General features: G+C 45.4%; 1 protein-coding gene across 1 annotated transcript; it reads right to left on the reverse strand.

Annotated features, from left to right (window-relative positions):
• Positions 1–8230: 8230 nt before the first annotated feature.
• On the reverse strand, positions 8231–58434 carry WNT9A (Wnt family member 9A). The gene is made up of 4 exons (XM_005143968.3): positions 58306–58434; positions 24206–24465; positions 20085–20347; positions 8231–8836 (listed from the first exon to the last, which is right to left on the reverse strand). The coding sequence occupies exons 1-4, from the start codon at positions 58398–58400 to the stop codon at positions 8363–8365; spliced, it is 1092 nt and encodes a 363-aa protein (XP_005144025.1). The 5' UTR covers positions 58401–58434; the 3' UTR covers positions 8231–8362.
• Between the last annotated feature and the right edge of the window lie 3944 nt (positions 58435–62378).

Here is a 62378-nt window from a genome sequence, read left to right on the forward strand (position 1 = left end):
TTAATCCCAAATTCTTACAATAGGCATTCTAGCATCACCCACTTCCTCTGTGGGAACAGCTGTCAAAACGCTGTTACATCCTAGGCTACTGCGGCTTTACGACTCACATTAGCAGCTCTTTAAGGGTCTGGCGGAGGCTGGCTGTGAGGTTTCAAGCCTGCGATTTGTCATTACCCAACTGCCAGGAAGTGTAAACCAAGGTCAGTTGGGAAGCTGAAGAAGACAGGGAGGTATGCTGCAGGGTTTGACAGGATGTAGACCAGAGGTAGCTCCTTGGATCCCCATCTCCAATCCCATCATCCCAAATCATCACTATTCTTGCATTAAACTACCTAGACAAAACATTCACCAAAGTATCTGCCTGGTACCTGAGAGCTTTGTGCTGAAATTTCTTATCACAGAAGGGGCAAAGCAAAACAAAAACAGAGGCGAATTGGTTGAGCAAGGTTCTCACTGATTTAGTAAATATTTCCTTGGGTGGGTGATACAGATAATAAGCTGCAAGGAGTGCAACAATGGGATATGATACCAACATTAGGGTGATACTGGATAAAGGTACCAGCACCTCTGTTAGACGATGGACACTGCTGATTCTGTGTAAAGTACAGAGGAACCATCTTTTAAGGGGTTAGTTAAATGTCTGGATGTAATTCATGCACTATAGCAGAAAATGAGATCAGAAGGTAAAATAAACGCAAGAGTTTTATATGCATGGGAAGGAGAGAACTGGATAACCACCTCTGACTGTGAAGTATTTTGGAGACATAAGCCAGGGTTTTCAAAGTCCTCCAACACACCACCAAGAACACAGTAACCTTCGTTTAATAGTCTAACCTGGGATGCACAGAAGTCTGCCAAAGGCATACACTGAAAGGACAACTGTGGCTAAAGCTCATTCTAAGTTTGGTTCTTCTATCACATCCCCAGTCAGCCTGATGAGCAACTTTTCTTGGCTGGCAGCTTGTTTGAATCGTTTGGACCTGCTGCCTTGACAGGGTGCCAAACTATTGAGAAGGAGAACCTGGATGTATGTGTGACAGCCAGTAAGTTAGCGCAGGGTAGGAAGTTACTTTCTGTCAGATGAACTACCATTATTGGTCATGTGGTTTTTCTTACCCCTTCCCAGGATGATGTTTTATGTTAACGTGGGAGATGACAGGGTGCTTGTGCCTGGTTGCCTGCCTCAAAAGTCAGTAGCCTACTAATCTAAACAGCCCCTTACTTAATAGTCCACCACCTGCTATCTCAATCAGATCTCTGCCACAAGTTGTGTCTGCTCTAGGGCTAGGGTTTTGGTTGGGTTGTTTCTTTCTTTGTTTTAAACATTTTGAGCAGTTGGACTTCAGGTTGATCTCTAAGTTTTCTCCTCATCATGAAAGAGCAGTATCTGGGAACCATTCCACAACTGTGGTCCTGAGAAGCAGCACCTCATTGTACGCATCCACGTATGGGGCAACATGTTATTTCTCAGAGGCTTTGCAAACCCAAATCACTCATGTTTGAGTCATTATTAAGTTGTAAGATGAACAGCAACACTCTCTGATTATTTAAAGCTCAGCTGAAATGAATTTTAGATAGTAAATATCTCCAGGGGGCCACTGTGAAGAAAAAGACATTTGATCAAGTGAGACAACACGTAGCCCAGGATAATGACAATTTTTTTAATTGTTGTCATTCAGCCAGACTAAATTTGGCCACATCCTCCCTATTCTGAGCTCCAGACGGTTACTTGATCAGAGTACCTTTGCAATCACATCATGACAGTGACATTCTGCCAAAGTATCATGACTTCTCCAGCAAAGAATGATGACTAATGCAACCCCATGAAAAGCTGATGGAGTCCAGCAGCCTCCTGAGCTTGTTTAACATTAGACTGCTCAAAAGTCTTTGGGGCTTACATTAGTGTCATGGTTTAAGCCCAGCTGGTAACTCAGAACCACTCAGCCACTCGCTCACTCGACTCCTTCTTCCCTCCACCCCAGTCCCAGAGGAGAGACAGGTTAGTTCCAGCACCAGAGGTACAGACTAGTGCTGAGGGAAGTACAGGGACTTCCGTAACCACTAAACATAGAAGTTCTTCAAGATGCAAAGAAAGAAGAGCACACGTCAAGTATAATTTAAAATACATTTATTGTTTCATTTGTTCTGGCTTTTTTGTTATACAAAGATGTTAAATAACTTAAATACATTCTCAACAGTCACTCAGAATCAGATTTATACCTACAAGCTGTACATATGAGGTAGAGAAAAATAACTTAGGCTCCCATAAGACATTGGAAAGAAAAAAAAATAACAACAACAAAAAACCAAACAAACAAAAGAAAAATACTAATCCTTCATGTTAGTATTCCCACCTCCCTTTAGAAGGAAATGCCATCCCAGCTGTGCAAAACAAATCCTAGACTTTACATTCAGGCCTCAAAAGGCATTCTTAGGGACTGGGGCAGACCAAAGGAAAATTCCTGTGCTAATTTGGTGATTGCTCTTTAAGATAGGTCTGTGCCCAAAGGGAGCTGGCTGAGATATCCATACATACATTGATTAGTCCTGAATTCATCCCCACATTTATAAACATCTATTAACCTGTGTGTCTATGTTTTTATCCTCTTCCATTGTCAGTGGTGAGAAACTGGCATATCCACCTGGTCCAAAACACCTTCTAGAGGCTCCTTATCTAAAGAGGGATAATTCCAGAAGCATTACAAATGCCCCACTACAACAAGCATGTCAGCACCTCTCCCAGCTTTCCTGATCAATCCTGTTATTCAATGCTGCTGGGGAAAGGTTTTGCCCATTTCTGAAAACATTCGGCAACAACAGTATTATTCAGACAGCTTGCTGAATTTTATGTGTCTAAATCATTTACGGCCTTAACTTACATCCTACTCACTCCCTGCATGTGAATAAATGTAGTTACATGAAGCCTACCACGATGCCAGAGCTAAACTGTGCTTGCAATAGCCATTTGCTTTTCGTCTCCACTCACAAGTACTAGAGATTTCCCTTTTTTTGTTGTTGTGCAGAAACACATTCTTTCCTGGAACCTGTAAAGAGCTTGGTCAACTCCAGTGCTCATCAGTGAAAAATAGATCTGAAAACTATTCAACACTAATATCTATGGCCCTCAGCTTGACTGCTTCAGCAATGGCCAGATTTCTATGGGCCTGACCCTATGCTTCAAGTTACGTGAGTAGTAATGGTCATAAAAGGCACTATTTCTCTTGCAGGAGAATGCTGCTCTCCAAAAGTCATCACCTAGTTAGCATTATGAAAACTGAAAACCGGGACGAGCTGACCATAGAAGCCAGAGTCTACCCACCAGATGTGCATGCAGAGCCAAACAAACCAGGAACGGAGAGCTTTGCTGCACCTGTTTTATTGAGCACAGAACAGACCTAATTTTACTGCAACATCAACTGAGGAATTTTTCACAGGCACTATAATCCACCAGGAAATTACCTTAAGCAGCATCTACACCATGAAAGTACCCTTGAGAAATATGTCCCTTCATCTGGGTTCTCATCAAACCCTACCACAGCCAAACCAACTTAATATATGTTCACTAAAATAGGGCAGCTGAAAAACGATTAACAAAGAAACTCAAAACCTGGGCTGAAGGAAGGCAGATGTGTATGAGTTGGCTGACCACAAAAAAGTCTTAGAAATTATCTTGCCCCTGCTCAGGTCTTCAGTTCCAAAAGCTCTTTTGAAAACAGAGTCCATAACTCAAAGGTGCTTCCCAAGGTGAACAATAGGCTTCCTAAACCACAGCAAACCAAGTTCCCAGCTCCCAAGTTTTACACTGCCCCATTCAAATAGATAAAAATTGCTTATATTAAGTCAAGCCAGGGATTTGGTCCTCTTCATTTAACCTTCCCCTGTATCAGATTTTTATTTTTTCCCCCACAATAACCTTTTTAAGTGTCATTCTTCCCAGGACAACTGAGATCAACAGCAAATATCTAGTTATTATAAATAGGTTTTGACTTTCAAGCCATCTCACAACCAGGATGCATAACTAAAAAAGGGTAAGCTTGAAGTTTCAGGGTAGGTTTTTTGTATTTATTCACAAGCTACTCATTCTTCATAACTCATTTTTAGTGTCAAAAATAAAAAAAAGTGCCCCTTTGTTAAACCTTAGTTAATTCACCAACTGGAGTCTTTTGAGAGCTAGAAAAGAATGAGAACGTAATGTTTAGGACTTGTTTTGCATGTCTCCACATCCGGCATATATGAGTCAGTCACACAAAACAGAAGCTTGTTAAAAAACAGATGACGGGTGCAACAATTATTTGTGTGGGTTTTTATTTCTTTTAATAGAAAATTCTAATATAAAACAGCAAACATTTTCAGTTTGCCTTGTTTACAAAAATATTATATATATTTTTTATATTTCTGACATAACTAAATGCACTATTCAATAAAAATATTCTTCCATCAGCTAACTTCTCTTTTAAAAAAATTAATTAAAAAGTTATATAAATAATGGTTGCACCCCCCCCCCCCACCCCAAAACTGATCTCACAAGTTTTGCTAGATCAGCCTAGGAGAACCAACACTTTGACACTTTTGGGAGACAGCGGGTGAAAGGGGATAGGAAAATAGAGTATCCCCCGGTCACCCATCTGTCCTTCTCCAGTTACATCTGCTGCAAAAACCTGTTTCTATGGGGGTAAGAAAAAGGAAAAAAGTTGCTTTGCACTTTTTATATATATATATATATCAAATGACACTGTGAAAGATCAGGGACACAAATCCATTCTTGTAGTAGTTTTACAAAACCAAGCAATTAAATTGAATTGCACTGGAGATCCAGTGATGTAGTGGTAGAATCAGCCTCTCTGGAAAAATCCAATTTCATGCAGCTGGAACAAAAAGCGGTTTACAGGACACTGCCCAATATTTTCTAGAGGACTTCAGGGTCTGTTGTCTAGGGTTTTCTGAACTCGGATATGGAGTAACACAAGCAGAAACCCCTGCTCCATAGGTTAGTTGAATCTGAACACACATTATCACCAGCAGAAAAACCAAGGCAAGCACCTGAGAGAATTTTGAGAGGGTCTGACATCTTTTGTACCAGCTGCTACTTGTTTCATCCTACTCAAGCTCCACTGGATTTTTCCAGAATGAGGCTTTTCCCCCCATTCTTTCTTCAAAGATAAGGCAAACATTGGAAAATGCTGGAACTAAACACCCCCCAACACCCAACACACATATAACATGGTGGGGGGAAGAAGAAAAATAACCCACATATGTTTTACCACCCTAGGTCAAAAGGCCAAGAAGACAAGTTCTCCTGATTTCAGAGTGTTAGTATATTTTATACACTGCCTATACATTTAACACATGTGCCTCGCTACTATTTAGTTATTTATATTTTTTTTTAACCACAGGAGAATAAACCTTGCTATTTACAATATATAACAGGCAAGTAATATATCCACATTAACATAAATACAATTTGCTTTTTGTGGGGGTTTTTTTGTTGGTTTTTTTTTTAAATACTTACAGAAAGCATCCAGGCTTCAGTGCGTGAGTTATAATACACAGAAGAGCTCTTTCACTCAGTAGTTCATTCACTCTTTGCTGCCTTCCTCTAGTCAAGCTTTGACAATCTGTCTTATTGCCCACCCACCTCTCTCTCCCCCCCCGCTGCCAAACACACCAAGCTACCCTATCCCATCTGACCCAGGCATTTTCTCCACAACAATATTTATGCCCACACTGCCTTCTCTTCTACATCTAGGGACTCATTCTCCTCTCACACCAGTGCAATGTGGAGTTACTCCAGCGAGGTCAATGGAGACAGAGACACCAGTGAAAAGAAGGAAAATGAGGCCCATGGTTTAAATATAACAATAATTATTAATAATAATGCACATAAGTTGCAGTCGATTCTTTAATTAAGAACCCTTTTTTTTTTTTTAATAAAGAGTGGAGCCAGAAATAGTTATTCAGACCAAAAAATCCTCACATTTTGTTTAAGTTTGGATCTGGCCTTACTTTGGAGGGGAAGAACTATTCTATCACACACACGAAAATGTAACAGTGACTTTGCACATATGTGTGAGAGACAGGGGGAGAAAGAATTTAACATAATACCACATTAAAACCATTTACTAGGTCCTTCTGAAGGGCTTTACAATAAATAAATGTTCATTCAATATTTATATATATATTTATGTGAAGGCATGTGTGTATATATACACACGCTGAATAATAGGTTTCTAGTCAGTTTCTTTTTTAAGCCATTTAGATAAACTGCTTGTGGGTGACTCTCAAAGCAGTGCATCTCCCAGAAGCTGTGAGACCTTCTTGCAAGCTCCCTGCATTGTATGCACTGCTGCACATTTACTGCTGTGGAAGGGACAAACACCGTACGTGGTTCCTCCTTCTCCAGCGCTATCCCAGCCTCCAGAATTGTACAGCAAATAAGCGTACAGCAAATAAGCAAACAGCAAAAACAGAGACAGTAACTTCACTTTGCAGGACCTTAGCGCTATTAACAATACCACCCTGTCCATCCGCATGCTCACACCTCAAGATTTCATGCCAACAAGCCAGGCTGGACTGCAGGTATTTGCTAAAATATCTTTTCTCCTCCCAGTAGATGCACATGAACAGCTTAAATATTAGTGGCTATTATTTTGGGAGAAAAAAGAAAATGGAAAATTAAAACCACCTTGCAATATAATGGTCCATTTTGGAAAACTGCTCTCTTTCTGCTTGGCTAAACTTTACTACCAGTCGAAAAACTCCAGACAGCTTTCCTCTTTTAAGAACCAGATCAATAGTTTACGTAGAACTGATGGAAATTGCTACCAAAAATAAAACAAAATGCCCTCTCCTCTCCAATGTCTTCTTAGAAAACTTCTTTGAGGCATCCACTGGCTGCTTCCGATCCACTTTTATATGACTGAAGAATATTGTTGTGTCAAGTCCTGGATTGTAAGTATCTTCTTCAAACAAAAGAAGAAATGCTGAAGGTTGCCATCTATTTCACAGCATCAGAGCCATCTACCGCTGCAGTCAATTTGTGGCTTCTCTGGCCACTTCATAGTTTGTCTTTGTGTCAATTGGTTGTTCAGAATCCAGGAGTTGGTTACCATTTAGCAGTTGTATTCTTTAAATACAGTCCTCAATCTAGTGGTTAAAAAAAAAAAAAAAAAAAGAAAAATCTTAAGGTCTTAGGGCTTACATACAGCTTGTGTCATGTACCACTGCCATGGTTTAGAGCAAATGGAATGATGACCTAGTAATAGAAAAGTCAACTCCTCCAGAGGTCTGATCCAGTCTGAAATGGCTACTATAAAATGCAAGACAGCATTGTGTTCCAAGATGCACTTGAATTTCTCTTGTCCTACTCAGAAATATATGTCCAAATTCAGCTGGCATAAGACTCGAAAGTTCCAGTTCAGATTTCTGAAGCAGTTACCACAGGGTGAATTTGATCAACAAGAGGTGGAAAGAGGACAGAAAAATAAATCATGCACAAAGTGAAAATAAAATTTAAAAAAATATCTAGTGGTTTTGTTAAAAAGAAAAAAATAAAAGGACAACAATAGTGCTAAAGAAACTGCATTTGAAGAAACCAGTTGTAAAAAAAGAACATGTGATTAGACTGAAGGGGACAGGCACATCTGGTTTTCTACAGTCTTCCCAACCTCTTTCTTGGATATATTTCTGTTTGCAACATGGTGGACCCAACATTTTTTGAGCTGTATTTGGTGATCAAGGCATGTGGATATGGAGCCATCATTAAAAGCTAACCCTCCCAGTGGGTCTTTTTGTCAGAGCCTTGTTTGCTCAATGTGCAGAAACTCCCTTAAAGGAGCCATCAGGCCTGTTCCTGCTTACCCTACTCACATCTCTCCAGTTTTAGAAGGGGACATATATGACCACTTCCTGTACCATCATATTTGAAGCAGATATTTCTTTCCTATCTGCTTATCTCTCTAAGCTGCTGGGTAAGCTTCAGGAATAAAATAGTATAGGTTATTTATGACAAAGAGAATATACTAGCCCAGGAGTTCATGGAGGGTTGGTGGAACGATCAATATGTTCCAAGGATAAATGATCCATCAAACTGCGTAGACTAAGGTGAAGGTCAACTGGTGTCTAACCCCAGTGTGACAGGCACTTATTTCCACATAGTTGGACCTCATTAAAATTCAGTCTACAGGAAAACAAAACAAAACAAAACAGCAACACAGCTGGGTCACCTGTACCCTACAAAGTGCTTATGTCTCAACATAGCTTTCAGATCCCAGAAGGTCAATATCAAACCCTGTTTGTCTCCATATGCAGTTCTTATAGATCGCCATCACCCATCACCAAGGGTTGCCATCGAGCAGAAGACACATCAGTCTTTGCAGGTATAAACCTCTTCTCTCTGGGTGCACTGCTTGCATTCCACATAGCAGCACCAACGGACCTGGCACTGACATGGACGGGTGACCACCCGACTCTGTGTATTGTGCCCTCGCCCACAGCAGATGCTGTCACAGTTCTTGTCTTTGTAACATTTCCTTCCCGAAGTCCCAGGTGAGTATCTACTCATCATACAGAAACTTGGGGAATCGTCAATGTAGACAAGATCCGTAGTCCTTGGGATTTGATCACTGTGACCAGGGATTGACTTCTTGGGTGGGGAGATGTCTCCTTCTCCTGTGGCCTCATTGGTAGTGCTGCCCACTTTGAGCGATGTCTCGTACTTCTGCTTCAGCTGCTTCCCTATTTCATGGAATGGAGAGAGCTGCCTCCAGCACGTTCGAACAGTACAGGATCCAGATACGCCATGGCATTTACAGGTTGTCTCCACTCCAGCTTTGATGACCTACAGACACACAGAGCCCAAAAATAAAATCAGTTATGGGGGAAAACCATCAAGATACACAGAAAAAAACAAAACGTGCTAGAAGACACTCCTGGAACACAAAGTTGATGGCAGTACAAAAAATATATGTTGAAAGAGGACAGAGAACACATACTACAAGAAATATTTGCTTCAGAAGGGTCGCAGTTATGACAATACAGAATATGATATTTACCTGCTAGGATAATGCTTTATTGGCTAGTTAATTATACTAGTAAGGCGTACAAAGGCTGTCTGCTGCTGCCACTCATTTATGTAGATAGAAGTCGGAAGCTGTGATGCAACTAAGAGATCAATCCATGTTTTAGCACTTATTTATTTTAGCAAGAACAAGGAGATAAGGTGTAACAACCATAGAAGGAGTTGGTTTAGTGGGGAAAAGAGGGAGATTGCTGCTGTAACACACACAAACACACACGTGGGGTGGCACATGCTCCAGAACATGAGCATGGGAAGTAGGAACTTTCTCCATGCCACATCACATCGGACACCACTGTAAACTCACACAGCTCCCAATTAGCATCACAGGCTCAGTGGAAACAAGGTTAAGCTGCGTTGTTTCCATCAGTAGCAACGAGGTATAGCATCCCACCCATTTTGTGACTGAGCTTCATGTTGCTGAAATTTATATATATATAGTTCTCAGGAACACAGCTTGAATTCACCTTCACCAAAACCAGCATCTCTAAAAACATACAGGAAGCTTCTGCCTCTCCATCCTGTGTTCAAGATTCTATTCCAGAGTGCAGTAGTATGTTCAAAAGGACATGTCATTTTTTTTCTGCTAGCAATGTTTTTTAAAACAAAAAGATTCGTTGCTTGCTGGCCACACACAGGTTTAATAAAGCACATTTTCATGTAGGATGAAGCCTAAAGGTTCCTCATTCTTCTCTGGGTCCTCCCTTTCTCTGAAAAATTAAGATGTGAAGAAACAGAAAACAGACCCCCCCATCTTCTTCAGAGAGAGATTTATACCTGGGACTCCTCTATGGGCAACATGAGAGCAGACACATTATTGGGACAGTCACAGATAACTTGCATTTTGTCCACTGATTATAAACAGATATTTATAGTTCTAGTCCTCCCTCCCTGTCCCTTCCCCCAAAATAGGTTACATTTGGACTTTAAATGCATAAGGTATAACCACCCCTTAAAATAGCAAGTTAGACCAGAGTTTGTTTTACAGAGCTGCCTCCTGTCAGAGTACTTTTGAAAGTGCCCTTCTTTTGGGAATCTATGATATTTAAAAAACAAAAAAATAAATCTTCCCCCTCTGCCCATTAGGGCATCTGCCTACATTATGGCCTCATGACAGCAGAGGACTGGCTCCAGTCCATTTCCTGACCATCCAGTTCCTAATTATTTGGCTGCATGAGTCCTGCTGAGCACCATGTGCAAATGTGCAATAGGTCATGGACTCAGAATTGGGGTCTGGTCCAATCCTGATATTACAGAGATGTTTTTAGAAAGACAATATGCATAATACGGCCTTCAGCAAAGCCTGGCCAATGGTCACACTTCATTCCTGCGACAGCCAAGACCTTTTCAAATGCAATCCAATAATACACAGTAGCATTCAAACAAGTGACGGGTTACAGAGAGAGATGTGTTACTGCTTATAGTACTCAGCTGGGCCGGCTTGGTCAGGGGCTGTCACGCTCTGTGTGCCAAAGTGTCTAGCCAACTCTGCAAGAAATCCCACAGTGTTAGACAAGAGCGTACAGAACACGTTTCAACACCAAAAGAAAGAAAACTAAACCCCTCACCCATACCATCCCTTATGTAAAGTCACATTTCACTGGTTGTCCAGAAGTGAGAGCTGAGTTCATGTGAAACAAAGCTCCTATACCTGATTTCACACCCAGACCATCAGAAAATTAGGCAAAATTGCTGGGGTACTTGCAGAAGGGCTACACACTGCAGTCATTCATCAGCTCGGCTTTTTCTCAACCCTTCCACCTCCACCAACCTATTTGCATCTGCTCCACCTGGAACAGGAGACAACCACTGTTGAACAGGAGATGGGAAAGCAAGACACCAGCAGGAACTGGCCCAGACAGTAGACCCACTCCTGTGCAGAGGCTTGACTGGATTTGGAGCTGGTTGAACATGGCATAGTCATGAAACACAGGAAGAGAACCTGGAGACAGGGCTATTCTTGCCAGTAGCCACCTCTCCAGAGCTCAGTGGGAAAGCTGACTTTGCAAGTGTTGTGTATATATAAGATACATATACACACAGCTTATTTAAGGCATACACATGGGGCTGGTAGATATGGCACAACACAAATGGGAGATACAAATGCTGGTGGACTGGCAATTAGCAGATGGCAGCAAACTTCAGTCAGGAACAGTTGTGTTGGTTTAGGCACCTGAATCACACCATCAGGCTAGGGCTGACTTAACTGAGGCATGTGTTTGAGTTTAAATGCCTACGTTTGAGAAACACCTCTAAATTGCAGCTTGACTCAGTGAAGCCAAATCGGACACCTGCACATAGCTCCACTGAGCAGCTCTTCAGGCTCCACCAACTGACCACATCTCTACTTGCTTACACAAGCCTAGGGACCCACCTCACACAGGGGCACTTCAGTTTAGATATCTTAAGCTGCAAGGAGAATCCCACATTCTGGGACTAATGCAGGTGTCTAAATATCAGCATCTAGCGTTATTTGGGGTACTGTAAAACAGTGCCGTTCACCAACTGCCCCTGAAGGAGCATAAAAGTCTCTCAAAGGGTACCAATGCATATACTTAAGGAGACGAATCCTATTCTCATTTTGTGCTTAAACAGTGATGAACAAAGCCCCTAATGACTTCCAGCTCATTCTTTTCCTGACTCACTTCTAGCTCCTTATTAAGCAGTGGCTAGGACAACTTAGATGTCATGCACTGGTAGACCAAAGCATAAAAGGTTTCCATTGTCCTCATTCTCATAAATGCATCAGTTCATGAAATCCAGCATATGGATTTTCATATGGCCACTGTGCAAATTTGGTGCATCCCAACTGCCCCATAAACCTTCTCCTTGAAGCAGAGGGAAGGGCTCTCAAGAATGTTACGAGGCAGCTATAGTGAAAATACTAGAAAAACTTCTTCCCCAGCCAGCCTCCCCTGCTGCTGTCAGTCACGATGCAGCTACTCAGGGTGATGCATGATGGAGAACTGCTGCCTACAGGCCCCTAACCACCCACAAGCCAAAATGAATCTTGGCGAAGCCCTTCTGTTTCCAGTCTCATTCTCCAGCTTCCACAAAGACGTTTCTCCTCTTGCTGCACGCTCCTGTCAGAGACACTTAAATCTACCTCATTCCTCCAGGAAGCAGAGCAAGACTTATTCAAGTCAGCAGGTTGTTTGGAGCAGTGTTGGAGAAACCTTTTCTGACTGGGCCATGGGACAAAAGGGTAAATGTTTAGGTCATGCTTTCAAATGCGGAGGGGCTCCCAGGGTAGAATAACTTAGCTTTTATTATCTAAATGATTTTAGAGTACATAAGGCAGAGTAAGACTTCTTTAAAAAAAATGAAAAAGAAAAAGAAAAAAAAAGGCTTATTTCAAAAGCTGGAGGAAGCTCTTGTTTTCTTTTCAAGGCACACCATGGTTCAGAGCCTAATCTGCCTCCATCCTACATCGACCTGGACTTCTATTGAACACCCAGTGGCATCACCACTTATTAAATAACTTCATTGCATCTACAGCAAGGTAAGTGGCAACATGAATGCTGGTGAAGCTACACCTTGAATACAGTGTTCAGTTCTGGGCCCTTCACAGCAAGACAGACAATGAGGTGCTGAAGCAGGCCCAGAAAAGGGCAGAAAGTCTGGTGAAGGGTCTAAAGAATAAGTCTGATAAGGAATGGCTGAGGGAACTGGGTTTGTTTAGTCTGGAGAAGACTCAGGAGGAACATTATTGCTCCCTACAACCACCTGAAAGGAGGTTGTAAGCAAGGTGGGGTCAGTCTCTTCTCCCATGCAACAAACAATAGGACAAGGGGTAACAGCCTCAAGCTGCATCTGGGAAGGTTTAGACTGAGTATTAAGAAAAATCTCTTCACAGAGAACATTGGAACAGGCTGCCCAGGGAAGTGGTGGAGTCACCCTCCCTGGAAGTGTTCAAAACCAGCATAAATGAGACCCTCAGTGACATAGTCTAGCAGTGGTCATTACAGTCCTAGGGTAATGGTTGGATTTGATGATCTTGCAGGTCTTTTCCAACCTAGCTGATTCTACGAGTCTGTGTCATCGCAGATGTGAAGCAAAAGGTACTATCTTAAATACAAAGCACAAAACATTTCATGCTCCCTGTGGCTTAAATACATCGTAGCTACCACACATCAGCAGGGCTGTAGTAACTCAGGAGTAACAACACATTTGAATCTTTATTATAGTATATGCTGTAGAGAGCTTCTAAGCAAAGTGCAATTAAGAAAACTTGTGGGTCAGGGATAGCATCATACTGAAATTTTGTCCTCCCATTCTCCTCTGAACAACCACCTGATCTGGCAGTCTCACAAATAGGAGAACAGTTCGGGAGGAAAATAAAGCTCTTTGAGCAAATTAGTTTGTTCAACTTAGGAATACAAACTGCCATTGATCTTGTCGTGAGAATACCAAATACTGACAAAGGCACAATAAGGAAAACAATTATGACAGAGCAAGACTGAATAGTCTTTATTGGTACTTGCTGCTAAGAGGAAATTAGATAGCACCACAGGAGCGCCTGCCCAAATGGCTTTACAAGAGCCATAGGGAAAAGGGATCACAGCAGAGCATTGCTATGCAACATGTAATCCTTCCTCACAACAATGGCTTGCTACGAAGCTCAGACTAAGTGCCCCCATAATGATCAGTCTCAGACATGCTGCAACACACAATTTCTCAGTGTTTTAGCTGAAACACTGAGGACAGATTCCCATTCATTCCCAGCTGGATCATGGGGCTCTGGCAGTGGTTTTCAGACAACTCTTGTCTGGGCAGCAGCAGTCCAAAGCGGACACACAGCCGTGGGAATTCCTCAGTTATAGCCCCACTGTCGTCATGGCTGGTCTGCGGCTTGAAGGCTTCAAACCATTCGCTATGGTTTGGGGCAGAGGAGGGAGCAAATGAACCTCCTTAGAGTCAGGTCATCCAGGAAAAAGCCTGCCCTCATCTTGTCTTACTTCAGAAAGGTCTTTGGGATGCTTCTGTACAAATCAAATCTCTTCCATCCTCTAGGTACATATCCTCTTTCAATTTAAATAGGCTTAGTTATTCTCTCAGTTCAAGCATAAATGTTTGGACAGCAGCCATGGTCCCCATTTCTTCACAGGGCCCAAGGACCAGATTTGTTCCTTAACACTGGTTATTGCCATTGGTTGAATTATAAAAGTTTCACACATTGTTAGAAGTTTTCTTTTTCCTTCCCTTTTTCCCTTCTATCTTGTTTAAAAAAGAAAAAAAAACTTTCTGAGCCTGTTCTCAAGCTGTTTTTTCAGTTTTCCCTTTCCACTACCCTTTAAAAATATGAACACTCATATTTCAGTGAAATATGCATTAAAATAAATTTAAGCATAGAATAACATAACCCTACTTCAAATTGATAACTTTAAAAGTATTTTTCCCCCTTCAGTATTCCTAGCGTGTTTCACATACTAAAAAAGCTCCACATAAACAACTGCAATTACTTATGGGACACTGCAGGCAATTTTTTCCATAGTGTTGATTTCCAGGCCTTAGAAAGGCTTTGCCTGAGCCAATCTCAGCATGAAAGGAGGGGAAAATCTAAAGAGCATATTTATACATTCCTACCTGTCATAACTTGGTGCAATTAATACTGGTGGCAGCCCTGCAAACTGATCTGTACACACAAAGTCAAGAGCTAGTCTCAGAGAGGCTGCTATTATACTGAGGTACAAATAAAACCCAGCAAAGTATGATGCTAGATTTCTAACTGCAAACACACCCCTAAAGAAACTGCCTAGAGGATGTAGTTTATCTCCTTTTTTGCCATGCACGAACTGTATTAGGAAGCTCATACAGGTTTATCTCAAAAAAGAGCAGTTATTACACTTTCTGAGGGTATATTAAAACAGAGGTATTAGCACTTAAGCTTGCCGGTTCAACAGTTCTGGAGCTTGACTGGAATTATGTTTGCTACTAGGAACCATAAGAGACGGGATGGGCAGTGCTTGTAAACACTGTCTCTGCAACAGGAGACCAGAGTTCTAGTCTCTGCTTTGCTATGCTTGTGTGTGACCTTTAGTAAGTCACTTAATCTTTCTGGGTCTCAATTTCCCCTCCGTAAAATGGAGATACAGAAATGAAGAGGGTGGTATGCTCTGATAACATGTTATGTGATAGCTCATGAAGTTCTTCAGACAGATGATAGCTGGGCAAACATCTACCTGATATGGAAAGTCCATCTCCAGTGCAGAAGGCACGTTCAGCCTTTGAGATAGATCCCTGCCAGCACCGCCTAAGGGGAAAAGCCATTCCTTGCATGGACTTCCAAAACAAGTCAACAGCAAGGAAAAGTCCATGCACCTCCCACTGTCTTCTCCAGCGCATCCCACATGGTTTCAGAGATGCAGGTATAACCTGCCTCAGGATGAGTCTGGACTTAAACCCAACAGCAACAAGAGTGACTGATCCTCCAGGAACACACACATTGTCTGTGCAAACCAAAACATGTGTGAATACAATTAAGGAAGCCCCATGAAGGGAACCAGTTTCAAAGGGGCATATTGCCTAAAGAGATACCTTTGAGGAGGGAGGAATTTTGTTCTTCATTTCTGCCCTCTCATAGTTGTGCACTAAACACTCTTGGCTCAGAAGGAGACTGTGGTTATAGCCCTGACTTCAGGGTCCTGAATGCAAAGGCTCATTTGTGTCCCTCATTCTGGAAGAATACAGGGAAAAGGGAATGGGAACATGTCATTTTTTTCCCTTGGGTAACAGCAGCCCCCTTTAATGGTGCCCCTTGAATCTGTAAGACATGCTTGACCAGACATACCTCTGGAAGAGGTCAGCACTCCTGGGATTAAGAAACTTAGCAACGCTCCAGAGAGGGAGTTGGAAAGTCATGTTTAATGATACTTTGCTGAGAAACTGGGCAAATTTAATTAAAACATCACTTACTCAAGCCCAGTGGAACTAATTGAGTGCTCTAATATTCTGACTTTTCATTAATGGGCTACAAAAGAGGGCTGCACTTGTGTGTACAAGGGGGGAAGGGGGGGATAGGGGGTGGAGGAGGATATAGACAAGAGTTTTAGCAAGGCTGTCTGTGTTTCATTTAATATAACCAAGAAACTTCATTGCTGGTAACAGAGCTTTAATACAGTTGACTTCTCTCACCACCACTGCCACCCCCCATCCCCTTGTCACATACCCACATCTCCCCCCCAGCATACACCCTTCTCCAGCCAAGACCCCTCTGAAAGAATAGCTGAATGAGCCCAAGTAGATTTGGCAAAGGAAGGGAAATTGCTTTTTTTAATAAGTGGCCTATTCAGAGCTCCTACTTTTCAATAAAGAGGAGGCTGGAGAAGTCCTGGTCTAATTACCTCATCCTCACACTAGACAAGCTTGCCCTTTCTTTAGCAATTGAGGTCATATCATATAACTTTGTGAGCCATCATGGGCACAACGTGCTCAGTGATTATTTCATTGGATGCAGCAAAATTGGAGTCAGCCCATCAAGGTTATAAAAAAACAGAAGTAAAATAATAATTAAATGAGAACATCTACCAAGAGACATTAAAACTAGGCGGGATAGGATAATGTCACCCTCACAGAAATACACAGATTGTTTGTCAGTGTGACACCATGGAGAAAATGCCATGTTGACTAGAAGGGTGTAGGGTTGGTTGCCAAATCAGTCAATTAAGCACAGGTTTTTTTTTCTGGGTCTCAAGGGGATATTTATATGTTTTGCCATGGTTGGGAGTAATTAGATGGGAAGGATTATATGTTCTTAAGAATCAGTGAGAGAACACCAAGCTCAGGTTGTATCTTTAATAGGTATTTCTCCACTCCCTCAGCAAACACACACATGCACATCCATACGTATGCTGTAAGTACACCAGCATAGGCTGGCATTGGAGCAAGCTCTCATAGCAAAACCAAGTACTGGAAAAGCAAGTCTTTGTCCATTCTCAGCTCAGTCCAAACCAGCCTGTAGTGTAGCAAAGATTTTGGTTCATGTATGTGTGGCTTCACTAAAACATAAAATCTGTGGTTTGGGTAGAGAAAAAACGCAGCAGGTGCCAAGTAGGAGTTCAGGACAGCTGGCTTCAATCTCCTGCTCCACCATCAGTTTGCTGCACAACCTTGGGAAAGCCATTTAGTTTGCATCTCAGATCCTGCCTGAAATTATCATAATCACCTTTGTAATTCACAAAGACATTTAACACATTAGAGGCTGTAAGAGCAACCTAGTTATATAATATTCAAAATTGTTCAGTTCTAAATTGGCACAAACAGAGGCTATCTGTGCTCCTCCTACATTGTCTTTGGTTCACATCAAATATATATGACTTATTCAATAACCAAACTAATGTGTTTAGACTGTCATAGCATCTCCTGCGACTCAGTGTTGGGAAAGTCTATACAGCAGCAGTTAGTTGATGAGTAGCTTTGCTGGAGAAAGATAAGTAGAGGAAACATGATGAATATCACATTTTACCTTCATCAAGGAAAACAACAATAAATTCAGTGAGAGAACTTAGTACTGCCTAGTGTGCAACCCTCATCTTCCACCAATGCTGCACTTGCAGTGGGACCAGGAGGAAGGAAGCAAGCTGAACCTCATAGTAATCTACACCCAAGTGTAAGCAATATCAGAGACAATCCACTAACCCCACTAAAGTTAATGCTCAGGCTTCAAATCAGATTCAGTATTTTGAAGCCTGAAGCAAGTGCTTCAGTTCTGACTTTGCAATTACAAAGCCAGCCCCCTTTGACTCTAACATCTGATTATGACCTTAATGACACTATGCTGTGCCGTTGGTTTAGGTCCACATATCCTGACTATTTAGATATATGTTCTCTTAATCTTGGACCACGACCCTCCAAAAACCTTCCTTTTCAACAAGCAGTTTGCCTGGCTTCAATGATAGAACTGTGAATCTGACCAGACTATGGTACAATTATTTTTAGGAGCATAAACCGATAAATCCTTTTAACTGCTGCTGCAAATAGGCAAGGAAAGCTATCAGACAGTAATACCAACTCAACAGACACAGCATGGGTGAACAGAAATAGGAACGCTGGATTACTGACCTGCAGAGCAAAGGTCTTTGGCTTGGATGGTCGTGGGGGCTCTCCATATCCAGACAACCACCACAATTTACGCTGCTGTTTAATGCTTAGAAACCACTGCAAATGACCAGAGCCTGACTATCCCAAGTAAAGGGGGGACAGAAGATGCAAGAGACTCCCACTAATTCAGTGGGATGAGGACAAGGGAGGGCAGAAAGAAAGAGAATATTCACTCCCTCCAGTTTACTCTTGGAGTTTTAGCTCAAAGTTATATAGGCAATGTGTAGAGCAGCAATGACAAATAAGGACATCTGACTTAAATCTAAGACCGGATCTCAGCCATACGTGCATTCTGACTGCAGCTACTGGGGTGGAGAGCATGGGAGTTAAGTCAAATCTGTTGGGCAAGTTTCTTAGCCCCACCACTATGGAAGGGAGACATCCATGGAGTTACAAGAACATGTCAATGGCCTCTCAGGCCACAGCTTTGTAGGTGTTGGCAAGACTATATTATTATGACTCTGGAAAGGGAGGAAAGCTGGGACATCTCACAGCACTATCCAGCATGAAATCACAGCCTCTATGGACCACTTTCTCCATTTTCAGTCCCATCTGCTACACAGCCAGCTCCAAAGAATTGGGACAGGCCCTAGGGAACAACCAACCACAAGGATTAAAACAAATTTCCTCACCCTGCAAAGCCTGTTTCACATGTCAAAGAGCTGCAACAGGAGTTCAGAGGCACTGAGCCTTTTTATTCAGAGGCAGAAAAGCTGTCAGCCAAAGCCAGACACCAGCTAAATCCAGGACATGTCTAATCCTGATCTCTGCGCTGTCTAGGAGTATCTGGTGGTGGAGAGAGGGGAGACATTTTGCTGGCCAGCACTCACTGGTGGCATTCTCCAATGCCCCAACTCCACCGTGAGGAATGGCATTTTATGCATACGCACAGGAACAACTGAGCTGGGGTGGCGATTCCTAGAATGCACAACTGGCTGGGCTGCATTTGCCTGGGAAACTAGAGACACAGGTCCCCCCCATCGCAGTCCCAACCATCCATCCAATCACACAGACAATAACAAGGCTGGAAGATTATTTATAGCCTTACAGTATGTCCCCCTCTGAGGTTGGTGCAATGAAACACTGATCCTAGGCACCTGTGCTGGCCAATCTGCAGAATTTTAGTGTTCAAGCGAATCTAGGCTAGGTACAGCTAAGCAGATTATGGGAGAAGGTGGAAAGCCCCTTCCTTTCCCCTCTCTTGCTGGGATGACCCAGCAATTGCAGTCACTTTGTCCTTTACATCAGTCCTGCAGGGAGGCCCTCAGGCAGAAGGGTAAAGTCTCATAGGAAGAACATGGCATAAAGAGCAGAAAGTCCTCCAGCAGGGAGGATAAGGATAGAAAAGGAAACAAAGGAACTATACACCCAAGCACTATCTGCTGCAAGTCCAGCAGCTCTAGGCAATGTGGAAGGCTCTGCCAGAAAACAAGGCAGAGGGACTTTTAGGGCTGAGGTCAGAGAGTAATCTGCAGCCTGGTTTCCTGCCAGCTGGTTGTCCAGGCTAAGAAACCTTTATACTAAGGACATGATAGACTTCCCATGTTCTACTGAACTGGTGCAACAAAAGCATCCCTCAAACTGTGTGCAGCAGCATAACTCCCTTCATGTAAGCCTGAAGAACCTGTCCTTCCCTCCCTTTTGCAGTATAAGACCCTCTCCTCTCTGTTGAGAGCCATCAATCTTTGTTGCCATCTCATGTTTCCTAGACCTGGACAGTCCTGTTACTTTCCCTCTGATCTCACCCCATTTTCCACAACTCTTGAAGCACAGTAACAAAACCAAGGCACAGTCCAGTAACTAAGACTTCATTTGTCCAGCAGAAGGGCAACTCCATACATTTTCTATCCAACACTCCTTGTTTACACACATCTTATTGCCCCCCACAATCCCCAAGCAGTCTGCAACGCACCTTCATGCCCACAAGGTTATTGTGGAAGTCCACCCTGGCTCGCAGATCCTTGTTGGGCTTCCTCCCCAGGAACTCCTTGACAAACTTGTTGCTGTATTTCAGGTTGTCACCACAGCCACCCCACTGCCAAGCCTCGCGGTTCTCCAGATCAGGGGCCTCATCGCAGGTGCAACGCTCCATCCGCCCTGCGCTGCATGCCTTGGCCATGGCATGCGTCAGCCCTGCAGAGGAGATGGCGTACAAGAAGGCTGTCTCTTTAAAACCTGCAGGAGAGAGGAGGTGGCAGCTTTAGATGCAGCTGGAGCAAGGATTAAAGAAAGAAAAATTGAGGAAATTAAGGCAAAATCCAGTGTGAGAAAAATTTGAGTGATAAAGCGTCACTATGGTGGAGGACAAGGAATGATAGATAGAGGTGGCATGAGCCAGGATTCAAGAATGCAAATTAAATCCAGCCATCTCTGTCACCCTACAATCTCTGCCTGAGAACAGAGGCAAGAAACATGCCATGAAGGTACCATCACCAAGATACAGAAATACTGTGACCAAAGTGACACTAAATAGCAGGAATCCAGCATAGACTTCCAGTCTGATGGTTGGGAAAGAAGCCATGAGCACTCCTTGTTCCTTCCACACCCCCTGAAGAAAAAGAAATCACTAGATCCTACTGCAGTTCAACACAGTCATTAACAAGACACCTGAGGGCTTGGAAGCATACAGTAGGCAACCTGTCACAGCACCTCAAATGCCTCAAAAAGTGGTTTACCACTCAAGCTTTTAATGTACAACCCTTTTCTACACCTCTGTGCTCACCTACAGGAATGCAACAGCATCTGATGCCCCCAGTAACTGAGGTCCAGAGACCCCCATGATTTCAATTCAAATTATAAAATCCAGAAATAAAAAGCAAACATGCCAGTATTTATAGCTCCTTATTCTCCAGCTATGGAAGCCATAAACGACTGCATATTTGAGATGCAATTCCAGAACAGCTTTGGATCTGACTCAAGAAATCCCCCACTCAAAAATAACACAAGTGGATGGTGACAGTAGTGGATATATCTGTAAGCTGGTGTGTCAACCAAGGACATGCAGAGACACTGCCAGGTCATTTTTGGAACTGTTCCTTGGGAGGTGCATGGTCATCCAAGCAAGCTCACAGGGCACTGCCCTGGCCCATACCCAGAGCCTGCCTTCCCAAAGGACTCCCAGGTGCGTGATGTTGAACTTCAGCAGGAGACTGATAAAAATCCAGTCCAGGAGACTGAGGTCTGGTACTCCCAATGGAGCTGGCTCAAACCAGATTGTGGTTGAAGTTGTCCAATCATTCCTATTGCTTACCTGGAAAAAGAGAAACCTTTCCCTCACTGGAAGTAACACACTCACCAGGACACTGTAAGGAGTGGTCAAGGTCAAGAAAGCAAATTTGGGGGTTTTCCCCTCTTTATTGTCTCCCCAGGTTAGATCATGTCCTCTGGCACCCCAGAAAAGCCTTCAGCATTGCAAACCTCACTGGGAGTGGTGGCAGAAGTCTTTACTTAAATCACCCAATAAAACTCATGGGTGTGCAGACCACCAAACTCCTCTATATAGAAAATGCCTTCTAAGCAGTTTTTGTCTTTTGAAGGCTAATTCAGCTTTTTCTAGGTTGCACCCTAGGTCAGACTGCCCACATACCTGTCAAGGGATGCTGATGCTAGAGACAGATGCTCCCAAGCCTCCATTCTCCTGATAGCGGTGTCGAGAGGCCAGTCCTACAGTTTGGGCTATGAAATGGAGGGGCACCAGCTTGCTAACAGGAAGTCCTTGGTAGAATAGGGTGGTGTAAACCTTCCTCTGAGACACTGCAATTAGCAGCAAACAGCCTTGCTATGGTCCAGTTTAGTAGACAGCCCAGATCAAGCCAGGGGTCTTCAAATAGGTTGTAGAAGGACTGAATTCAGAGTGATTGTGAAATCTTATCACAAAGTCAGTGCCAAGCAACCACATTGCAGACCGTGTTTGATGGAAAGACAGGAGGAATGGTTCAGTTGCCAGATTCTCCCCCTCCATGAATCTGCCCCATCAGCTTTGCTCTATTCCTCCCCTTCTCCATCACCTAAAGTTTCACAGATTCCCAGTGCCCATCAGCACGGGCATCATCTTGCCCACAGCCAGCTCAGGCAGCTTCCAAGCAAGTCCATGTGACATCTGGCTCCGGCCAGATTTAAAGCCATCTCTGCCATGCACTATTTGATTGCACCAAGATATTTTGTAACAAGATAATGAGCTTTAAATCAATGCAGGCATTCTAACCCCCGGTGCATTGACAGCCTGCCATCCGCAGCTATCCAGTTTCAGACATTTCCAAAATTGTTTGTGAGTATCCAGAGAGGATAACAAGTCCCTTAAACAATCCCCTGTTATTTTAAGAAACAGGCTGCATCAGCCCAAGTTGCAAACCAGCAGCCGGGCTGTTCCGGTGACCAAGTGTAAAAATGGAGGGAGAAATTTAAGTGCAATTGGGGGGGGGGGGGTTGCCTTCCTTCCAACCCCCCAACCCCCTTCTCTCCTTTAAAATCTGCAATGGTCCTGAAGGAGAAGAAGAAAGCCCACACCAGCATATTTGGATAACTGTGTCTTAGTGGGTGATACATGTGTGCCTTTGCCCTGGGGTATCACTTGCTGCAATGCTGAACCAGGAACCAGCAGCTCCCGAGGGGAAGGAGAAAGATTTACAAGGCAGTGTGTTATGCTGCAGGAACAACTTCTGAAGGATTTACAGCATCAGTGGAGAGCAGAGATGTTGTAGGGACATAAAACATGGAAGAATGAGACAGCAGGCAGAACCTTGCAACCCTCAGAGTTGTATTTATTACACGGGGTCCTGACAAGGGAGGGGGGTTCTCAAGGGTCTTTTAAGACAGCTCACGTTCAGGCTGCTTCAAAATACCCCTTGCCAAGGGCTACCCCCAGAGGCAGGCATGTCTGAAGGAACAAGCTGTGGCCTCCAGGTGTCAGCATGAGAAAGTGCTTGGCTTTCCCAAGACAACATTAATCCAGGGACTCCTTTGGCATGCGGGGCTATTTTTAAATGTCTTGCAGCTCTGGCTGGACCTCTTGGGTTTCATAAGGACTTTCCTTGTTTCCACTGCAATCAGTGACAGTGCATTAGTTAAGCCCTAGCACTTCTGAATTACTCCTCCTCACTAATTAGCAAGGGAGGGAGGGCACCTTGCAAACATCTGCTCTTATCTTTGAGTACATCAAATCCTGGATTTGTGTATGTCCAGGTCCATTGCTGAGCATGGGACTTCCTAGAAGACACTAAAGTCTTCAAGATCCATGCAAGCTACTTGTAAAACGGTTCTGATGCACCATTAGCTGCAGTCCAGAAATAAGAACTGGATTTTACTGGGTTGGTGCAGGAAACTGGACTATGAGGTAGCACAAAGGAAGGAGATAAAAATATCACCTGGTCCTCCAATACTCTCAGCTTCTGGTCATCTCCACCTGAGCTACTAGAAGAGTTGTGGGAATTACCCACCATTTGCATCCAGGGAGCTTTTATCTGGGTAGAGCGACAACAGGACACAAGCATTTGCCCATTTTGCCCCACACTATGATATGGGTCCCCATAACAGGGCAGCACAGAACAGTCCATTTTGGTTTATTCCCCTTAATGCATTTTCTCAATTTCTTTCCTGAAAAGTTGATATAATAAATGGGGGTGGGGGAGGACTGGAACAGCTTTGGGAACTTCAACACCTTCCCCTCCAGCAACAGCTCAACTTCCATCAGAAGTGAGAAGCAACTGTAGTTACTGGCAACAGATACACACATGAACACCTCCAGCCTCTAATGAAAGGAGCCAGGGGAATCAGACAGGGGTTGCTTAAGTAATACAAGCATATACAATACTACCATATAGCACATCTTTTGCTTGGTGTGAATTTTCAAGGATGAGATGAGCTTAGCTTAGTGGCTACCTTCTACAAGCTCCTGGTGAGGTGGTGATCCATCACTGGCAAAGGATGCATCAGGATGACCACCCTGCAAAATGCCAGGGAAGACAATGTGTGCAGGGGGTGCCAGCACCTTCGTCTAAGACAGTCATCCGTCCATCCCCCCCCCACCCTACTCACCTCTCTTTAACAAGCTGGCCCGGTAGCGACCCTCAAGGGTGCAGTTCCAGCGCTCAAAGCGAAACTGGTACTGGCACTCCAGTGCACTCATGCTGATTGCCTCCATCAGGGTCTCAGCCACGCCAGGGTCCCGCCGGCACATCCTGCGCTGCTTCTTCTCCAGCTTCAGGCGGTCACAGACTTTGTAGTGGGCTTTGACGGCAGCTTCCTCCATTTCTGAGGTCAGAGGGAGGATGGTCAGGGGCTCGTTCCCTGTCAGCCTGCAGGGGAAAAGAGTAGCACAACAGTGATGATAGAAAAACCACAGCCTGTGGTACAAGTGGGAGCCATGGCAGGCTTTCCCTGGTTGAGGAACCACGTGGGGCTTGCTGACTTCTAGGCAAGGCTTTTTGCAGTGAATGTGCAAGGTGGGAGCAAGAGAAGGGTAAGAAGCAGTATTTGGATTTATGTTCTCTACCAGCTCTCACAGCTTGCTTGAATGTAAGTCCTTGGCAATCTTCACCCCAGGACTGTGTTGAAAACTGAACTAGGAAAGAAATAATTGAAGGTACCTAACTGCATGAACTTGGGAAACTAGCAAAAATATGAGCACTACAGTCACTCTCCTGTGCATAAACAAAAAAAAAAAATCACTTTAGCACATCAAGCAGAGCTAGAACTGGCTTGTGAAGGTATAGAGGATGATTTATCCCACCAAACCAAGAGACACATCAGGAAAGCTTGTGTAGCCACCTTGCCTTCAGCAGAATTGATTCTGACATAAAACTTAGTGAGCCACAGCCTGAGGCTTGAGAGCAGGAGACACTTTCCAGGAGAATCTGCCAAAAGCTTTTGCAAGGCAGGATTAGCCCAGAAACCTAAAACATGGCCTGAAGAAATGCATGTCCCATTGCCTTCTCCCCTCCTCTGCCTTCTCCAAACACAAGGTCCTTGACTCATACAATGTGCAACAAAAGAAGCCAGCGTACTGTTCCCAGTATCAAGTGATGAGCTGCTGGAAGAGAACCAGGCTGGCATCAGCCCCAGGGAGCAGAGAGGCTTCAGAAACATCTGCTGGGCTCATGAGCCATTTGTTGGCCAGGCTGCCCACACCCCACTCTCCTGGCTCTGTCCTTTTCTGGCCAGGTGCCAGTCCACAGAGTCAATGGGAATCACTATGCAGGGTTTCAAAGGACCTGAAGACATTTCCCAAGCCAAAAAGGAAGAATTGCTTAAAGCCTGAATTGAAAACATGCTGGAATGCTGCAATCCTGCACAGGCGAGCATGCGGATGGGCCGCAGATTCAAACATCTCCATTGCTGCAGGACCACTGGGGAAAATGGGGTGATAGGCACAGGAGGCAAGCACACACTCACCCCCCTTTCACTGAATGCAGAGGAATCCTGGAAAGCATTTAAACCCCCACCCAGTGGCAGCATGTGCTTTCCTTTTTTAAGGAGGATTTCTCTCTTCTTCTGTCCCTACCTGCCCTTGTCAAAAGCCCCTCTCCAGCTTTCCTGTCAGCCTCTTTAAGCACTGGAAGCTGCTCTAAGGTCTCCCCAGAGTCTTCTCTTCTTCAGGCTGAAGAAGCCCAGGTCTCTCAGCCTGTCTCCACAGGAGAGACTGAAAAAACAAGCAGTGAAATGTTCTTTTTCAGTTACCTTCAGGTAATTTCTGGAAATTAGGATTTCCAGAAAAACTGTAATGGTAAAACTGAAAAGTCAGTGATTTGTGGGGAGCATGGAAAGCTAGTGTAACCCAGTGAAGAATTTCCAAAAAAATAGTTCTTCCCCAAATTCTGCTCACCAGAAAAATTATAATAATATCCAAAAGGCCAAACAGCAAGCTCCATCTGAAGCACTGACAAGGTTTAGCCCTCATGTTTTTGCTCTGTTTCAGCTCGGACACTGTGTGGGATTTGGTCACAACTGCTTCCCAAGGAGACAGGACATCATCCAGCCCTGGCACCCTGTTAACCAAAGCTCCAAGCAGGCTTGTTTGTGAGAAAGGTGGCTTGGTCTGAGCTTCACAGTGGTAAACACCTGTAATGAAATCTCCAGGACATTAATTCCTTGCCTTCATCAATTCTTCTGCTCTGGAGATTCATTTCTGCAAGCTTTCACAGTTGGCACATGGGATATCCTCAGATGGCAAAGAAAGCGGAAGACATAAAAGCAATTTCTACAGCTCCCCCTCCCCAGTTAACCTGTCCAAATAAGCAGGTACTGTTAAGCTAAGTGTTCTGGAAAACATAAGGTCTGAGTATCATGTAGCAGATGTCTACTGCAATGAGAAGAGATACAGGAATGGATTCTATAGAAAGATCTCTGCAGAGCAACTGCTGATTTTGAACCCCTTCCCCATCTCCCCTGTTAGGTGTTTGGCACTGAAATACTTCAAAGTATGGCTCCCCACAAGATCAGCCCTGCAAAACTTGCTGATGGCACAGCCCAATTGCATGTATCTCAAACAGAAGACATTTAGATAAAAAACAAAGAGCGAGGAATAGGGAGAAGAAAGAAAAACAGAATTTGCAGTGCTGTACAATACCAGAGGACTGGCCTCCAACAGCCACTTTGAATGGTTGGGAAGCCCTGGGAAACAACAGAAAATTGAAGCATTAAATTGACTAATTGTCAGCAATGTACATTTTCACTGCTTTCTGCAAAAGGCTTTGGTAGAAGCTCACCTAATATCTGTGACACATTGACAACAGCCACAGTGAGCTGAGAAGCAGTGCCAGCACACCTTTCATCCCTTCCTCAAAAACACACCCAAAAACAAGACACCAAGACAATGCTCTGTAAAAGCAGAATACACCTTTTCCCACCTCCTGTTTCCCAACTCAACTCTGCCCTGTCCTCATCCATCAGAGAAAAGGACTTGAAAGTCCAAATTAGTAAAAAATAATGCATATGCAGTGCACATGCTGAACGGACCATCATCACTGCCTGGTCTGAGTCTACTGCTCAGACTAATTTCACTGGCTTTCAAGCTGATCCTAATCAGAGTGAGGCAAGTATACTAGGAAAGCATCTCCAGAAAGTGACAAGTAAATTTAGAGGAGAGACTTTTACTACCCAGCAAGCAATGAAGCTCTTCCAGGCCAAGACTTCCATGAGCAAAACCAACATATGTGCATGCACACCCATACATCTCTCTCCCTAGCACTGGATGGATGCCTATTTCAGCAGCAAGGGGACCAATGCAGCAGCCTCAGCTCTGTAGACATGTTCCAGGGGTGAGGTGGCACTTTTCAGAGCATGGCACCAACAAACAAGTGCAGGCAGAGCCAGGGAGCGCCTGTGCCCCACCTGACACATTGCCTTGGAGCTGCCGCTGCATGGAACCTTTATAATCCTATAAAGCCCTTTTATGCAACCTAGGCTGAGTGAGGTCCTGTAAGGCAACTGTGTCAGTCTGATGCTTTCTCAGCACCTCACAAAGACCAAGCTGTTCTTTCCAAGGAATTTTTTCAGGAAGGGGGGGTGGTTTTTATTTTATATTTTATATTTTATTTTATACACACCCTATCCACAACTGTTGGGATTAAACTGCCAGCCAACACTCTGCAATTGTGTCATTTTGGAGTCCCTGCCACTGCACAACTCACACCGATAGCTGAACAGCCAAGTTTTATCTGTAGCACCATGGAAATATTGCTCTTCCAGAGAGGCAATTCAAACTGAACCCTGCTTTCAGCCCATCTTAGAAGTCAAGATATTTTATTGCCTCGTCAGTTCACACTTTCATCAGTGTCCCTGTATTTTCTCTTGCTTAACTGGGGATTTTCCCAATGAGAATTTGAGGGGGATGAGACAGAAGTAAGGCGCCTGCATAGACCTGTGAGTGCATTCTCGTTTTTGACATGCTCAAGAGTTTCTTTTGCAAGTGCCGCCAGAGATGCGAGCCAAGGTGAGCTGCTTTCCTGCAAGGAAATACCTCTGCTCTACCCGCCTGGAATGACAGGCTTGCTGAAATATTGCATTCCTATCCCGGCACTTCCTTCTCTGTTGGGAGATTAATCTTTGGTACATCTGTACAACGACCAAATTGATTTCTATTTTCCCTTCTTACATTAATGTTCTCTCTGCAATATTGCTGCTCTTCAAACCCTTTTCCTTCTCTTTCCACCACTTCTTCCTTTTAATAATTAAGAAGCTACAAAAAAGGTTACAACTTGAACACTGACCTTCACTACAATACATAAACGATTCAAATTGGTGAGTTATTTACACCAGGCCTACATTTATTTTGCATCCAACAACCTTGAGTTGCCATCTCTCCCTCACAATTGCTCTCCCACAATGTGAAGCAGTTTTCCCCCATCCCACAAAAGCTAATTACTATTTGAAGTGCAAGAGGCCAAAAGTCCACGAAAATTCTGAATTCCATGGCAAGTGATGAAAACTTGCTATTTGGAGCAAGAGCTGGCCATTGAAGAATCACCTACCTCATTCTGCACTATGCTTGTTTTTTTAAGTAATCACATACAAGTACCACCATTGTGCTCACACTAACTAAACACCCTTTAGAGGAAACCAACCTCAGTTCTGCCCCTCCCAGAGCTATCAGGATCACAGAATAGTTCAGGTTGGAAAGGACCTTAAGGTCATCCAGTTCCAGCTCCCCTGCCATGGGTAGGGACAGCTCACACTAGACCATGTTACCCAAGGATCCCCAATGTCATCTGGGATAAAAGGCAGCTTTCTTCTCTTTGCTACTAAATAATTAAGGGGTAGAAAGAAAACAGAAAACTAAAGGCAGATGTAAGTATACTTGCTCCAAAATACATTGCTCACCCCAGCATACAGGCATTCATGTTTATTGCTGCCTTGCTTAAACCACAAAATCCAGAGCCACGCATGCTAGGTTTTAAATTCTTTACCATTCTGAGCTAGAAAGCCAAAGGTTTCCACTTTGATTAATGCATACATGTGCAAAAAAAGAATGCATATCCCATTAAGTCCTTTCAAAAAAATAAGGCAAGGCATTCTCCAAACCTCAGCAAGGATTTTTTGGCTTCCACAATATCCTGCCATCTCAGCAAGTGTTAAGTCATTTCATGAAAATTGCTCTGTTAGAGTTATTCACTTCTACCCTAACCCTTCCTCAGTGTAGTTTTTCCACTGATCTCCTCTGGATTGGTAGTATAGCACTGTGGGAGTCATGACAGGAGGATAATTGTTTCACCCAGCCCAAGATGTAGACCATGCAGGGCTTTACGGAGCAGAGCTGAACAGCCTACACTCCACTTAGAAATCAAAAACATGTTTGCTAAAACTCCATCTATGCTGGCAGTTTACAAGGCTTCCTCCCCTTACCCACAGACACTGCACTTTCTGCACATGCTGGTTATCTTCCTCCAAGGTCACTCACAGACAGCTCTGCTCTGGGCTTACCTCTCCTTTTTGCTGTTCACATCATTCACTATAAACAATGGTGTCTTGCTGCTGAGGACCATTAAAAAGGCAAACACATCTGGAAACTCCAGCAACAGAATACAGCTATTGTCATCACAGTTTTCTCCCAATTGCCATTTTGATCCTTATTTTCCTTTTGATAGCACAGTACACATACCCAAAGCTTTCCCTTACATAGCAACTCCTCAAACATGGGCTTCTTAATAGTGCCAAAATCTCAGCTGCAGCTTCCACTTGCAAAATAAATAATTAACAGCTCCCACTATGGGGACCACTACAATATTACGTGCTTCCATCAACACATGGTAGGAGCAATAGGGCCTTGCAGCCTCCCTGCATGCAGGTAGTAAGCAGCCATAACTCACACATGTCCCAGAGAACATCAGTTTCAACTTCTTGGATCAGTTTCTGAGGGGTGGCAATTTTGAGGAGAGAGGAGAAAAGGATGGAGGAGAGAGGGGGAATTTCCAACCAGATAGATCCCACTTATGAGGCAAGAAAGCACCCAACTCCACCAGGCTCCTGATGAAGTATGCTTAGACAGATTTTCTTTTTGTAAGACATAAAGGTGCAGATTTTTATAGGCTTCAGTCATTCAAATGTGTTTGCAATCACTCCTCTGCCTAGGTAGATCTAGACAGTGGTTCCCTCTGGGCTTCTTTGAAGATTGTGGGCAAGGGGATGAACAAGTGGGCTGGCAAGGATCTGCTGCACAAACCTGCGAGGCTTCTGAGTTCTATCAAGAGTTATTTCTAGCATCCAGCAAAGAGAGGACTAACAGCTGCTTCTGGAAGAAAGAATTTGCTGGTGCAAATCTCCAACTCTTCCCCTTCCACCACCACCTCCCTGTATGCTACTAGCATTCACAGCAGCTACTCTGATCTCAAATAATTAAGCTATTTTCAGGCCCAGGTGTTACCACAGAGACATATTTATGCCCAAGTTTCCCATTTCAGCCTTATAGCTGAAAATCACCCAGAAGTCAGAGGACTTCTCCCAGGCTGCTGAACAAAGCAGCCCAAGTGAAATCTCCCCACACCATCTGTCCTGTCTTAAGAGGACTGGACCCCCAACACCCTTAACAGAGTTGTCACATCACTTCAGAAGGGATTTTTCTGTGAATGAGGCAAGACACAGATGGTTGCCTCCCAGATGCAAGATGGTTCCTGCCCAAGGAGGCTGTGAACGCTCCATCCCTGGCAGTGTTCAAGGCCAGGTTGGATGAAGCCTTGGGTGATATGGTTTAGTGCGAGGTGTCCCTGCCCATGGCAGAGGGGTTAGAATTAGATGATCTTAAAGTCCTTTCCAACCCTAACTATTCTATGATTCTATGTATAAATAAGCTTCCATGCAATTTTCCTGCCAAAACATGCCCTCAACTTCTCCTGTACAAATTACCAAAAAGAAGTTTGGCACAGAGTCTATGAGGGCAAAATTTAGCAACTGAAGGAAAAAATACTTCAGTGAATGAGCAGGGAATACGTGACTCAGTTCAGATGTGGAGGGCTGGAGATGTTCTTGGTACGGTGAAATCCTGCATAGGATCCATGGAGCCAAGATGCCATGAGGAACAACTATTTTTGCACTGTGGCAATCAGAAGCACCACAAGCAAATACTTCAAGCTGCTGCAGCATTTCCCACTCATGCAAGGCATAAGACCTGCACAGGTTATGAATTACAGCTAGCAGCACTCTACTGAAGGAAGCAATGCCCTCCCTTCTGCCCAATGAGGAGGGCACAAGCACAGAACCCCACAGCAGAAGGAAGCAGCCTTGGGTCTTTCAACTCTTGGTGATGTTCCTGAACCACAAGGCTGAATTACCTCTCCTCCTCCCTCCGCACCCTCCCATTACAACGAACCTTATTCAAGAAGTTTCCAGTTCATCAGAGGAAAACTTTTTTTTAGGTAAATATCTCAGTTACAACATTCAGATTCACCAGCATAGAAATTATACAAAGAGAAGGCAAGCATCAGGACCAGCTGTACAGGCACTTGCAACTTCATGGCTTGTGCTGAACAGCTCCAGCACTAAGCCACCTTTAAAAAACTCTGATGGGTTTTTGAGGTGTTTAGTTTTTACAGCTCACTGACTATTAGCTGCCCTTGACTGGAAGGTCCCAGGTAGCTAGGCCCAAGAGCTGCTTGCGACTAATCCTGCTGGTGCAATTTTGCCCATAAGCAAGCAGAAGTGGAGAAAGGAAGAGGGGAGGGGAAGGTTGTTTCCTCTCCCCTTCATCCTCTCAAGAATGAAACAGCAATCAGCAAGATTTACGAAGGATTTTCAACTCAAAACCAGCTGGTGAACTGCGGTGCCAGTGGAATGCATGGGCTAGGCAGCAACAGGGGCTTTCACTCCTGATTTAAGACAGCATTAGCTTTGCCCTTGGCAGCCTGTGCCAGGAGTTAACCCCCCACCAGTGCCCCACTCCTTGGCTGGACAGCTCCTGGACCCCCACCTTATGACCCATTGGTGCTCTTTATCCTGATCACTGCTCACTTTTATCTTATTTATATTGGCATGAGTCCTTCTAGACCATTGGCTGCGTGCTTTGGTGTGGGGAAGCGGTTAAAAGGGGAGCAATGTGGTGGAAGATGAGAAGTACAGAGAATTAAAAACAAACAAACAAACAAAAAAAATCACAAAAATAAATAAAAAACCCAGCACAGTTTGTTGTTTTTTTTCCTCCCCATTTAGCTCCACATGGTATGGAGGGAAGCAAATTAATATTTCCAGAGTATTTTCCATGACAGGATGAATAGGCAAGACACACACATGCACAACACATCCACACCCTACAATAACACCTTCTGACAAGAGGAAGGCAAAACTACCATAAGGTAGAGGGGTTGATTGTGGTGGGGTATTTTTTTTTTGTTCTTTTGTGGCCTGGATGTTTTGTGGGGAGGTTTTGGGGTTTGTTGGGCTTATTTTGTTTGTTTGATTTTGGTTTTCTTTTTCTTTTTTTATTTTTACACTGCTGAAAGCCCTGCCCAATATCTCCATGACAGAAAAATGACATTCATAGATCACACTTGTAAAAGAGATACCTAACCATCCCTCCTATGCCTTGCTTTTGAATAGCTTTGGTGGCATTGAGGATCAAGAGAAGACATAACACATTACACAGAGGACTACAGCAAAAGAATTTCTACCAGATTTTAAAGCCAGCATACCAAAGGAAACAGGCCAGGTGCTCAACAGCATGATATGTTCCAAGCATAGAAAATCCAAGTCCATGATCTTTCTCAGTAACTTCCCTTGTCTTGGGAGAAGGGAGATAACCATAGCCAAGGATATTTAGCATTTGAAATCTAAACAAAGAGAACCAAAACCCCCACATTTTGCTCATTGATTTTTGTACTGCTTCTGCTTTATTCCAGCAGGTTTATGAAGGCAGGATTGGAAAGCATCACTCATGGGTAAGGGCACTCCTAGTTCCCGAAACACCTCCCGCCCATCCTTCCGGCTCTCTCCAGTTCAAGCTACTGACATGAAGGATGACCAAGTCCTGCAGATCTGCCCAAGGGCTGGGGGCTCCACAGGACCACCTCACTCAGGGCAATGAATGGATCAGACCTTTTGACTCAGGCAAGGCACAGTATGAAATAAATAATAGATACTACACACTGAGATTGAAGCATTTTTTCCAAACAGCACATCATTAAACTAAAGACTTATTGCCACCGGATGTTATGAAGCCCAAAACTATTAATAGATTCCAGAAGGGATTAGACAAATTTAGGAAAGGGAGGTTCATTCAGGTGGGTGATGAAACATGAGGGCTTGAACACAGCCTCTGGCTCAGGAAGGTTCTAAACCACTGACTGCCAGGAGCAAGCAGGACATGCCAGGAGACACCTCACTTGTCCCACTTCCCCTTGGCTTCCCCAGATGTCCATGCCTGACTGAAGAAACCTTTGGTTCAACCCTTAATAGCAGTGATGTTCTCAGCACCAAGACAGACACCTGCACGATGCGCTGACAGCAAGAACTGCCCCAGTGGTGTTGAGCACACACCACACTAACACTTTGCTGGACTCATACATGCAGTGCGTCCTGCTCTTTCCTTGGAGAGGCTATCACTGCTGTGCTCGCTGTCAGCAGCTCCACCTCCATGGTCCCAGCAGCAATCCTTCCACATCCCCAGCAAGCCTCCCACCCACAACAGCCCTCAGCACATCGGGACGTGGGCATGCCTTGCACAGCTTCAGCAACAGCACGGCCAGCCATGTGTTAGTGTCAGTCTCTCCCACCCACCCCTGCCAGGGAATACATCTGACTTCATAATGAATCGCCCATTTGTCTTCCTCACACCTCAGCCAGCACGTTTGTTAAATCTGGGAGATAAAGGCTCAACAGCTCCACAGCACTCATCATACAGCAGGACTTGGCCTGTTGCTTTCCTCCTCCCCGTCCTGGCTGTCAGATAAATCGTGCTGTCCCTCCTGAACACTGCCTGGTCTGTTCTCAGCAGATGCTGCAGTTATATAGCTGCCCTTGCCCAGACCACAGCGACTGGCAGCCAGGGAAGAAACATCTTGTAGCCAAGGAAGACAGCTTCCCTCACTGTCTGGAGATATCCCTGTACACACACACTCAAGTAGTACAGAAGCTAAAGAGAAAATAAAGGTTACTTTCCAGACAAATCCAGGAGCTAGGAATTTGAAATTGAACCTCTGAGGGAAGCAGAGCTTCTTCCTTCTTTCCCAGCCCCAGATTTTATATTCAGGACCTGAAGGTCCCAGCTGGAGGCAGAGACTGGCTCCTAATCAACTTCTGGACAAATGACAACTTGAAGAAACAAGCATGCAGATTCAGGCAGGAGGGGGGGTTTCACCTCCCCCTCCCCTCAAAACATTTTACCCAGCCCCTATTATATATCGCATGGAGGTCAGTTCGTGGAGTATTTAGATGGTTGGGCGGTTTGACACATCATCTGGTCTATTTTGGGAGCAGTTTACAGCTCTGCAATTCCTCCCCTGCACAGCAGCGATAGCTTTTCCACTCTAATGTCATATTATCCTCGTGGCAGGTTTAAAAACTAAACAGGTGAAAAAACAAACTTTCTGGGCACTGGAAAGAGCAGGATGCAAGAGACATTCTGGTGATGGGAAGGTAGAAGTTTTTCCTCATTCTGAGCTCCCAACAGAGATTGTGGTAATGAACTGTGAACATAGGCTGGTTCCTTACAAAACTCAACAGGAGGATAGTCAAAAGCTCTTGCATAAAGGTCATCCCATGACAAAAGGTGTTTCACAAATGCCTGCCTGAAGGAGTTTTGAGGTCCTGAGGTTTTGCAAGCCTCCAATTAAGCCTCAATGGTCAGATCTCTAGCTAAGGAAATTAGATCTGGCCAAGGTTTTAAAATCATCATATTAGAGTAAATTTCCAGTGCAGGATACTATGTTCTTGAAGTATTCTAGAACAGGTTCCCACGGAGCCAGCCAACATCACAAATCTTACTGGTCTTCTGCTGCAGAAGCCAGGGCACTGCATTGTCTTTCCCTCACTGCCATCCACTGACGGCATCCTCTTTCTCTTCATCTCCCCCAGCACCCCAAAACACTGCTCCTCCACACCTCAGTTTGTCGCAGCAAAAAGAAGATTGAACAAGCAATGCAAACATCTGCCATCAATCTCCCCATGTCCATTCACCATCATCAAGAAAGGCCCAGGTCCCACACCATTATAGGAATGGTACAACACTTCCTGAAGGGATTGAATCCACGCAGTTTTCTGGAAGGGAAGCAGATGCTGTAACAGTGGTTAAACACAGGTGATGGACAAATTGATATTGATAGCCAAGATGTCTTTAACAGACCTGTGCTGCTGGCAGGACCTTCACCTTTGGAAGTGATTGAACTACAGAATTTTGGCATGACCTCAGCCAGATACACCTCTGCCAACACTTCAGGTAAACACCCTCAGAAGCCTTGGTGACTTCAGCATATGCATCTTGCTTACCATACTATGTAAATGCTACATGAATAAAGAGCCATATTAACCAAAATACTATATCCAAGTGAGAGCCAAAGCTCTGTTCTACAAGTGCTGTTGAACAGACAGGACTGCATATTATCCATCCTCAAAACAATGCATTTGTGCTTAGAAATCAAAAGAAAAATAATTTCTGCATTGTATTACAGGGCATGTGAGGCACACTCAATCAACTAGTATTAAGGAAATAATTTCCTTCCTGCATTGATCACCCATCTACCCATCTAATCAAGCTGTATTAAAAAGGCAGAGGGGAGGACAACAAGCCAAGTGTTATACATAGCAAATTCTGATTATATTATGAAACTTTAAGAAGATCTTAACAAGCGGACAGTGTGCATTTTACGTAATTAGCTTGTTACTTATAAATGCCCTCCATAGTGCCAATGGCAGATTTTCACCACCTAAAATAGCCTAAAGCTGTTGGATTCAAGAACTCCTGCCATCCCAATTTAGATCAACTCAAATACAGAAACCACGAGGTGGTTTCATTACACCAAGATTAAGAATTGAATCGGCTCTTGTGTGCCTGGATGTTAGAAGGGGTAAAAGATTACAGAGGGGAAAGACATTATGTCACACTGTACGTCAAACAAGTCCAATCCTCACTGACTGTGAAGGCTGTTCACAGCATTTTGACATATTTGAAGTCACTCTGGGGGAGATAGAGCCTCACTAAGACTGGACATAAAGATGCAGCACTGTGGGATGCCACATCTGTATCCATATTCATTTAGCAGAGAACTGGTCTCCAGCTCCATGATACACATGCTTCATGATGCTGGGACTGTTCCACCTCATTTCCAAGAAGTAGCTCAACCTCAGCCTACAAAATAAGACCTCAGAAGCAGCAAATCAGATAAGGAAACCATTTGATTTGCAAGTTGCTCATGCTTGACATGGAAGTGCCAACAAATGCAGAGCTACAATATTATTATTCATATGCCAAGCCCTACACCAATTTTTCCCAGTGCCTGCAGAATTCTAAAGGGAGAAATATTTTTTATTCAAACTAAAAAGTGCAAGAAAACATGCCAGAAAGCATTTTGGGGAAAAACTGTCTCACGGAAAGAGAATCCACATGCTTAGAGTTATCCCAGCATGCAAACCCTATATCCAAGATACTGTCAACCAATGTTGTGCAAGTTCCCATTTCCTAAGTCACCACCAACAGTCAGCAAAATAAGCAGAGCTGAAGGACAGTCCTTATATCATTGGTTATCCCCCAGAAAATGGAACTAAGCTGTGAGGTCTGTGGGTGCACATTTCATAATTCCCTATCCACACCTACTGACTATCATTAGGAGATATGTAAAACTGCCATGGCATAATATTGAGCATACCCCACCAAGAAGCCATAAAACAGCCACTTCCAAGGACTGAAGGGGAAAATAGTGGCCATGTATCTAATGCAGCATAAAGATTCAAAGAACTTGAGGAAAAAGGAAAATACTTCCTATTTTCCTTTGTCTTAACAGTTCTACTCCTTAGACCCCAAGAAGTGTCACTGGGTCCATTCTCCAACACACCTACAGTGCAGTATTTGAGTCTTTTCCTTTAAAAATATTATCAAGTTACAGTTGAATGAATGGTGTAAGGTTTCAGTTGATTGTAGGAAACTATAGCAAGATCAGAAGCTCCAGAGGTGTCTCATTAATATATGTATTTGGAAAAAATGGGGAAGAACAAAAAAAAAAACACTGCACTTTCTGCATTTGATTCCATAAGAATGACCCAGGTTGATATTCTCTCTTACAACATTAATTGTGTAGAGTCCAGGGCTGGATGATCAGAAACTGTGTTCAATACTACAAGAGACAAGCAAATTCCAGGGACTCCAGCCTACACCTGTGGAGCTCTATGCACATTAGGGAAGTCCTGTGGCGTGCATAAACAATCAGATAAGTTTATTTCTGACAATGCTTTAGTGCTGGTGGAATTTCTCCAACACTGAAATGCTATGAAAAGGAAAAAGGAACACATTGAACATGCTGTAAGCAAAAGACCTTTGCTGTAAGCTTGGACAAACAACCTGTATCTTCCCAGCTTAGCCCTTCATAACCTAATGTGATCAGTGATAAAGAACACCAAGAACCCTCTCCCTGGATTACTCCATCAACAGATGCTCATTAGAGCTAATCACACCCAGAGCAGCTCCAGCCTGAAATGGAGTTTCCAATCTGTCTTCAAAACGCATGTGGGATGGCTTTACAATTCCCACATCCCACCTCTTTCAGCAGGTCTGAAGAGTGAGTCATCATTCCCAGGTTAATACAGGGCACAACTACATGGAGTCTGTCAAAATCTGAGCCAACAGGAAAAAAAAAAACCAAACAAAGTAGAAGGATCTAACTTATTTACAAGTGCCACAAAGGTGCTCAGCTAAATCCCCAAAACCTATGGATAACGATACTGAAGCAAGAGTAAGCTTATGCTTCCAAGAAAAGAAACAACTTGTTGATGAAGAAGCCTTCCCAGAAGGTTCTCTCTCCACAGGGGATAAGCAGCACCAGAGCTGTCCATCCAATACTAGATAACATGCAGAAGACAAAAATCAGAGCAAAAGAAGTTGAAAGCTGGCTGAACCACCAACTGTACCCTGCTTGTACTCCAGTTTAGCATGAGTTACGTTTCCCTTGAATCCTGTGGTAAAGCACATCTGAAATGAAGGGTATGAATGCAAGCTGAAGCGAAATAACAAGGTGGTTCAAGACATTTAAGCTTAAACAGATACATACACCAAGACGAGATCTCCTTGGCTTCTTGTACAAACTGAACTAGAATTCACAGCACTAAGCAAATCACCGCACAACAGCATTGCTGAAGCAGCAGCTGAAACCTTATAGCACTGCAACAAAACTTGGCTGCTTCCTTCTCTTAGGTTTTACATCTTCCCTGGTAAATGGTATCACATTCCCATCCCTTTTTCTTCATCTGCACTTGAGGCGTTTCAGTTGGCCCCATGTCAAGGAAGCTGTCTCACCCCCAGCCTTGGTCTCCCATCCTTGCAAAAGCACATGCCTTCTGCCAAGCCTTGCACCGACCTCCCTGGCTCCTGAGGTTACAGAGGCATCCAGCATCTCCTGACCTGCATCCCCAAGGGATGCTAACCCACAAGTCTCACACCTCACTTCCTTGAAACCCTGCAAGCATGATTTACACTTTGCAATTCTGCAGGCTGAACCCACAGGAACAAGAGTGGCAGGATCTCACTTGCCTTGCCAGCTTTCTCTCCACCACAATCCCCAGAGTGACATTTGTTTTCTTGGTGGTGGAGAAAGGAATCCCTCTAGTTTACCCCTCTCCAGCCCCAAAATAGCAGTGGTTGAAAGCACCTCAACAGCATGTAACTTACATACACAGCTGGAACAATAAGCAATACTGAAACTAAAAATTGGGGAAACACATTTTATAGCAAAGAAACACCCGTGAGACATTCATGCTTTTTTTCTTTACAAGGCTGACTAGCAGGTCTCATCATGGAAGGGAGCAGGAATAACATCCTAGCACACAAATATTACTATGATTTATTAAAACCACTATTTGTATTAGTGTCTTCTACCCTGTGTCAAAGAGTTTAAGTAGTCAAAACTAGTTTCCTGGACTCATTATTTCTCACCCAGCTTTCTGTTGAAGGATATCAGCATTGTAAGTCTTGACATTTCAATAACAACCTCTGATCTGTTCTGAAGTTGCCAAGAAGCAAAGGCAGCTTCAGAGAAGAAAGAAAGGCCCAAATAACACAAAAACAGGAGGAAACCTTTCTACAGGAGCTCTGTAACAATTTCTTTGTGAATCAAAAGCATGCTTCACACTTGAATTTTCCTCCAAGTTAGAGGGTTTGCAAATAATTGAAAAAGCCCTCCAAGTTTCCAAACTATTTCAAGTGACAAAACCAAAGTTACAGCCTGGAAATAAATCATAACAGTAATATGCACACATATAAAACAAAACAAAACAAAAAAAACACAGATATAAACCTACACTGGAAAAATCTTACACTTAGTGCAGCCAAAATGCCAGTTGATACATGTCACATCTAAGTGCTCCAGGCAACACTATCACAATGGCTAATACAGGCAGGCAGAGCTCCAAGATGAATGTCCAAAGCCCAAGAGGACAGAGATGCTCCCTGGAGCCTTAGAAAACAGTGATGGCATCTCAGGCCTTTTGCTGAAGCTTTCACACGCATTTAGCATCTTGAGCAGCAACAGCACAAGTCAAAGCAAGGCTACGACCTTTCAAATGCTTTACCAGCTAATCCTCCTTGAAGGAGGGCTTCAGAAAACATTTAGGTTGACTATCCATGAGATTAAGTTGTTTATCCATCTTGTATTTTGCACATTTGCGATTTTAGTGTCTTCTGGCTGCAAAAGCTCCAGAAGACAAGGGCCAAGAAAGAAAGAACAACTCAGAGAAAGGAAAATCATAGCAACACTAACAAATGCTTTGTATGTTTTCAAAGAAAAAACAACCTTTCATCAGTCTGCAAATAACAGTAAAACAAAATCAGGGGGGATGTTTTCCCAAATGGAAATACCTTGTACAGCTGAGTTGACAGCTCTATTGGGCATAACTAGACAGGTGCTCCCTGCTAAAATTTTCCACGTTTATATCTGGCTTCATCCAGAAGTGCCATGAACCCCTCAAGATCACCCCAGCCTAACAACAGCCCAAAGCTGTCTCAGCACAAATGCTAAGAGGTCAATTAATTCCCACTGTGGATGGAGATACTGTGCTAGCAACAAGCAGAGACAAGGGTCTTCCCTTCTCCCACCCCAAACTGGGAGGGAATTAGGCACCAATGTTGCCACAGGAAAAGCTTAAAACACTCAAATCCCTGGAGGACAAGGCTGACCTTTTTCAAGCACAGCTTGCAGCATGGGCATGAGGGTCTCTAAACAAGGTTTGGCCATATACCACAGAAAAGCATGCCTTATATGATGGCAAAGTGGAGGAAAGATTAGAAAATACATGAGGAGGGATGGTGAAAAGACAGCAGAAAGAATAGAGCATTTGTCACAATGAACATGGAGTGAGGACAGCCTTTTATGGCAAGATAAGTAAAAGCGTAACTCAGCTTGTCATCTTCACTCTAGAATAACTCTCCTTTGCAGAGTGCACATAGCACAGCTTGCAAACTCCAGGGTTCAGAAGCTCACAGCAGACATCTTTGGTCACAGATGAGACATTGCTTTGCACCACAACGGCAAAGCCACGCCAGGCTACAGCAGTGCTACAGAGTCTTGCCTTTGAATTGGGTGCTGCATGGCAAGAGCTGCATGATGACAGAGGACAACTTACCCAGTTCTTCTGTGAAGTTTCTGGGCACAATAACTACTGTGGCTCAGTTAGGACAACGGGGAGCTGGTCCTGGGCAAGGACAGTCCCTGACAGTTTTACATTCCTACTCACTTGGTCACAACAAAGGGACAAGTGGAACAGAGGGAGAGAGTTTCAGGACACCACTGAACATTCACCAAGGCAAGGCTTTACAGCCTTCCCAAAATAATCTTCGTTGGTTTCACAATGGAAGTCCTAGAACTTGTAAGGCAGGTTTAATTTTAGAGCACACTCATTGGATTTGCTTACATAATTTTCTTGATTTGGAAGGTTTTTTATTTGCCTTAGTGAGAAAAGCTGTCCAAATTTGCCAGGTTAAGCAGGGGCTGCTTGCCCATAAGAATCTTAAAATACACTGGCTGCAATTTTCCTTTTAAAGTTTGCATATCACAATTGGGGCAATATGGAATTAGAGAAGCTTTAAGAAGTGAGGTGGGAAAGAAACCATTAAAAATGACAAATCCCTACCAAATTATACTGGCATCTAAGTGCAGTGGCCCACAGGGTGTCTAGAGGCTGCTAAAAACAGGGCAGCAAGCGATCAAGAAATATTCCAGTCTGAACCTATTAAGCAAGACGTAAAAATTCCACAAAAATTTTATTGATTTTAAAAACTTTGCATTATTTTCAGAACACCATTGCTGTTAAAGGTACATTTTTAAGTACTGAAAATGATGCTGGCATCACCTAACTGAGCAAGAGCTTTGCCTGCAAAGAAACCAGTCCTCATAGCCACAGAAACAGATCATGGTAGCAGCCTAAGTACTACCCCAGACTTATTCTTGTCAGCTCCTCCACCCAACCCTTCTATTCATCACTTGATTACAACAAGAATTTAGCTTCTAAGGTTTGTACTTACCAACCTGAAATCACAGAAAGCCATAAAACCCTTACACCAGTATCTAACTTGATCAATTACTCTCAATTTTAATACTGCTTAGTTCATTTTTGTAGATGGAAGTTGGGCATCTTTGGCAGCAGATACTTTCCAACCCTATGGACAAGTTGCAGAAGTAGAAACAAAAGGTCAATTTACACAGCCTGAAAACAAAGCAAGGAAACCCCACAGACTCCATGAATGTCACCAGGCACCATACCTCAGAGTGAAGGCTCACAGAAGGGAAAATTCCATTTAGATATTGCCAGATCTATTCCACCTGGTGAAAGCCCATTATAAGGGCCACTCCAGGAGATCCTTTACCATTTTGCCTAATGGTCCTAGCAATACACTATGGAAGTCACATCTCACAGCCTGTAGGTCTACACAAGTCCTGCATTTCAGTTCTCAGCACTCCTGTCTGCATGATGAGCTCCCTACCACCACTCCAGGAAGTCAGAAGAGATGCAAAGCCACATTCTCGGTTGCTCTTAGATGTGAGCCATCCTTATTTCAAAGGCAGCTTTTTAGCATCCCTCTTTTAGAGAATGGTTACAAACTAAAATGCCATCTGCCTGCCATCACTGAAGTCTGAGGCCTTTTGACCATAAGCTTTGAGGAAGGTGACACCCCCACGTTAGAGGCAGAGAACTAATCAGCTAAAAAGAGCAGATCCTCACCTCCAACTTGCTGCATGGAGGGATGGCAATTCCTCTAGGGACCTGGCCTCTCTTTTCTATTAGGGTACCATTTCTCCCAGCACCTGAAAACCTATTTGTTGCCTTCTTTTGAGAAGCTTCCAAGCATAGCCTCTAAGATGCCTCCCTCCAGAGAACTACCCTGAAAAGATTCCCCAGGCTTGTCCAGGCATTCCTAGGAGAGGAGGAGGTTCTGCAGATAGCACAGTTTGGCAGGATATATTAACACACATCTTCATAGACTATAGGGTTGATAAAAAGCATAATCCCCAAGTAAAAAATTGCACCTAGGTGAAATCTCTCCATTTAGGAAGGCCTTGGTGTTCAAGAGTGAAATCACAAACTAGCTACTCACATAAAACATGTTCTCAGTAGGCATTCTCTCAGTACTGCCCAGAGTAAGAACCCCCAGAAACATTTAACAGATACTAAAGATTAAGTTAATGGCCTCATATCTTAAAGGCAGAAACACCAAACCCTTGTGGTGCTAAACTCATTAGAGCTTACCACCAAAACATAGTGAGACAGAGGTCTTGCCTCAGGTAATCAAAAACCTAAGATTATAATACATTTATAAGACTGGGCCTCTTGCCCATACTGGTACAAAATACTCCAAGCATTCCTTTCTGAGGGTATTCTTTGAGCAAGCAAAAGAGGAAAAAGAGCTCCCAAAACCTGGCCTCTAATATACATTACTGCTCCAGAAAACTGTCAGAGAAACCAGATTTAATGCATAACTACACATCAAACGTCCATGTTGTCATGGTTTGTGCCCACCTCATGACAAAGTCTGGAGGCCAGTGAATGAAGAGCAGAGTGGTGACATTTTGCAGCCATGCACAAGCTGCTCCAGAGAGGGAAGGGGTTCCTTGGCATTAAGAAAATAAGCTTAAATTGGCTTATGGTTCAGCCAGAGCTGTAAGTGAGATGCAGACTTTGCACAGCAGCACAGAGGATCCTTTTGAGAGATTTCAGAGATGCAGCACTGCAGCACAGAGCACTCTCACAGCCCTGGAAGAGCAGGGCAGCAGCATCCATGTCCTGCTTGTGTGCAATACCTATTCCCTTCTCTGTAGCCTGCAGAGCACCAGGGAACTCTGTGAGAGCCATGAAAAACCCAAGGTAAAGAAACTGAAGGTTGATTACCCACCATCCCCTCAAAAAATAACCCTTATATAGCTGCCAGCTGCTCCTGTGACCACCCAAGGGTCAGTGTGCAGGAAAAAACACCCTATATTGTAATATTACATACACACACCCCCCAGTGATCTTCCCTGCATATGGTGATGTCAGGATTCGTCTCTTCTTCCCAGCACACACATCATCTGATGCTTAAAACGAGAAAACCTTGTCCCATCCCACTCTCTCCAAAGCAAGAGTTACCCTGCCTGCTTGCCCAGGGCATCACATGTAATGACTGTTTTCACTTCAGCTTCAGGAAAACAGAGGCCAATCTTTTACAACCACAGCTCATCTTCAACTGGAAAGTTAAATTACTGAGCTAAGAAGATGAATGCACTGTTGGTGAAGTACTGCCATTTCATCCAGTGAGTTAAGGGCAGTAAGAGAAAAACTGGCATGTGACTCACTTTGATGCATTTTTAGTGCAAAAGCAAAGAGCTTGGTTTGAAGAACTGAGAAACACAAGAAAAAAAGGGGGAAAAAAAGAGTTAAAAAACAAATCTGAGAAAAAAAACTTTTAAAACACACTGTTTGGGCACTTTTAAGCACTGAATCAGCAGATACCAGAGCTCTTCACAGAAGCTGGTTCACACATTAGCCTAAGCAATGTGCTTGCAGCTTTATATTTGAGAGGCTGCCTGTATTAGTCATCTGTAAGGGGACACTTCAGCAATGCTAACGGGAATGAACTGAGCACAGGAATGCAAAGTGGGGCGGTTAGACCACATCAGTTTTGAAGCAGCACCTCTGCACAAGGCTCTAAAGAGCCCTTAATTCAGTTTAGCCGGGTTTGCATTGAAATCACGTATGCTAAAGTGAATTAAGGATACTTAATCCCCAAGGAGAGTGCTTCCACTGGGGCTAGTTAAGAGTAATTGAACTAATCCACTTTAAAAGTCAGTTCAGATTAGTTGTGTTAAGTGGCTATGCAGATGAGGCCTGGGAGCACAGGGACTGTCACTAGCATGCAGCAACACATCAGTCTACCTCTGGGGCTACTCTGGGAGGACAGCTACAGCAGGACTAGTTTTCAATCCAGAGGCTGGGAGTGATCCAAGACACTCAAATACACTAATAGAAATGTCTACTTGTGCTTGACAGGTGCCATCTGGTTGCAACTGAAAGCATTTTCCTCATGTATTTTTCTATACCTAACATATGTTGGATATAGCCATGGGGAAGTTGTTTTTATGGGCAGCTCAGGGACCAAGCTACTGGTCCAAAAAGTGCTGGCAAAAATTCCTCATTCAAGCCATGCTTGAAGCTCACGTCCCCCTCACTGAAATGGGAAATACAAGTTTGCAGGTTTCCACTCAACCATCTCAGAGATGTCAGGAGACATTTGTGGGCTCAGTGGCAGACTGAAGGGGCCATCTCCACCATACACTAATGGCTGGGGTGGCTGGTTTCCCTATTTAGTGTTAGAAGACCCACTCCACCCTTCAGGTTCCAAGGGTGTTTATCTACTTCCCACAGTTTCCACCCCAGCTTTTCAACTGAATGCAAGTGGTTAGAATAAAAGCAGTTCAGCCCCAGAGAAACAGGGGAAAAGAACCTAGGAAAGGACAATCAAAATCAAAGAGAGGAATAACAACCCCACTAACCCCCATCCTGCCCCAGGTTCTATTGCAGGTCCATCCTCAGACCAGGCTCAGCAAAGGTTTTGCCTTTCTAGGAAAGCACCAAGCCCCTCTGATCCAAGCCACTTCTTCCCCAGCTAAGAATAATCCCCCCAGCTGCTGTTTGATTTACACATTACCATGGACACAGTGTTTTTTATCTGGTAAATATACTGGGGGAGAGGGAGCAAGTCTGTGTGTGTTCATCCTAGTTGATGTTTCCTGTGTGGTTCAAGACATTATGCCTACAGGTATGTTTATTCCACTACTTTAGCAAACCAGCAGACTTTTTAATGGAACTGTTGATATTTTTCCTGGCTGATCCTCCTGGAGAGGCGAGGCAGCGTACAAATGAAGTTCATTCCTAGCCCCAGCCTCAAGCTACTCTTCTCCTCCTGGGACTGCAGGGAATTGAAGGTTTCCATTGCACTGGTCAGGTTTCTTCCTTCTCTAGCCTTCAAGTCTTAGAAACATAAACAGAGGCGCTCAGGCAGCTGACAGTAGCAAGAGCAATGTGTGGATGGTGCTTTAAGCAAGGGAAGCAGCTGCACTGAAAATCCAGCCGTGCATCTCCCAGCAAGGCTCTGGAAAAGGATAGCAGGTGCAACAGTGCACCCCTAAAATGAAGCTTCAACTGTGCAGCTTGCTTTGCCATCAGACCTTGCACGCTGAGGATAGGTGTTTCCCACTTATTAGGATTTCACCATTCACTAAGCCATCAGTAGATCCCCTGTACATTTGTCTTTGACCCCCCTTTCTGCTGCAACAGGAGCAGTAACTCCAACTCAGAGGATTCTGCTTCATCATAGAAGACCATTCAGATATGGTCCATAGTCCAACAGTCCTAAGAAGAGCAAAAGGATATACATCAAGTCCCTGACTCAGCTTACAGCCTGCTTCCTGTGAAAACAGCTCTGCTTTACAAGCTGAAGTATCCTGAGGTTAACAAATATGCCCAAAGCCATGCAGAGGGCTTGGCAATCTCTGCTCCCTCTACCCCCCATGGAGCAATAAGGTAAAACTTACCCCAGGCCTCTGAACACATTGAGACAGAGGAGACACCAGCTCTGGAGCCACTTCAATTGAAAGCACTTGAAATGAGAGCTCTAAAGAGCTCTGGCAACAGGGTAAAATACCCCATGCAAGAGCCAAGAACATCTTGTTTGAACTAGGCTACTCAACTAGCCCTACCTCTGACCCTGTGCTCCTGATCTGTCCAACAGCAGCTCAGCCTCACACTACACTCAGTGCTGGAGCAGTTCATTCTGGGAGCAGATGGGGTCACCACCCACCTCCACACCACAACGGTCCCCCCTACCATAGCAAGGGAGGGCACCCAACCCTAGCCAGCTGCAAAGGGACATGATATAAATATGCTGTCACCACATAACAGGATCATGAAGCCTGACGCTGTCCCAAACTACAGTGAATCAGAAAACGCCAAGCTCACCTCCCTGCTCTCAGTGCCTGCTCCAGCTCTTAGGTTTCCCATCAGTCTTGCAGCAAGCCAAGCAAGTGCCTCAAAGAATGCAGCTCTGAGGGATGATGCTCTTATTGCCTTGTGGGAGGTACCAGTGTTTGGTACATCCTACACAGAGCTTTGTCCTGCACTGGGGAATACTGGTACCATAGGCTTCACAGAGACAAACTGTAGTTAGTTTTAAGGCATCTCCACTACACCAAGTGAGATTCATTACTGCACAGATGTTGATCCCTCTGCAAGCTTAAGAGGAAAATGCAGAATCATGCCTGGTCCCACTCTCCTACTCATTAGTCCATCTTCTGTCCTGCACCTTGCAGAGACAGGTCTCTGCTTATAAACACATTTTCATCAGCTACAGAAACCAGCATGGATATGACAGCTTGTAGCACTGACCAGAGGGACTGCTCAAAGCCTTGTGCAGTCCAGTTCACTCTCCCAAGAGCAGCTCTTCAACTTCAGTCTTCAAATTCATGCTAAGCCTCTGGATTTCCGGAGTCAACATGGGACAAGCCAGAAGATAGAAATAGTCACCAGGGATGCAACACAGCTGTGCTAATGAGCCAAAGGAAGTGCTGGACCTTTGGTTAGACTGTGTAATTCAGCTCAAGTGGCTGTTTCACCTCTAGCCTGTCAGGTCAACTTCCTAACCACAGACTGGGAAATAGCTCCCTGATAGCTCCCAGCAGGAGATTTATCTTTGGCATAGCTACCCCCCCACCACCACCACCTTTGATTACAGAGGGGCCCAGAGATGCAGAAAGAGAGCTATGCTATAAGTTTGCCAGGTATTGCAAGATCTCACCTTACACTGGAAGAGGATTAGGGCTAGAAAAGAATTTTGTCAAGATTAAGCAAAACAAGCCAGTTCTTTTAAATAAAGTATCAGTTCTGGTGAACTGTCCCCAGAGGGGTTTGGCCTCCAGGATAGGGTTTCTTGTCAGAGGAGCTGCAGAGCTGCAGCACAGCAGGGCTTACAGCAGAGCAGCAAGCTAAACTTGCATCCCCAAGAAGCACAAGCTCCTCTGAAGTCACTGATTGCACTAGGAGAGGTGCTAGTGGCCAATGCCAATGGAGCCAGCTCCAAATGACTGGCCCAAGTTGGGTTCTCATCCTAAGTGTTCATCTGTCTCCCAGGTACCCAGTCCCATCAGCTTACCCCAGCTCCCAGTTGAACACCCATTCTGAGCTGGACTTGGCTTCCAGACACTCTGATGCCCTAGCATGTCATTGCTTAGTCGTTCACAGCATATACCTAAGCAAGACTAAAGCTGGTTCCACACACCGGAAAAGCTCAGCTGTACAAGCAGTGTTGCTGTAAAAGGCAGGAACATGCAGTGCTGCAACATGCCCCACATCAGTGGGGTATAGATGCTCCAATACCTGACACTAGAAGTCTCCTCTGAGATTATTGAAGGTGATACCTGGGCCTTCTCAGACCCAGGTGGTTTGGGATACCTGTGCTTGAAGCTAAAGAGCAGTAGGATGTAAAGAAACTGAGTACCACTAAAATACAGTGTCCTTCCTATTCTAAGCTCAAGTGGAAACACATTTTCTTTGCTTGGCTGAGTATTTTGCAATTCTTTGACTCATGTGCCCTCACCCACACTCTGTAACACTGAAAGGCACTGCCTTAGAGGCAGTGCTCCCACAGGAGTCATGACTGACTGATTTTCCACGGAAATTGGGAAAATCGGTGTTAAGGCCAAGCAGGGTAGATCACCCCCCCCCCCCAAAAAAAAAAAAGAAACCCAAAAAGCTAAACACACACACAAGCTACACCCTACAACCAGTCAGTGACCAGAGATCACATTCCAAGTGAGGCATTGTATTGGATAAAATGAAGCTCCTGTAAGCTCAGTTTCAGGTAGGCCAAGGAACACTATCTCAACACCAAGACTAAACACTTCCCCTTAGCAACTTCAGAGATCAAGGTGTTTAGTGACAGTAATCATAACACATGGAGCTGGGAAGCCCTACAAGTTGTCCCTTGTAGCATGCAGAACCAGCTTCACCTACAATCTTCATTTGCAATCTAACAGAAGTGCAGTTATGCCCCCCCAGGGCTGCCTGGCTTTGTTTTGTTGCAATACCAAGCATGAGATCACCAATCTTTAATCATCAGCCAGCAGAGAAGACATTACAATGAGGATATTTAAAGATCTGAGCTCACCGTAACAGTGAAAGCCAGTCAATGTACCCAACTCAGCGGGGGTTCACACAGCACCAAGAACTAGCTGTGGGCAAACCATGAGGACTAGGGCATAGCAATGCCTCTGTGCAGTTTAAGCAGTCAAGTGGGGAAGTCTACAAAGATCCCAGCAAGCCATGAGAGCAGCCTGCCAGGCTGTGTGTGCTACAGCTCAGCAGATGGGTACTCCTCTAACACAAGCACTTGGTGATCCTGAAGTCCCCCACCATCGGCCAAGCCTACAGAGGGGTCAGCTAGCACCAGAACACTCCTGTGCATGCTGTGGCAACACACAACATGTTCCCACATGCAGAGCTGGGGAAGCTGTCACATACAGCTGATTGATAACAAGAAGGAACATAAATAAGGCACTTTGTGGAGGTGGAATTTAACAGGTAGCAACTTGCTCTGACTGGAAGCTGCAACAGGTATTACTGAAGACATACATGAGCCCACCCCAGTAGATGCTCATCTGGCAGCACTGATGCTTTTGGAGAAGGGTCTTGACCAGTTCCTTTTGGGAAGAAGTTAAAAGTTGCTTAAGATAAAGCAGCAGTTTGACCCTGGGCTTCAAAGCAATTCATCTTGGCAACCTGTCTCACCTGTCTGTATGTTACACATGAAAGCATCACTCAGGGATCAGACTCAAGATGCCCTTGTGTACCTCAAAGTAAGCTTAATTTTTCTAGACTCTACTAGAGGAAAAAAAAAGTAGGTAGACCAAGAGCAGATGGAGGTTAGTCCTTCTGCTCATCTGACTCCTTCAAAGAGGAATTGGTCTTGAAAGCAAGAGTTGCTTTAGGAGGCTGCTCTGCAATTTGGTTTCAGAGAAGTTCAACAGCAGAACAAGGTTCTGACTAGACTTATGCTCATTCCTCCCAGGACTGCCCTACCCAAACAGGGCCATTTGACAGATTTTTAAGCTTAGCTCAGATATTTCTATGGGCATCTAGTACTTCATTCACATCTAGGGCAAACGTGTTACTCCACAATACAAACAGCTACCTCCTACCATGCAGAGTAAATGGCCAATTACACTACTTCAGCCTCTGGAAGACTCCAGTTTTTCCAAGAAAGGAAACTTTTGCTACAATTATGAAACCTGTCCACCCAGCACACAGCAAATGCAGAAGTCAAAGCAAGCTAGTTTTTCACCCCAAACTACATGAGCATCCGGTTATCCAATTAATGCTGTTTTAATGAGCTAGGCCAAATGGATCTGCTTATAAAACTCATGCCAACTCCCATACAGCCTGACAGGCCATCAACATGAATCACACTTCATGCTGCCTTCGAAGCCAGCACAGACTCAGCATTAATGTCAGATAGTGTTGAGTTTGCATGTTCTAGATTGATGTATAGGAGAGCTGTTTTGCTCTGTGTTCCTTCCAAAGGAAGAGTTCAAGTTTTGTTAACCTGTCATTTCCTCTTTCCCTAAAAGAAATCCTTCAGCAACTGAATTAAAAAAATACTCCTCACACCTTACAGAAGAATGATTTAAGGTCACAAGCAGACTGAAGGACCACATAGCACATGCAGGAGCCGCTTGATCCATTTGAAACAGAGTTCTCTGCTACAGCTAAGGGAAAAGTCAGAATAGATTTTTGTATCAGCTAAAGCAAATCCCATAACTGCTATGTTTATCCATGTAGTCAAAATACTCCCTGTTCCACTTAGCACAGTGCAAACATGCATTACAATAAAATGTAAAGCTTACTGAGCTGATAAACTTCATAAGTGTATTTTATGACAATTTCTCAAGAGATAAGACTCATTAGCACTTACAGCCACAATCTGAGGGAACTTTAGAAAGCACAGTTAAAAACAGAAGAAAAATTGCTACTAGATGTCAAAAAAAAAGCTTCAAAAGGGTTAACCCTTTCCACTCAGCTTCATAATAATTTCTAGCTCCTATTTAACTTGACCTGGTCTCCAGCCCTGGGTTCAGTAAGTCAGGAAAATACATCCTACCTGTTTAGCCTGCAGCCAGATCATGTGCTGGCCCAGGACCTGCAGCACCAGTCTCCCTCCATGCAAAAGGCCCTCTGCTTGAGGGCTGCTCAGATTGAGAAATCAATTACATTAACATGCTACAAGCCACTAGAGAACTATTCTGACTGCAGAGAGAAAGGTTTCCTCATTATAAAGGGAAGCCAAAGGCTCAGCCTGTTTGCAAGTCTGGAAAGCCAGGTACTTCTTGGATTGCTTCAGCATACATCCTCAGGAAAGATGACATGTTGCTACCTGGCCAGTCAGAGAACTTGAGGTAAAGAAGTTCATGTTTTAACACAGGCTTTTAGTATGAACTAAAAACAAGTGCCATCCTACCCAAGAGCACTCCTTTTCAGGAGGCAACTGTAGCCAAATGACTGTGCATAGAGAGCATGCCTTCACCTACAGCACATTAGGACAGTTTTAATGCACTGAGCCCTCTCCTCAAATGCCTCAGACACACATTAGGATAAGAGCTGACCCATTTGTATTCCTCAAAACCCAAATCACCAGAGAATCCAAGACCTAAAGGTGTCAAATCACCCAAGGTAACTGGAGTGAGTCATGAGGCACTGGCACAGGTTGCCCAGAGAAGCTGTGGCTGCCCCATCCCTCGCAGTGTTCAAGGCCAGGTTGGATGGGGCTTGGAGCAACCTGGTCTAGTGGAAGGTGTCCCTGCCCATTGCAGGGGGTTGGAACTGGATGAGTTTCAAGGTCCCTTCCAACACAAGCCATTCCATGATATGGAGCTTCAGGCAGCAGAAGTTGCTACACTTCTGGTTACCTGAGACCATATTCAAGACTGTCTCCCCAGTGGAAATATTCTAATGTAACATCTCAAAGCTTCAAGATCCCTTTCCAATAGGGAAACTATGCACAGGGATGTAATAGTGAGACAGTGCAGGCAAGTCTAGCCTTCAGCTCTACAAGCCACCCCTTCGCAGCTCTGATCAGCTCTGCACCAGGAACTGCCTCATGCAGTGGACACCTTAGTGATGCTTGATGGTTCAACCCCTCCCCGACTACTCAGACACTTCCACAATTGCTTAGTTCAGCAGTATCTTCTGGCTTGCCTTTTCCACAAGAAAAAGTCTTAAGGAGCATTTAAATAGCAACATATCACTAAGGAAAACATTAGGAATACAAACCACTGTCAGCATCTCCCTCAGTGGAGGGAATGGAGCATCCCTAGGGCAAGCAAGAACATCTTCAGGAGACAATTACACTAAATCTGCCGCCACAGTGGATTAAGCAAACAGAAAAATGAAGAAAGCAGTGAGAGACTGACAAAACCCAGTACAGACAGAAAGATTCAAACTAAGAAGCATCGCATTGTCTTATCTGTGCAGTCTTGCAGACCTTCCATGTAACTCTCACCCTACTCAATCCCACAATCTAATTCAATTACTCACCACTGAATATGCCTTAAGGTGATTCTCATTACTCCACAATAAAGCACAAGACCTTTAATTATTAAACACTCCTGGGCTTCTTGTGTTGGGGTTGTGGGGCTCGATTCCCTCTTATTGTTGTTAGCAGCTTCCAGAAAGCAAGTTAAACATTGACCAAGCCTTTCACAAAGAGACCAGAGTCCTATAGGTTCCTGGTCTCTAGTTCTGCATCACCAGTCACACTAAAGCCAGCCACTAGCCTCCTGCTCTGCCATGTATACACTCAGCATTCCCCTAACAAGCCATCTTCTCCCCCTAGGAAGTCATCTATAGCACTCATAACCTCTGCAATAAAAGAAAACCAATATAATGCAATATTTGGACACAGAGGCTTCATGCAATGCTCACCATTAAGTTGGGTGCAGGAAGAAGTCCCAGCATCATTGCAAGTAAAGGAAACAGGCAGGAGGTAGCTGTTCCCAAGTCTCAAGCAACATGATCAATAGACATAAGTCTAAGATGTACTACGCCCTGTCTGGATAGTTTTGCTCCATCCTCTAAGTACACTATAGGTACTTTTGGGTACCTCCTGCCCAATTTTGGGCAGATCCTGGTCCCCAAGGCTGGAGATTCAGGTCTGGAAGATCTGCATGTACAGTTCTTTTCACATGCTCCTGGGTTTGTCACCACCCTTAGGAACTTCAAATCCAATGCCACCTTCAAGCATCTGCAGAGGAAATGTTTCTTCTGGGCATGGGGGTTCCCTTCACAAATGAATGGAGGTTAAACATTGGTTTGAACAGAGAGGCCAACTCTGGGAGAAGTGCCAGTCAGGACTCAGACAGATCAGTCTCTACGTGACAATTCACCCAGCTCAAAAGAATCATGGGAGGAAAAAAATCCCACACCAGGCACACCCTTCTTATTCCAAAGAACAGCAGAAATCCAGCATCTTAAAAGCCAGCATCGCTGCCTAGAGAAGGCAGAACGCCACCGAGTGGGATGGCAAAGCCACCCTCCCAGCCCCAGGAGCTGCCTTCTTATGCTCCAGCTGTGTTTGCCTGTGTGCCGCATTCCTCCCTCACCACCCGAGCCCAGGTTTTGTTTTTTTGGGTTGTGCTGAGAACCAGCTGCTCCATCTCACACACGCCAGAGACGACCAGAGCGTCTGGAAAGCCAGCACGCTGCGGCCTGGCTACGCAACAGCTTCCTGGGAAGTTCACACAGCTTTGGTCGGAGCCGCAGGCGTGAGTGTGTGGCCCCACACTACCATCAAGTGACAGGTACAGAAATGCATGATATGCAACAGCCATGTTAGCACCTAGAGTAGCCCACAGGCTGGAGAAAACAGGCAGCACAGCCTGCCAGTGGGCTTGCTTTTATTGGAGATGACATTCAAGCTGATGCCACACACTCATAGAAACAGAGTTCAGAAACTCATGTTAACTGACCCCCCCAGGAGCCCTCAACCCCTGAATACCCCTTCAAGTCCAGTACTCAGATGTTTTCTAAGTAACTTTAGGCAAGAAATCACACCCTGAACTGCAGGGTTTCTACACCAACAGCACCTAAAGCATAGCAGGGTACCTATTCTGCACCTGCCAACATGAACAAAAATACACAGCACTTCCCACACCCAAAAAAACCCACTGCGCAGTGAACAACCTGCTCTCAATAGTGATGTGTTGGTAAATTAGGGCAAACTATGCTTCCCCTCCCTCCCTCTCCCCCACGCGAGCATTTAAGGGTTCCTGTTGCCTGCGTGCAGTGTACAGATCAGTTACATTTATGAAGAACATTGCAATCTGTCAATATAAACACTATGTAAGCATGAGCCACTTGTAACCTTACTACTGTCTTGACAAGTGCTTGCAGAGGGGGCTCCTGCTGCTGGAGGGAAGCAGAGCAAATCCCAATATGCAGAAAGCATCACTTCTTCCAGCAAGGAAAAAGAGGGGTACATTAAAACTAAATCAGGATATAAATCAGAACATGTAAAAAGACAGAGAGGGGGTTTGATTTATGGCCCAAACAGGTTGCAAGCTCAGATCCACAGACCAGGAAGCTCAGGAAAGCAGCAACCTCCTCCAGGCCAGTTTGCCTTACCACTAGCACCAGGGCACAGCAGGACTGAAGTACCTGTCACCCCAGCACAGCTAATCCTGTTATCTGCCACTTCTAAAGACCAGCAGTGCAAGACCCAACACAAGTCCCCAGATGATGCTACGGCATTTCCATCACCCATTTTCCTACCCACATTTGCAAGAGGAATGGGAGGGAGGGGAGGTACTCACACCAAAAGCTTAAGGCACAAGAAAAGCAGAGTAGGGAGGAGAAGTGAAATGCAATGCTTTCTCAGGGATCCCGTCAGTCTGGGGCTGCTCCAAGCTACCCCATCAGCCAGTTGTAATATGGTGCAAATTAATTTTCAGACAGCCCAGCTGCAGAGGAGATGGCTGAACATGAAAGCAGGATCGCTTTCGGAACGGCCAGTGCATCTCCTACAAGCCAGGCTCAGCTAACACTTATCTTAAGGCAATGCTTCCCCCTCTGGTGTAGACTGAGCCAGTAACAGTTTCCCTTACATACTCCTACCCTAAGAAAAAGTCATAATCAGGCATCTTGATGGGCAACTCCAAACCTACCACAAGCCACATGGTCCTGCTCAGATTTGCAAGCATGCTTTCTCCTCTTCAGCATCAAAAAGTCCCGTATTAGACAAGGCATAGGAGCTGTAGCGTCACTACATCCCTGAAGCCAGGCTCTTTCAGCTGCCTTCCAGCTATTAGGGCTAGCAAACCCCCTGGGCAGTTGCCTATAGGGACTCAGCTCTGCTCTTTCCTAATAATCAGCATCACTTCAGGTCCTTCACTGTGTACCAGCTTCAGGTCAAGCTGGCACCTGCTTCTCCCCTGCACCAGGCAGGAAGAAAGCAACATGCAGGGAGCAGCACTGAGGACATAGCCCTTGGCAAGGGACAAACCCATCCCTCCTTTTACCCCAGACAGTGAACTGTTACCCTCCCCATACATCCCAACCAGGCAGCTTAAGGATGGAGCAAGAAAGCAGCAAGGGCCTCATCTGCACCAACACTTCCCATCACATGCACCAAGCTCCACTTCCACAGGGCACTTTTAATATTTGGTTGCTTGTGCATTCCAAATCCCCCCCCCCCCCCCCAAAATCCCAGATCCAGACATACAGAGAAGCAGCAGCCTCCAGCCATGGTCTTCCTGCCCCAGCATCCCTCCCGCTCACTAGCTGCCCCAGTGGGACAGACACAGACATAACTACATGCTGACACAATCTTGTTATCATGTAACCATGCCCGACTCCTGTCCCCATGTATTAATTCCCCACCAGGCCACACATTTAGAGACACCAAATTCTTTCCCTGAAATAAGACATTAGGGATGAAGGGGGAAGGGATCATCCACAGCTGTCCCTATCCCCTACCAGACTGTGGAATGGAGCAGATAAGCTACAGCTACAGTGTGACATCTGTTTAACACAGAAACCCATCACACTCTGTACCCCAGCACCTCCTGCAACAGGGATATTAACACTGAGAGCAGAGGGTCTAGCAGACCACAAAAAGGCATCAGGATGGCTTTGATGATGCCTTGGAACTGAAGGAGCATCCCTTTCCCTGCCTAGAAGTATGCCACATTGACTGAGCCCATTTCAGTATTTCAGCTCAGTCCCTGAACAAAGGGTGGTGCCTCCAGATTTTTAGGAAAGATTCGTATTAGAATGAACAGATATGATTCCTCATATGGAGCAGTCTTTCCTACCTTTCCAAGGGTAGCAAGAAGGGTTAATACCCACCTTCAGAGGGCATTTGCAGGAACATACAGCTTTTAGCAGGTAATTTTTCTTTCCTTATATACAGAAGCCCACAGCAAGAAGGTCTCTGCTCTTCCACACACACCAGGGATTAGCAGGGAACCTGGATCTCAGCACTGCCCACTCCCCCAGACCTCAGCAGCACCCATTCCCCCAGAACCTTGGCAGCTCAGCAAGTGCAATCTCTACTTTAGGCCTCTTGGAAGAACAAAGAGGAGGTTAGCAGCAGATGCTGCTCCTTCAACTGTGGCTCTCACCAGATAACAGGATGCTTTGCATAAGCAAACCTCACTGCGCACCACAGCAGCCCTGGAGCGGTTGGACTGCACATCTGGCTGGGTGCACTTCTGGCAGCATCTCTTCTCCCCTCCTTATTGCCAGAGAGGGAGTCTCAAATCAGATCAGCAGTTGTATTGAGACCAAGAGAATAACCCAAAGCAGTCAGAACAGACTTAGCAATACAACTCCCTTGGCTCGACCTGTTTGCTCTTAAGTTCATACCTACACCAGCCACACAAGGCCAGAAGAGAAATCCCAGGAGCAACTGGAATGAGTTATCTGCTGCCCTACAGCAGATACGAGCACTGCATGGATTAACAGGAAAGCTACAGCCAAGCTCCTTACAAGCCCTGTCAGTCCCTAAGGCACAGTACAACTGCAGTGCTGGTGGTCTCCGGCAGACACACGAGCTAACGGGTCCAGCACAGCCCTGTGTGCTGCTGGGGGAAAAGAGGGCTTTTCCTAAAAACCTATGCATAGGAGAGGCTGTTTCCTCAGAAAACCAGCCCCAGCAGCAGGAAGTTAAACAGCTCTTGAGTTGGAAACAGAAGATGTAAGTAGCACTGTTTGGAAAACTTTGCCAGACCACAAGCGATGGACAAGCCTCAACACCAGGATTTGTTTTACTGGAAAGAGGGGGGGAAAACCTCAGGTCTGGTAAAGCATTCTCCAGTGCCGATCCAGTGGCTCCTTCCAGCGGTCATAACACAGCATCCCAAAAAGCAGCAAGAACCATCACTCTTGAGTGAACTTACACTGAAAGCTCTTCATCAAGTGTTCGCATCCCACTCCCCTAGCAAACGGACCCGATTTTGGAACAAGTTTCTTGTTGGTTTTTTGTTGTTGTTGTTGTTGTGTTTTTGTTTGTTTGTTTTTTAACAAAAGGGGGACAGGTGAAGATGCAGCTACACTGGCACCCAACCAAAGCAGGACTGCACAGAAGGAAGCCAGCAGACCCGTCACAAGGCTGCCCGCTTCACAATGAGCCTCGGGTTGCAGGGAGCTTAAAAGAGGGTGGATGAAGTCGTTTATCTGGCTTCCTACAGCTCAAGGAATGGGGATAAAGGGGTCCCAGCAGGGGTGATGAGGAGGGAACGGCATCCACCTGCGAGGTACGGGCCGGGCTGGTAGCGCCCCCTGCCGGCAGCACCCCTGCCTCGAGCACAGGTGAGCACAGCTGGATGCAGAGGCTCCGCGCCCAACCCGGACGGGACCCTCATCTCCTTTGGGAATAAGTTTTGTCCCGTCCCTGGCTCGTGACAGCATCATGCACCCCCCCAAAAAAAAACCCCAAACAACTAATGAAGCCGCAGGGACAATGCCGGGATTCGTTTCCCAACACCTGATGCTGAAGTATGCGCTTAAATGACATGGAAAAAGTTTTTTCGGGGCTATCCCATTACGGTGGAGGCGGGAGCTCCCCAGCCACCTCACTAAGGGTCTCCTCCTGCGAGCTGCTGCCGGGAAAGGGCCGAATGAGACAGTCCGTTCCCTGCCCTTAGCTGCTTGTACACGCAGCCCCTGGACAGAGCTCGGCAGTCCCGGGCAGGCTGCAGCCCTGGACACCGTCCGCGGCAGGACAGCTCGGGACGGCGGGGGAACTGAGCTACCCGGTGCCTCACCCGGAGCGGTTGTCAGCGCCGGCGGGAGGGGATGCCCGCACCCACCGAGGAAGGGAGGCTGTCAGCAGACGCGCAGCAGCATCCCCACCTCGGGCAGGACGGACAAGGTGCAAAGAAACAGGCAAAATCCACTAAACGCGAAGTTGCGAAGCAAGAGCAGGGCTGCGGGGCACCTACCCGAAGTAGGCGGCGGAGGGCCGCGGGGCGCAGGCGAGCAGCCCTAGGAGCGCGCAGGAGGAGAGCCATCCCAGCAGGACGTGTCCATCCAGCATCTTGCAGCGGCGCCGGCGCTGCTCATCTCGTTCCCCCGCCGCGCCCGCTACGGCCCCGCCGCCAGCGCCGCTTCTTATAGCGCGGCCGGCAGCGAGCGCCCGGCAGGCGGCGGGCGGGGCGGGGAGGAGCAGCGGCGGGGAGGCGGGGCGGGAGGCGGGGACCCGCCCCCGGGAGGGGGTGCAGCGCGGCGCGGAGGGGCGGGGAGAGCGGGGCCGGACCGGCACCGGGACCGGCACCGGGATCGGCACCGGGATCAGGACTAGGACCGGGATCGGACTAGGACCGGCACTGGCGTCCTCGGCTCCGGGAGTGTGACACTGCAGGGAGGGCAAGGGCCGGACGTGCGCAGGCTGAGCGTGACAGGGATGGGCTGCTGTGGAAAGGACAGGCAGCTGTGCAAGGGCTAGCTGTACCCACATCTGGGCAGCTGGGTAGTCCTGCATGGGCCAGATGTGCGAGGGATTTATGTGCCACAGCTGGGCAGTAGTGTAAGGGCCAGATGTGGAAGGGCTGCTTGTGCCACAAATGGGCAACTGGGAAGAAATAGGCAGTGGTGAAAGGGTGCAAAAGATGGATGTGCGAGGTCAGAGCAGTTATTTAAGGGCTGGATGTGCCAGGGATAGGAAGCCGTGCAAGGGTCTGGCAGTTGTGCAAGTGTTGGGTGTGCAAGGGCTGGATATGCTAGGGAAACCAGGTGTGCAATGGCCACATACAGAATCTCTGGCTGTGTCAGCTCTGTGCTGACAAGAGTTGGGTTGGATCTGCCAGGGTAGGGTAGCCATGCAAAGGTCAAACATTTGTGTAAGATGTAGATGTGCCACATCTGTAGTGTTGGGCTGTCGTGCAACGGTTGGGTGTGCAAGGGCCAGATCTGCCAGAGTAGGGCAATCATACAAAGGGCTGGATATGCCTGAGATGGGCAGTTGTGCAAGGACTGAATGTGAAAGAAGTGGCCATGCCAGTGCTCAGAATGCAAGAGCTGGACATGCCAGGGCAGGGTAATTGTGCAAGGGCTGAATGTGCCAAGGATGGGCATCTTTGCCAGGGTCAGGCAGTTGTACAAAGGGTGGATGTGCCACATCTGGGCAGCTGCAAAGTTGTGCAAGGATTGGGTAAGCAAGGGCTCATCAGCTGTGCATGGACCAGACATGCAAGCACCAATCAGTCAGGCAAACATTAAATGTGCATTGGCTGGGTGGTCACATAAGGGCTTCAGGTGCAAGTGCTGATCCATCATACAAGAATGGGGCAGTTGTGCAAGGGCTGGATGGCTGTCCAAGGGTTAAGCATGCTACTCAATGTTTCAAGGGCTAGACAGCTGTGCAAAAGCAAGGGGGGCAAGGGCTGATCCCAGCACGCAAGTACTGCAAAGGCTGGATGTGGAAAGACATGGGCATCATGCACTCCGAGCACACATACTCCCAGCCCTGTGCGAGAGTGACACACCCCAATGATCACTAGCGCAGTGGAGGGGAGCACAGAGACCCCAAAGCACAGACAGGACAATGAACACTCCAGCTGGGAAGTAGCTAATGTCCTAAATGTCAGCCCTTTGGGGCTGATGCAGGTGTCAGCGTTGTTCCAGGTCAGCTGACGTCACTCATCGTCATCCTCGAGGTAATTTCTGCACCCGCTGCCACCCAAGAACAAAAAGGTTTCCCTCCTGAGCATGTGTGTGTGTGTGTCATGCTGCTGAGATGCCCGTGTCCCCCACGGGGACAGAAACAGGAGAACACATAGGTATGTGTCACTGGAATCAAAAGCCTCCATCCCCAAGGGTTTAAGATATTCAGCTCTTCAAAGGTGACAGTGGGTGCATGATGAGACAGGGAGACCCTTGAACAATTCAGGCAAGGCTGCTTATGTTCTTCATCCCCATGCTCTATGGAAGGAACCACGCAGTGGGTGGGTTAATGCTGATGCACCTTTTGTCTTGTAATAGCCCCTGGAGTGACACTGGGAGCTCAGTACATTTATTCTCACCACTGACCATCAGCTGGGGCATTTCCAGTATTCCCAGCACCATGCAAACTATTTGGGTTCCACTTATTTATTATTATTGCAGAATAAAACCTGGGGAGAAAGGGGGGGGAGGGGGGGGGGTGTCCTGCTTTAATTTTTAATATGTAAAATATCTCTACTCAATCCCTGACTGAACCTTTGCAAAACAGCCTTGTGGAAAAGCACAGTGTGCACATCCACATGCGCACACCCAGGAGGAGGGAAGTGTCAAATCCAACTCAGCAAATAGCTTCCTCAAATCCACGGGATTCACCAGGGTCTGGGAATATCTCAGTGCCCTTATGCCAATGGCTGAGCTGAAATGGCACCCTACTACCAATGTCGTGTGCCCTCATGGGTGCTGAAAAGTGAGCAGCTCCCAGGTTCTGCAAGCGATGGCAAGCTGGCAGAGGCCAGCAGCAATATTGCATTAAAGCCCCATCTAGAGGCCTTTCATTGTGGAGAGTTTGGGACATGAGGACCAGCTCTGGGTTCCAGTTTGGTGTTCTTATCCTCCCACCCAGAGCTCGTCCAGCTTAAGGAAAGGCAATAGAGGACTGCGGATGGAGGAGAGGACAAAGTTACATATGTATATATATATATATATACATGCATATGCATATATCTATATATCACTGAGAGGCTTTTTGCTTAAGTGTTTCTCTGCTGGGAAAGACAGTTTAAGAGTCATTCCTCATGCATATCCCCACAAAACCAGTGTACCCAGCATGTGGAATTAAACTCCTATTACACCAGGAAGCCCCAAGGCAGAGATCTTGGGCACACCGCTGGAGCTGGGTCATGGAAAGGGAGTGCGACCCTCACCATGACTCATTTCCTCTGCTCAATTCAAGGTGCCTTGGCCAGGGTGATGCTCTGGGGCATGCATGACTCTTTCCGAAGTGAGGCAGCACCAAAAATAGTCACCATTTCTGCTTTCAGCCAGGGGAAAGGGGAAGCCCAAGCAGGCATTGACTGCTCCAGGGCTTTGCTGCCGGCAGGTGCTGCTTGTCATGCCAAGGGATCATGCACGAGTCCTGGGTGCAGCATCCTTCTGGGGCAGCTTTGTGCCTTTCCAGCAGCCCCTGGGGTGACCGAAAAGCTAGGTGTTTCTACTCATAGCCACCGACAGCAGAGGGCAGTGCCACACAGGAGCAGTGCTGATGGACATACTGGCATGTGCGTGGGTTTTTTAAGTGAGAGCTTTTCGGAAGGGTGTTTTATATCCAGGATGGAGGGGACACAGTATAGGTAGAGTGAAGCTGCCAAGCAGCTGAGGAGTTTGGCGTTTCAAGTGACAATTTCAAAGGGTCATAACCTCACCAGGGAATGGTGCTGCTGCTAGCTTCATACAATCTTCTTTAGGATCAAAAGAAAATAGCAAGGTGCAATGCTAATGCTGGGCAAGGAGTGGCTGTCACCAGATCTGTCTCTGCTGTGCCAACAGCAGAAATTCTGCAATCTCTCCCTAACCCCAGCCCCACCATAGAGCTTCTGTAATGTGCTCCTGAGTGTAAGGCAGTTGAGAGGATGACCTGTCAGGATCCAAGCAAAGATCCTGGCATCCTGTGCCTGCTACTAGGGTGAGCCCTGTCTCCCAGTGCCAGTGGAGACAACAACCCGTGACAGCCATGCAGGTCATCCTCAGACAGCACAGGCTGCTGCAGCTGACCCGTCAGACTCTTCCCTAGCACATTAAACCACAGGGGAGTCTGGAGGGTGACTTCAAGTTTTCCTTCTCCATGACTCAGTTCTCTAGCAGGGCTCAGACCGCCCGCATCCCTCGAGGCTCCCCCTCCTGAGGGGAGCCCTCGCCACAATCCTCATTAAGGGTTTGTTTTGCAGGAAAACCAGCATCTCTTTTGCTTGGGGCTCCCATTCCCTCTCTATGGCTTTGCATGTGAGAGAACACCTATAGTGTTCTCTGCAGCACAGAGCTGAGCTCTCTCTGCTCTCCAGGCAGCTCCCATTAGAGA

The sequence above is a fragment of the Melopsittacus undulatus genome, chromosome 1 (assembly GCF_012275295.1).
Source record: "Melopsittacus undulatus isolate bMelUnd1 chromosome 1, bMelUnd1.mat.Z, whole genome shotgun sequence".
Classification (NCBI taxonomy): domain Eukaryota; kingdom Metazoa; phylum Chordata; class Aves; order Psittaciformes; family Psittaculidae; genus Melopsittacus; species Melopsittacus undulatus.

Bases quoted from the DNA above. Each gene is read 5' to 3' on its own strand.
- WNT9A (XM_005143968.3), bottom strand. From the start codon at position 58,400: ATGCTGGATGGACACGTCCTGCTGGGATGGCTCTCCTCCTGCGCGCTC. The intron at 20,348-24,205 runs GTGAGTAGGGTG...TCTCTCCTGCAG, and splicing joins GGCCAGCTTGTTAAAGAGAG to GTTTTAAAGAGACAGCCTTC. The intron at 8,837-20,084 runs GTGCGTTGCAGA...GTGTGTCTGTAG, and splicing joins ATAACCTTGTGGGCATGAAG to GTCATCAAAGCTGGAGTGGA.